Source organism: Sinohyriopsis cumingii, chromosome 14 (genome assembly GCF_028554795.1).
Source record: "Sinohyriopsis cumingii isolate HCF-2022 chromosome 14, ASM2855479v2, whole genome shotgun sequence".
NCBI classification, from domain to species: Eukaryota; Metazoa; Mollusca; class Bivalvia; order Unionida; family Unionidae; genus Sinohyriopsis; species Sinohyriopsis cumingii.
In genome coordinates, this window is record NC_142974.1 from 89758995 (window position 1) to 89831083 (window position 72089).

The 72089-nt window shown below is 37.8% G+C and overlaps 1 protein-coding gene across 3 annotated transcripts; it reads right to left on the bottom strand.

Annotated features, from left to right (window-relative positions):
• Positions 1-12504: 12504 nt before the first annotated feature.
• Positions 12505-48520, bottom strand: LOC149784342 (kelch-like protein 18). 3 transcript variants are annotated; one of them, XM_089932390.1, is made up of 7 exons: positions 48390-48520; positions 45688-46135; positions 37103-37611; positions 32172-32400; positions 25709-25849; positions 24001-24193; positions 12505-14235 (listed from the first exon to the last, which is right to left on the bottom strand). In XM_089932390.1, the coding sequence occupies exons 2-7, from the start codon at positions 46085-46087 to the stop codon at positions 14013-14015; spliced, it is 1695 nt and encodes a 564-aa protein (XP_089788516.1). In that variant the 5' UTR covers positions 46088-46135; positions 48390-48520; the 3' UTR covers positions 12505-14012. The 3 variants fall into 3 exon arrangements, with proteins under 3 accessions (XP_089788516.1, XP_089788515.1, XP_089788514.1); XM_089932389.1 differs by having other exon boundaries at positions 48308-48432; XM_089932388.1 differs by having other exon boundaries at positions 47918-48432.
• Between the last annotated feature and the right edge of the window lie 23569 nt (positions 48521-72089).

The window sequence follows — 72089 nt, forward strand, 5'->3', positions numbered from 1 at the left end:
TGATGACAGTAATGTGATTCCCATTGTGAAAGTTTGAAAACTACTGTGATGAGAGTAATGTAATTCCAGTTGTGAATGTGAAAACTACTGTGATGACAGTAATGTGATTCCCATTGTGAAGCTGGGACAACTACTGTGATGGCAGTAATGTTATTCCCATTGTGAAAGTGGAAAAACTACTGTGACAACAGTAGTGTGATTCCCGTTGTGAAAGTTTGAAAACTACTGTTATGGCAGTAATGTGATTCCCATGGTGAAAGTGGGGAAAACTACTGTCATGACATTAATGTGATTCCAATTTTGAGTGTGAAAACTACTGTGATGACAGTAATGTGATTCCAATTGTAAAAGTGGGAAAACCACTGTGATGACATCAGTGTGATTCCCATTGTGAAAGGTTGAAAACTACTGTGTTGACTCTAATGTGATTCCAACTGAAAGTGTGAAAACTACTGTGACAACAGTAATGTGATTCCCATTGTTAAAGTTTGAAAACTACTGTGATGAGAGTAATGTTATATCAATTGTGAATGTGAAAACTACTGTGATGACAGTAATGTGATTCCAATTGGGAATGTGAACACTGCTGTGATGACAGTAATGTGATTCCCATTGTGAAAGTGGGAAAATTACTGTGATGGCTGTAATGTGATTCCCATTATGAAAGTGGGAAAACTACTGTGATGAGAGTAATGCAATTCCAGTTGTGAATGTGAAAACTACTGTGATGACAGTATTGTGATTCCAATTGTGAGTGTGAAAACTACTGTGACAACAGTAATTTGTTTCCCACTGTGAAAGTTTGAAAACTACTGTGATGACAGTAATGTGATTCCAGTTGTGAGTGTGAAAAATACTCTGATGACATCAATGTGAATCCCCTTGTGAAAGTTTGAAAACTACTGTGATGACAGTAATGTGATTCCCATTGTGAAAGTTTGAAAACTACTGTGATGAGAGTAATGTAATTCCAGTTGCGAAAGTTTGAAAACTACTGTGATGACAGTAATGTGATTCCCATTGTGAAAGTGAGAAAACTACTGCGATGAAAGAAATGTGTTTACAATTGTGAGAGTAGGGAAAACTACTGCAATGACAGCAAATCTGAGAGGCAATTACCATTTCATGGCCTAACTAAAAGTGATTTCCAGTATGTCATATTACTTGAATTTCTTAGGACCAATGTGCTTTACCTTTAAGAATAAAGGGCAAAAATTGGACCACGTTACATGAGTAAAATAAATAATATTTTAAAAATGTGACATAAAACATACTTTCAATTTATCTGAATAAAGAAAGACATGACTATTCTATTGCAAAATTGTTTTCTGTGTTATATATAAATAGCTATACATAAAAACTCTTGCTTAAAATACAAAATACTTTACAGTTGTATTTCATACTCTTTCTATATTATCATTTTTTTTCAGGTGTACAAACAATTATAGAAAAACTAAATTGTCTTTGTACAACCCAATATAGACTATCTGTGCAACATGCAGTACATGAGCCCAATATAGACTAAATTTACAACACATATGCACTCAATAGACTATTTGTACAACACATATACACCTATCTGTAAAACACATATCTAAAAAATAATCTACTACCATTAACGGGGCCCCGAGTGGCCGAGTGGTCTAAAGCGCTCTCCGTTCCGGATCACTGCCATCTCACCTCTGTCTGCGTGGGTTCGAGTCCAAGGCTTGGCTAGCGTGGGTACGTGGGAAAGCCTGCCAGTAGCTTCTCGTGGGTAGGTGGTTCTTCCCTGGGTTTTCCAGGGTTCTTCCTCCACCAGTTTTACTGACCGCCATGTATTGCCTATCTTGTGCTGAAAAATGGCGTTAAACCCTAGAACAACAACAACGACAACAACTACCATTAACAGGTGACTATGCTCAGCTATAAAGTTTGCAAATAGTGTATTGGCACAAATATCTTTAATATGTTTATCTTTAATAACTTGACAAGATGTGCTGAATTCTTCAAGAAAAAAATCACACCTTCTTGTTTAGTTTTGTTAATAGTTAACTCCTATTGAAGCTGATAATTGTTTATCTAATTATGTTTGTACCATCCAAACAATAAAGCCATTTGTTTTGTGTTTGTTTTCAAGGCATCCTGTATACACTTGTAGTTTAGTGCAGGGATAAGAACTAATAGATGTTGTAGGGTTTAATGTCATTTTTCAGCACAAGTTAGGCTATACATGGCAGCCAGTATAAATGGTGAAGGAAGAACCTGGGAAAACCCAGGAAAGAACCACAGACCCACAAGAAGCTACTGGCAAGCTTCCTCACCTAACCACATTAGCCAAGCCTGAGACTCGAACTCACGCAGGCCAATAGATGTCTCGAGATCTCTAACTACTGTGTATGTAACAAGATTAATTCACCTTCTCAATAGAATCCACATTTAATTTTAACTTTATTCCTTTGGGAAAATTGTAAGGGATTTAATGGTGTTCACAAATTAATGTATTTATTTTAGGTTGGCTTTACTTTACACATCTGCTGCTTCATATATATTTTCAATCTTCCTTTATTTTGTTTAATGATGTTCATGTTTTATGCTGCCGGTAATTAGCAACTAAATTGTCTTTCCCTGATTAAACTAGTTCCATCACATGCATTATTACCATAAATAAACTACAATGGGAACGTCTTGCCCTATTTAAGCCATCACATGCATTATTACCATAAATAAACTACAATGGGAACGTCTTGCCCTATTTAAGCCATCACATGCATTATTACCATAAATAAACTACAATGGGAACGTCTTGCCCTATTTAAGCCATCACATGCATTATTAGCATAAATATACTAAACTGGGAATGTCTTGCCCTGATGAAACCATCACATGCAGTATTACCATAAATATACTAAACTGGGAACATTTTGCCCTGATGAAACCATCACATGCAGTATTACCATAAATATACTACACTGGGAACGTCTTGACCTGATTAAGCCATCACATGCAGTATTACCATAAATATACTACACTGGGAACGTCTTGACCTGATGAAACCATCACATGCAGTATGACCATAAATATACTAAACTGGGAACATTTTGCCCTGATGAAACCATCACATGCAGTATTACCATCAATATACTAAACTGGGAACATTTTGCCCTGTTGAAACCATCACATGCAGTATTACCATAAATATACTAAACTGGGAACGTCTTGACCTGATGAAACCATCACATGCAGTATTACCATCAATATACTAAATTGGGAACATTTTGCCCTGTTGAAACCATCACATGCAGTATTACCATAAATATACTACACTGGGAACATCTTGCCCTGATTAAGCCATCACATGCAGTATTACCATAAATATACTACACTGGGAACGTCTTGCCCTGATGAACCCATTACATACAGTATTACCATAAATATACTAAACTGGGAACATTTTGCCCTGATGAAACCATCACATGTAGTATTACCATAAATATACTAAACTGGGAACATTTTGCCCTGATGAAACCATCACATGCAGTATTACCATAAATATACTAAACTGGGAACGTCTTGACCTGATGAAACCATCACATGAAGTATTACCATAAATATACTACACTGGGAACATCTTGCCCTGATTAAGCCATCACATGAAGTATTACCATAAATATACTACACTGGGAACGTCTTGCCCTGATTAAGCCATCATATTAAGTATTACCTTAAATATACTACACTGGGAACATTTTGCCCTGATGAAACCATCACATGCAGTATTGCCATAAATATACTACACTGGGAATGTCTTGCCCTGATTAAGCCATCACATGAAGTATTACCTTAAATATACTACACTGGGAACATTTTGCCCTGATGAAACCATCACATGCAGTATTACCATAAATATACTACACTGGGAACATTTTGTCCTGATGAAACCATCACATGCAGTATTGCCATAAATATACTACACTGCGAACGTCTTGCCCTGATTAAGCCATCACATGCAGTATTACCATAAATATACTACAATGGGAACAGATTGTCAAAAATGATGTAAAAAGTACAATTTTTCCACAATAGTTATACATTCACATGAGAATTAAGTGAGTAACGGGAGTTTACATGTATAGGAGAAGGATTTTGCAATGTCACGCATTTGAGATTATTAGGAATACAGATAGATAGGACTGCTGGATATACTCGCCTATAAGTTGAGTCCAAAAGCAAACAAGACAGACCTGGATCTGCCATTGCATAATATGTTGGGTTCTTCCTACACTTAACATACTGGCCATCGTGTATAGCCTATCATGTACTGAAAAAATGGTATTTAATCCAACAAAACAAAACCAGAACTAATAGTACATTATGAGACTGCAATTCTTGGTCAATACCATTTGCAGTTGGACTTGGTTTTCAAGCCAGTATATATGGTATATAATATGTCCTGTGTATGGCAGAGAATACCAGAGACTTATCACATTTGTTTTTGAGAGAATACCTGAGAACTGTCACATTTGTTTTTGAGAGAATACCAGAGAATTGTCACATTTGTTTTTGAGAGAATAACAGAGCAAACTACATAATCAATTGGAATTAAATCAGTACTTTTAGATGAACTTCACTACATTTTTGTTAAACAGTTTTTATATAGTCTCTTGAGTGAATGTCCATGAAATGTGATGATGAGAGGAGGGAGGAATGAATGTCCATGAAATGTGATGATGGGGGAGGGAAAGAGATTGCCCATGAAATGTGATGATGGGGGAGGGAAAGTGAATGTCCATGAAATGTCCCACAAAATGTGATAATGAGGGAGGCATGAATGCCCATGAAACATGATGGGGATGGGGAAGTGAATGCCCATAAAATGTGATACTGGGGAAGGAGGGGCCAATAATGGATTCTTCACTTGCTTAGTAAGGAAGAAATTTAAAAAAAGACAAAATGTATGCTTGTTGTAGTTCTAATATATTTCTGTGTATTTAATGCCATTAACAAATGTCCAAAGGGAACAAATATATTTCACATTAACTAGCAAGCATTAGGCACTATACTGAATATGTGGTACAGTGTATGTACCAAATATAAAACAAGAGGTCCAAGTGTGCCTGATATTGCTCACCTGACTTATATAACTGACAATTTCACTAATCAGGTTTATGTTGTGCTTCAAGAACACAACCCTTTGTACCTCTGTAAACTAGCTCACTAGCTTGACATCATGTTGATTTTCCCTATTTACTAAAGTTTGATAAAATTATTATGCATAGGCCTCATTCACAGCTAAATTATATATCCATGAAATTCCTCCAGCTTCCCTTAATTATTTAGTGATGAGATAAGTTGAACTTGACTAATTGAGTTACCCTATTCAAATAAATGTATTATTATTATTATTATTACTGCCACCTCAGGATGTGAGATCTCACTTAAAACAGAACCTGTCAAGGACCATGATGATATAAGGTTACATACAAGGCTGGAACTAAAATCAACTGGAAATCTATCTCCACACAAGTAACAAGTTTAGCCAGTCTGAATCAGAGATAAGTAACAAGCTTAACCAATCAGACAGAAAATAACATTACCTCAATGATATCTTGATAATATAAGATAATAATAAGTCTAATCAAAACCTGATCTGATATTGGTTGCTACAGTGATGATGTGCTCAACCTGTAAGATGTCAGATCAGTGATTCAAAATACCTAAACATTATAGTATAATTACCAAGTTTCACTGAAATCTGATGAGAAATACAGTCCAGAGAACAAGCTCAGCAACTCATCTTTTTAGAGGTAATAAGCGTCAGATGTAAATCACCTCATGCAGATCTCACTTTTTACACAACCAACAGACCATGATGATATAAACTTACTTACAAAACTGGAGCAAAATTCAGCTAATCCAATACAAGATTACTTCATGCAAATAAAGATCTTGCTCACTATCAAATTCATCCAAAATAATATGGACCTACTGTAGAGTATTCTAATAACTGATACCCTGGGGATGGTACAATTTCCTTAAACATCATACAGACCTGCTGTGGAGTATTCTAATAACTGATGCCCTGGGGATGGCACAATTTCATCCAACATGATATGGACCTACTGTATTCTAACAACTGATACCCTGGTGATGGTACAATTTCATCCAACATGATATGGACTTACTGTATTCTAATAATTGATACCCTGGGGATAGTACAATTTCATCCAACATCAAACAGACCCACTGTAGAGTATTCTACTAATTGATACCCCGGGGATAGTACAATTTCATCCAACATGATACAGACCTACTGTAGAGTATTCTAATAAATGATACCCTGGGGAAGGTACAATGTCATCCAACATGATATGGACCTACCGTAGAGGATTCTAATAAATGATACCCTGGGAATGGCACAATTTCATCTAACATAATATGGACCAGCTGATAACTGACACCCCAGGGATGGTACAATTTCATCCAACATAATATGAACCTACTGTATTCTAACAACTGACACCGCGGGGATGGTACAATTTCATCCAACATGATACAGACCTATTGCAGAGTATTCTAATAACGGATACCCTGGGGATGGTACAATTTGATTCAACATGATATGGACTTACTGTAAACTATTCTAATAATTGAAACCCTGGCAAGAGCAGAATTTCATCCAACATGATACATACCTACTGTAGAGTATTCTAATAACTGATACCCCGGGGATAGTACAATGTCATCCAGCATGATATGGACCTACTGTAGAGTATTCTTATAAATGATACCCTGGGAATGGCACAATTTCATCCAACATGATATGGACCAGCTGTAGAGTTATTCTAATAACTGATAGCCCGGGGATGGTACAATTTCATCCAACATGATACAGATCTATTGTAGAGTATTCTAATAACTGATACATTGGGGATGCTACAATTTCATCAAACATGATATGGCCCTACTGTATTCTAATAACTGATACCCTGATGATGGTACAATTTCATCCAACATGATATGGACTTACTGTAGAGTATTCTAATAACTGATACCCTGGGGATAGTACAATTTCATCCAACATGATATGGACTTACTGTAGAGTATTCTAATAACTGATACCCTGGGGATAGTACAATTTCATCCAACATCAAACAGACCTACTGTAGAGTATTCTACTAACTGATACCCCAGGGATAGTACAATTTATCCAACATGATACAGACCTACTGTAGAGTATTCTAATAAATGATACCCTGGGGATGGGACAATGTCATCCAACATGATCTGGACCTACTGTAGAGTATTCTCATAAATGATACCCTGGGGATGGCACAATTTCATCGAACATAATATGGACCAGCTGATATCTGATACCATGGGGATGGTATAATAACATCCAACAAGATACAGACCTACTGTAGAGTATTGTAATAACTGATACTCCGGGGATGGTACAATTTCATCCAATATTATATGGATCTACTGTAGAGTATTCTAATAGCTGATACCCTGGGGATGGTACAATTTCATCCAACATGATACGAACCTACTCTATTCTTATAATTGATACCCTGGGGATGGTACAATTTCATCCAACATGATATGGACCTACTGTAGAGCATTCTAATAACTGATACCCTGGGGATGGTACAATTTGATCCAACATGATATGGACCTCCTGTAGAGTATTCTAATAACTGATACCCCCGGGATAGGTCAATTTCATCCAACATGATATGGACGTACTGTATAGTATTGAAATAGCTGATACCCAGGGATGGTACAATTTCATCCAACATGCTATGAACCTACTCTATTCTAATAACTGATACCCTGGGGATGGTACAATTTCATCCAACATGATATACAGAAATACTGTAGAGTATTCTAATAACTGATACCCCTGTGATAGTACAATTTCATCAAACATCATATGTACCAACTGTATAGTATTCTAATAGCTAATACCCCGGGGATGGTACAATTTCATCCAACATGATACAGACCTACTGCAGACTATTCTAATAATTGATACCTTGGCAATGGCACAATTTCATCCAACATGAGACATACCTACTGTAGAGTATTCTAATAACTGATAACCCGGGGATAGTACAATTACATCCAACATGATACAGACCTACTGTAGAGTATTCTAATAACTGACACCCCGGGGATAGTACAATGTCATCCAACATGATATGGACCTACTGTAGAGTATTCTAATAAATGATACCCTGGGAATGGCACAATTTCATCCAACATGATACAGACCTATTGTAGAGTATTCTAATAACTGTTACCCTGGGGATGCTACAATTTCATCAAACATGATATAGACCTACTGTATTCTAATAACTGATACCCTGATGATGGTACAATTTCATCCAACATGATATGGACTTACTATAGAGTATTCTAATAACTGATACCCTGGGGATAGTACAATTTCATCCAACATCAAACAGACCTACTGTAGAGTATTCTAATAACTGATACCCCGGGATAGTACAATTTCATCCAACATGATACAGACCTACTGTAGAGTATTCTAATAAATGATACACTGGGGAAGGTACAATATCATCCAACATGATATGGACCTACTGTAGAGGATTCTAATAAATGATACCCTGGGGATGGCACAATTTCATCCAACATAATATGGACCAGCTGATAACTGACACCCCGGGGATGGTACAATTTCATCCAACATGATACAGACCTACTGTAGAGTATTCTAATAACTGATAACCCAGGGATAGTACAATTACATCCAACATGATACAGACCTACTGTAAAGTATTCTAATAACTGATACCCCGGGGATGGTGCAATTTCATCCAACATTATATGGACCTACTGTAGAGTATTCTAATAAATGATACCATGGGAATAACACAATTTCATCCAACATGATATGGACCTATTGTAGAGTATTCTAATAACTGATACCCTGGGGATGGCACAATTTCATCCAACATGATACAGACCTACTGCAGAGTATTCTAATAACTGATACCCTGGGGATGATACAATTTCATACAACAAGATATAGACCTACTGTAGAGTATTCTAATAACTGATACCCCGGGGATAGTACAATTTCATCCAACATGATACAGACCTACTGTAGAGTATTCTAATAACTGATACCCAGAGGATAGTACAATTTCATCCAACATGATAAGGACCTACTGTAGAGTATTCTAATAACTGATACCCTGAGGATGGTACAATTTCATCCAACATGATAAGGACCTACTGTAGAGTATTCTAATAACTGATACCCTGAGGATGGTACAATTTCATCCAACATGATACAGACGTTTATGTTGTACTGTAACAAGACAAGCTATGTAAACCATTTTGCTAACCAGGTTTATGTTGTATTGTTGTTATTGTGGGGTTTAACGCCATTTTTCAGCACATGATAGACTATATATGGCAGCCAGCATTAATGGTGGAGGAAGAACCCGGGAAAACCCCCGAAAAGAACCACTGACCCACAAGAAGCTACTGGCAGGCTTTCTCACATACCCACATTGGCTGAATCTGTGACTCGAACCCACGCAGTGTTGTATTGTAAGAACACAAGCTATATAAACTATCTCCCAAACTTTATATCATGTTGATTTACCTATTCTACCACTAAAAAGGTTCTTTATAAAAATAAATGCATAACTAATATGCACAGTCCTTTGCTCATTACCAAAAACCCCCAAATCTTTCAAATGAGGTAAAGTTTTTAAAAATAATTATCTGCAAATAAATTTATAAACTTAGTCTGACAAGAAATATGTTCTTACTGGACCAAGAAAGAACAATTAAACTGATATCTATAATCATATAAATAAATCCTCATCCTTAGATACAATTACTTATAAACCAATATCTATAATCATATAAATAAATTCTCATCCTTAGATACAATTACTTATGAACAGAAATCTATAATCATATAAATAAATTAGTGACATACATTTTTAAATGGCCACTTAAATTTTCGAGTAGGTCACCTGATGGCTTCTACCTATGGGTGTGCTGTATTACTTATTATATTTCTATTTCATACTATTTCTTCAGTTATAAGTTATATGATTCATTTTAATCCATAAGGTGAGTTATTGTACTAAATCTTCTCTACTGAAATGTATGCATCTTGAATTCTAATATTTTTGTCTTCATAAACCTGGTTTGGATTTTTTTTGCATGAGGAAGAACTTGGATTCCAAATCTGGCAATTCTCAATGGTCAATATCATGGGTTAATTCCTTTGCTTTTCTTTTGAGACCGAAGCATATTAAAAGAGAAAACAAATGATTACATTGCATATGAATTGAGAACTATTTCTAAGTGCAATGAATTTGTATAAATATGCTCAGATCTCGCTAAAAAAAAAAAAAACCTCATTGGGCATCATGATGACACAAGCCTATTTTCTACATTTTATTTAAAAAAATGATCAGATCAGAAATCACTAGTCTTAAGACAGCCAATCTGATGAAAGATGAATATCAGGGCTCTCACCAGGATGTCAGAGTGGGGAATACTGAACTCTTCATTCCTGGAGTCCATCCTGTTTCTGGTAGTCCCTGGCATGAACCCTGGTCTCTCTTACATTCAAAGGATAGAAAGAAAATTGAAAAAGCAATACTCATTGTTTTAATATACATCAGATTGAATTCTGAGTCATTTATAATATCAAACTAAAAAGAAAATTGTTTTCACTAAATAACTTTAAATATATATGTAAGTTTATACAAGCTTTTACCTCTAAAACAGCATTAAAAACAAAAACTAAATCACACAATTAAATCATCAACAATTACTTTAATTCCCATTAAAGATCAATTAGAAAGAGTTGGTCTTAATCCCAAGAATGATCAGTTAGAATGCTGTGTAGTTTTCTCTGCAAGTAAAATAGCATATCCACTCACACCAAAAGAAACACCTGGCATTACACCTCACCATATATGTGAATATAAATTACTATCATTGAATGAAAATATAAAATGAATGAAAAAATATAAAATGAAGCAAATATGCAAAATTACTACATGTAATTCAAAAGAGATGTTAATTACTAAAGTGTTAAATGCCTTAAGAATTGGTCCTAAGGAATAAAGGTGGAATATAATGTGGGCTCTATAGAAAAAGGTTAATTAATCTTGGCACATGTACAGTACCTAAATACATGTAGAATTTACAAAAGCTTTATTTACTAATACAAAATATCAACTGTCAAATAGAATTTTCATCTATTTTTTTCCTTTTGTTGGCATTAGCCATTTTCATCACAAGTTCATTTTAAAAAAAACAAAAACAGATTTTGCTGGCTATTTTTTTTTATGAAGAACTTACTCATCTGCACTCTTTTCAAAAGTCTGGACTGATACTGAAGCATCATATATATTTGATTACATATATGGTTTCTTTAAGTATATCAGGTACCTTCAGTGGAGCAGTCTTCACTAGAAAATTACTATGATAATGGTCAACTATTAATCTGTCATAATGGCTTCATGCCTGTTTACCTACGTCTAGCTTTTAGCTACAGTGAAGATTGGTCAATGCTGAGCAAAATATAAAAAAGGGAAGCATTCCAGGGAAAATGAAGCATATTGCGGGAATCATTACAGGGAAGAATGGTGCATCCTTTGAGAATTTCACACATATTTGGACATGGAAGCTCTGTCCTGGAAAGCCCTGAATGTAAGTTGATCTTGCTCATAATTGTTATTGAGTTTTAATTGTTAAAGTTTTATCAAAGTCTCATTAAAAATACAGTCTCAAGAATGGCAACAAGTTCAGTCAATCACATGCAAGATCATCTAATTAACATGTGTGGATCTCACTCATCAGTCATGTGAAATCTTGATCATATAAGAATATATTCCAAGTTTAATTAAAATCAGATCAGAAATATGACCTCTAGAGTGGTAACATGCTCTGCCAATGAAATACAAGATCACCTTATTAATATGCACAGACATCACTCATTATTAACTCATCTGAGCTTATGTATATATAAGTACAAATTCCAATTTTTGTCAAAATCAAATAAAATTGTATGGCCTCAAAAATAGTAAGAAGTCTATCAAATCAGATACAAGACTACCTCATCAATATACTTGGATCTCACTCATTACTGACGTCATCCAAGATCTTTTATCATATATGTGTATCTTTCAAGTTTGATTAAAACCTGATAAAAAGCACGGACACCAGACTGTTTACAAGCTCAGTCAATCAGATGCAAGATCAACTTAATTGAAGTCTTATTCATTATCAAACATGTCAGATTTCATGATGATATAAGCATATATTCCAGGTCTGATCATATTCCAAAATGTTCCAAAATCAGATAAAAAATATGGCTTCAATATGCAATTATTTATGGACAGATAATACAGAAAGTAAACTGGATGCAGGGCCATAACATAAACATAATTAACCTTATGATCAGGTGCACCAAAAAAGAGAAAACCTTTCAATGGAAAAAATCACATGATTAATTCATAGTTCACAGACACTTTATTCAATTTTGAAGTGTTGCTTGTTTCCTAAAACATAACTTTGAAAGTGACATCATAAAACTTCTTGGCTACTTCCACTTTACATTGATCAGGTAAACAAATGAATCACTACTGGACCATCCAAGAAAATTAAAACCGAAGTCTTTTGTATACATAATTAATCATTACAGTTCTGATTGATATGATCCCATTCTTAAACAAAAATAGGCCACAAAACCTTAATTAATAGGCATTAATGTCAATGACTCAATAAAAAGATTTGTCAGAATGAAAGGTGTTAATGGAAGACATGTCCCTCCACACCCACTAAAAACTGACCTAAAAACTTCACTGGTCTGAAGGACAGAAAAGAATAATATTTATATCCTCTAACACTGTTCTCATAAGGAAATCGGATAAAAGTGTGCTGCTAATGACAAAACAGCCAGAAACTCTGATCCACATGACTCTTGTTCTTCAATTCATTCATGTCCATTATCTCTTCAATTAAATTACACTCATTAACACTCAGTCTTTGAATTTAGCACAACCAAACTGAACCGAAACAAACTTATTAAAAACATACAAGTCTTTCAATGACTGAACAATCTATAGCTAATTTTTACAGCATAGAAAAAAGATATGCATTCTTAGCCCTTCTTGTACTTGTTAAAAAGTCATCATATAACATGTACTAGAATATCAGACCAATATTGTCAATCCAGAAGAAAGCATGAACCTGTCACTGTTGTACGTGTTTTATACCCAGCAACATGTACCAGAAAGCTTAATTAAAGCTGATTAGTGGCAGTAATGCAAAACTCTGCAGGGTATGCAAATGGCAGCAGGGAGACTAAACTGACACTAAGCACAAATGGTGTATCAGCCTTCACCAGACACTTGGATTGCTAAAGCTGGTCCCCATGCTTTCTTGAGACAATGATGCAACTTAAGATCATGGCCATTAACGTTTGTATAAACCCATGCATTTACACAATTTGTGACAATTCAAGTAGCTAGGTCTTCTTAAAGCTGGATTTAAAATTTGAAAGTTTCAAATCAGTCTTGGTTTTTTAAACTCCTACAAAGGCATAACTTTACCTAAAAAGGTGTTCTTAAGTTTAATCAAGGGGAAAATGTTTGGTTTCTCCTGAAACCAACTTTTGAATAACTGATTATCAAACTAATTTTTAACACTTAAAAATTCCCCCTTGGTCATCAAATTTGGGAACCAGTGTGAACCAAACTGAATTTGAAAAAATCCCTACATGTCACAGAAAGATTTTTCAGTTACATGGAATATGTTTAATAGAAGGTAACCAGGCAGGAATGTTAAGGAGTTCTTTTTCTTCAAAATGCACTGGTTCAACCAAATGCCTGTACAAATCTGCAGTACTGATCATCACACCAATCAGGTGCAATATTATCCTTTGTCTCCCAATGGGCAAAACAGTACCACTTTATCTTTGGATTCCAATTCCAGCACAGCTTATGTGAATATCCTTGATATTATCATACAATGCCAGCACCACATCCTGCCCGACTGACTATCATATTGCTGATAAATGACCAGTGGTCAGTCTCGATGTCATAAACTTCTGCACTTCGAAGGCGATTGGAACCATCAAATCCCCCAAGAACATATATCTTTCCATCAAATACAGCAATGCCTGGCCAGGCCCTAGGAGTGTTCATTGGTGTTAAAGTGGTCCATTGTCGAGTGATTGTGTTGAACCTATAAAAATCAACAGAGGAATTAATAGTATTGTGACCAAATGTATTGTTTGTAAAGCTGAACTTTTACATTTTGAATCACCAAGCATAAAACAATGTTTAATAATGGGCAGTCATAGTTATTGCACATGCATTCAGTCTGGACTTTTTTCAAGCTTGAAACTACACAAGTCTGTTTTTGAAAACTTTTATTGGAAATAATGGTCAAACAAGTCCATAAATTTGCATATTTTTAGACCATATATATTCTCTATTTTCTGTGTTAAGTTCAAATCATCTACATGCTCAATTTCTTTCACTATAATCCCTTTACGGATTTGTCTCACAATAGAAATGGGTACAACACTCATTACTGTGGACCATATGCAGTATTTTGCCACCAGGTGGGTATGACACTTGCTACTGTTCATTTGGGTTGCATTTTGCCACCAGGTGAATGGCTGTGGATATGATCACCATCTTTCAAGCAACCAGTCTCTGTAGATTAGATACTTATTTATGTCTTGATGCTCACACTCCATCAACCAGTCTCTGTAGATTAGATATTTATTTATGGCTTGATGCTCACACTCCATCAACCAGTCTCTGTACATTAGATACTTAATATTTATGGTTTGATACCCACACTCCATCAACCAGTCTCTGTAGATTAGATACTTATTTATGGCTTGATACTCACACTCCATCAACCAGTCTCTGTAGATTAGATATTTATTTATGGCTTGATGCTCACACTCCATCCACCAGTCTCTGTAGATTAGATACTTATTTATGGCTTGATACTCACACTCCATCAACCAGTCTCTGTAGATTAGATATTTATTTATGGCTTGATGCTCACACTCCATCCACCAGTCTCTGTAGATTAGATATTTATTTATGGCTTGATGCTCACACTCCATCCACCAGTCTCTGTAGATTAGATATTTATTTATGTCGTGATACTCACACTCCATCAGTCTCTGTAGATTAGATATTTATTTATGGCTTGATACTCACACTCCATCAACCAGTCTCTGTAGATTAGATATTTATTTATGGCTTGATGCTCACACTCCATCAACCAGTCTCTGTACATTAGATACTTAATATTTATGGTTTGATACCCACACTCCATCAACCAGTCTCTGTAGATTAGATACTTATTTATGGCTTGATACTCACACTCCATCAGTCTCTGTAGATTAGATATTTATTTATGGCTTGATGCTCACACTCCATCAACCAGTCTCTGTACATTAGATACTTATTTATGGCTTGATGCTCACACTCCATCAACCAGTCTCTGTACATTAGATACTTATTTATGGCTTGATGCTCACACTCCATCAACCAGTCTCTGTAGATTAGATATTTATTTATGGCTTGATGCTCACACTCCATCAACCAGTCTCTGTACATTAGATACTTATTTATGGCTTGATGCTCACACTCCATCAACCAGTCTCTGTACATTAGATACTTATTTATGGCTTGATGCTCACACTCCATCAACCAGTCTCTGTACATTAGATACTTATTTATGGCTTGATGCTCACACTCCATCAACCAGTCTCTGTACATTAGATACTTATTTATGGCTTGATGCTCACACTCCATCAACCAGTCTCTGTACATTAGATATTTATTTATGGCTTGATGCTCACACTCCATCAACCAGTCTCTGTACATTAGATACTTATTTATGGCTTGATGCTCACACTCCATCAACCAGTCTCTGTAGATTAGATATTTATTTATGGCTTGATGCTCACACTCCATCAACCAGTCTCTGTAGATTAGATACTTATTTATGGCTTGATGCTCACACTCCATCAACCAGTCTCTGTAGATTAGATATTTATTTATGGCTTGATGCTCACACTCCATCAACCAGTCTCTGTACATTAGATACTTATTTATGGCTTGATGCTCACACTCCATCAACCAGTCTCTGTACATTAGATATTTATTTATGGCTTGATGCTCACACTCCATCAACCAGTCTCTGTACATTAGATATTTATTTATGGCTTGATGCTCACACTCCATCAACCAGTCTCTGTACATTAGATACTTAATATTTATGGTTTGATACCCACACTCCATCAACCGGTCTCTGTAGATTAGATACTTATTTATGGCTTGATACTCACACTCCATCAACCAGTCTCTGTAGATTAGATATTTATTTATGGCTTGATGCTCACACTCCATCCACCAGTCTCTGTAGATTAGATACTTATTTATGGCTTGATACTCACACTCCATCAACCAGTCTCTGTAGATTAGATATTTATTTATGGCTTGATGCTCACACTCCATCCACCAGTCTCTGTAGATTAGATATTTATTTATGGCTTGATGCTCACACTCCATCCACCAGTCTCTGTAGATTAGATATTTATTTATGTCGTGATACTCACACTCCATCAGTCTCTGTAGATTAGATATTTATTTATGGCTTGATACTCACACTCCATCAACCAGTCTCTGTAGATTAGATATTTATTTATGGCTTGATGCTCACACTCCATCAACCAGTCTCTGTACATTAGATACTTAATATTTATGGTTTGATACCCACACTCCATCAACCAGTCTCTGTAGATTAGATACTTATTTATGGCTTGATACTCACACTCCATCAGTCTCTGTAGATTAGATATTTATTTATGGCTTGATGCTCACACTCCATCAACCAGTCTCTGTACATTAGATACTTATTTATGGCTTGATGCTCACACTCCATCAACCAGTCTCTGTACATTAGATACTTATTTATGGCTTGATGCTCACACTCCATCAACCAGTCTCTGTAGATTAGATATTTATTTATGGCTTGATGCTCACACTCCATCAACCAGTCTCTGTACATTAGATACTTATTTATGGCTTGATGCTCACACTCCATCAACCAGTCTCTGTACATTAGATACTTATTTATGGCTTGATGCTCACACTCCATCAACCAGTCTCTGTACATTAGATATTTATTTATGGCTTGATGCTCACACTCCATCAACCAGTCTCTGTACATTAGATACTTATTTATGGCTTGATGCTCACACTCCATCAACCAGTCTCTGTAGATTAGATATTTATTTATGGCTTGATGCTCACACTCCATCAACCAGTCTCTGTAGATTAGATACTTATTTATGGCTTGATGCTCACACTCCATCAACCAGTCTCTGTAGATTAGATACTTATTTATGGCTTGATGCTCACACTCCATCAACCAGTCTCTGTAGATTAGATATTTATTTATGGCTTGATGCTCACACTCCATCAACCAGTCTCTGTAGATTAGATACTTATTTATGGCTTGATGCTCACACTCCATCAACCAGTCTCTGTAGATTAGATATTTATTTATGGCTTGATACTCACACTCCATCAACCAGTCTCTGTAGATTAGATACTTATTTATGGCTTGATACTCACACTCCATCAACCAGTCTCTGTACATTAGATACTTAATATTTATGGTTTGATACCCACACTCCATCAACCAGTCTCTGTAGATTAGATACTTATTTATGGCTTGATGCTCACACTCCATCAACCTGTCTCTGTAGATTAGATATTTATTTATGGCTTGATACTCACATTCCATCAACCAGTCTCTGTAGATTAGATACTTATTTATGTCGTGATACTCACACTCCATCAGTCTCTGTAGATTAGATATTTATTTATGGCTTGATACTCACACTCCATCAACCAGTCTCTGTAGATTAGATATTTATGGCATCATGGGAGTGCTCACCAGTTATTATGTACTTTTGAAAGAGTGACATAAGTAAGGTGAAGTTGTTTGCATTTAAAACATGCACAGTGGAGAGAATGTTGGCATACCGCTAAGCTACTTTAATGTAATGTGAATGACATTTCTTTAGATATTGCACTTTTGGAAACTGTACATGATCTAAGGACACTGCTAACTAAAATGATTGCACATTTTGCTAAAAAAAATCAGCCTGAATTAGTCTAAAGTACACTATCCATAGAAGCTATTAAAATAGGGAAAAATGATTCAATCATACACCAAAATAAAGGGAATTAAAGTTCTTTGAACTGTACCTAAGATATACAAGGTCTTTTTTAAATAGCCAGTATAACCAGTGAGAAAAGCCAGGGAAATTCTTTTTCTTTAAAATTCTAACCCTATGCAAAATATGAAACTATGAAGTGCCATCAGTGCTCATAATCCATCAACCAGTCTCTATAGATCAGATAATTATATCTTGATGCTAACACTCCATCAACCAGTCTCCATAGATTGGATACTTATTTATGTCTTGATGCTTACACTCCATCAACCAGTCTCTGTAGATTAGATACTTATTTATGTCTTGATGCTCACACTCCATCAACCAGTCTCAGACCTGCCAACCCTGACGAGTCCGTCTCAATAAATCAGTTGATTTTTTTCAGTAACATTGACCAGTTTTCAGTAAGGTGTAACAAAATATCAAGAACTGCTATTGTAAAGCTGGAAAACGCAATTAAAAGTTTGACGCATGGACAATAAACATTATCTTCAACCGAAAAGTTTGTAAAGTACGCATAGACTTTATTTACCACTGGTACAGTTGCACAAACTCTAGTTCCAAACCCTATGCAGCTCAATGGCTTGTTGCTATCTCTTAATTTGACACAATTCTTGGAAATTATTTTCCATTTCACATGATGACAGCAATCATATCTACTGCCTCGAGACATACTCAAATTGGCATGTGATGTCCAGTAAACGTAACTGTGTCCTTTCTGGCTTTTATTCACAAGAATCTGAAGACTCCTTTTTATTCTTCTGTGTTGATTATTAACACTTTTCTAGAAGCTTATTTTCCCTTTCATCTTAAACATGCATCGCTTTCTGGATGTCATTTTTAAAAATTATATAATCAACAGTCTGATCATGCAGACACTTCTCATGAACAAATAGGTGCAGTTTAAAGCATCTGGGGTGCTGCTGTAAAGTTAGTCTGGTTTCATGATTCTTAATATCTGATCTGAGAACAACAGAGAATTAAAATGAATGATACCATTGTAATGGGTCTGAAACTCAGCTGACACAAGTTACAAATGATCAACATAAGTTGTCTCATAGTCATTCATGGAAGACCATAAACAAAATTTTTATTTTTTGTGGGCCATAAACCATCTCATGTGCAGCTTTGTACCTAATGTAGTGGAATTTGAAACGCAAGATATTTTTTATGTGGCCAAAAGCTGCATGCTATATTTGGCTAAACTCCAATCAATTATGATTTTTAAGGATCATAAGGATAGACAAACAGGGCCACAGCTTTTGTAAATGATGCCATGGAATACTAAAATTAAACTCAACAGTGTTGTCAGCATGAAGCTACATACCAAAAGTTATCTCGTAGAAACCAAGTCAGGAGGGCAAGCAATAAGGGGGCTATAACTATCAGGAATGAAACTATACCTATAAAAGGAACATACCTATCTGTGAGATACTGTTCAAAGCAAAAATACATCAGAATATGCTGAATTGTTTTTTAGCTATGCCAGTTACGAGTGACATCCATGTGAAGACATAGAGTTAATTTTAAGTGCATTAACTCTATCTGAAATGGAGTCTACAATGCCAATAAAAGACACATCTAAAGTAATAAGACAATACACACCAAACTGCATCAGAATATACTGAATGGTTCTCATGCTATGCTGGTTACAATGGTATGCTAAAGTTGAGATGCAATATTAATGGAAAATGGGCAATACCTCCATCAAAATTGTACCTGAAAATATGAAATCTTTAAAAGTTGAATCTATATGAGTTAATTCAACTCCCAAATGGCATTCAATTATATAGGGGATGCTTAGGGTATAGGTGTAGGTACTGGCAAGATTGGATGATGTGTATATAAATGAATATAAATGAAACATTACATTTATTTTTTTATATGCATTATATATATATATGTTAATCAGGCTAAAGAAAAATGATAAAGTAAGGAAGTATAAATTAACTAAATCTCTAAGCTGCTTTTTGTTTTTTGTCAAACAGTTTACTATGACAAGAAATTCATTAACAGGACTTAAGATAAAAGGAACTGAATGTAGCAGTAATGAAAACATGGAAGCATAGACCTGGAGTTATATGGGAAACCATGGCAACATCCAGGAGAGTGAATCATTGTGGTGGTTTACCATAGTGTGGATTGGTACAATCAGTAATTTTTCTTTCCACACGATCCCATTCTAATCATGGGAACTAATATTCTGCATAACTGTAATGTATGAAGTTCTCAAGGGTTGTAACACTATTCAAACTTAAGTTGATGAGATAAAACCCATAAAAGGCACAACTAGGACTATGACACAATGTACAGACCAAACAGTACCTGAAAAATGAATAGTAAATTAAAATTTGAGACAGTACTTAACAATACTCATCAAGAGGACATTAATCCGTGTTCATAAGTCCATAAAATGCCAAACGAACAGCCATAAGTTTATACCTCTTAAGCTGATGATCAGTCCTATTAAAATGACATACAGTATCTTAAATTGTGTTTGAAAAGTTATGAATTTATGGTGTGCCAATTTTGGTCATAAAGTTGACATACATCTGCAGTGTAACTTATTTTTGACCTGTCAAAATGACGCCACTATGTACTACTTCAGTCATGTTGGCAAAGAACATCCCGTCTGTATTACATGCCTGACTCATTTAATTCAAAACATTAGTAAAAAATTTCCAAAAATATCTTTAAAAAATTGTCATCACTATCTATATGTACTACTTCAGTCATGTTGGCAATGCATCTTTTGGTTCTGAAAATTCAATTTCAGGCAAGGTGCATTAGCTAAGCTTCTAACTTTTAATACCTTTCCAGCTCCAATAATCTGATATACTTCATATCTTTACAAATAAAGTGCCATTATTTGTCAAAATAAATCATCTGAAAATAAACCATGCTGGAATTCAGCCATTTTGGGTTTTCTAGGTAGCCAGTATTTCAAAGAAAATAGAAGCATAGGAACAACCACAACACCAATATTATTATTACTGAAATGATAATACTGAAAAGATAACAGAAGCACTGAAACAACAACATCACCAATAATAATAACAATAATAATAATAATAATAATAATAAATTGTACTTGGTGTAAATTTCAGTATCGATGTGATGGTGGGTGTTTTGGTACAAATGCTACAGAATGCAATTACACATCATCAATGTTAATATATGTAATTTAAAGTGATTTCTTGTTTGTACAATGCATGTATACATAAATTATACTATAAGCGACCTCTAATTCCTGTCTGCTAGGGAGGGTTAATTGAAGAAGTTCCACTCAACAGTAAAGTCAACCAAAATGTCTAATGAAAGAAACATAACTAAGAAATTGGAAAGCTGTTACCAGTACACAATATTTATTGGAATAAGACAAATATACTCCTGAAACACTCGTTGCCTGCACTCTTGTACTGTAACAATTTGATACTGACATTAAGTTTCGATGTCTTGTTCCTGGATCATTTCAATAAAATGTCTCAGCACATAACAGTCTGTTTCAACATGTTAAATAAATTAAATAATGATTGGAAATCATAGAGTGACCCCAACAGACGAGAGGTAAAGATTTGCTTTGTATTCGTTTAACCATGGTTACCAGTGTGGTGGGAGATAACTGCAAGATAATTTTGAAGATTAATTACTCAACATTTGCTACATAATTTTCCAAATGCTTGCCTCTGCATATTGTTAAAAACAAGGACGTTCAAATGTTCAAAGTATTGCTTATTTTACTAGCTTTTCACCTAAATAATGTCCAAATAATTCAGAGTATTATTATTACTTTGTCAGTCCTATACTATTATTATTATTTAGCAATTTCTATATGTCATTACCTAAAAGGGGTGTTGGACTTCACAGGTGTTATTTATGGTTTTGAATTTGACCGCCCTCTGCAGTTATCTGACAAGTACTGTCTTCCACTCCAATATATAACCTTCGGTTTTATACCATGTGACAGTACTGAACCAATCAGAATTGGCAGATCGAATCTGCCAACAAATCAGATGTGGCAAACTGGCAAACCTCAGTCTAGCGCAAATCTTGTGATATCAACTACGTATGAATAAGGTTCAATATATTCCAGCATATAAAACATTCTCACATCTTATATCTTATTCTGTACAAAACTCTGAGACAAAAACTCTGTATCCTAATTTTTCTTTATAGTTTTCTGAAGCAGAACAACAGTTTCGAACGGATAAACTGTGGCAAAACCAATGACAGGGTATAATGATACTAAATGAATTGCGTTTGCTGGGGAGGTTGCAGCTATGCACAAAACAAACTGCATTACTCAATAAATCTAACAGTTTTTATATAAAGTCAGTATATTTAAGATATTACTTTCGGCAATAAGTTCACTGTGACTTCATCTGAGTGTAAATGTATGTGAATCACATACCTGTAATATCTAACCATTGAGGTTATGGGTCACAAACGAACAACAATGGCACGAACAACCTGAAACTTCATGTTTAATACACATGTCGTGATGTTCACATCAAGCAACCACATGATGGAGAAACACATTTGGTATTAAATGAGGTAACACAAGCATGTAATCTGTGCAAGAAACGGTGCTGAATATAAAATGTCAAACCTTAACAAGCCAAGTGTTGTTGTTGTTGTTGTAGGGTTCAGCACACGATAGGCTATACATGGCAGCTAGTGTTAATGGTGGAGGAAGAACCTGGGAAAACCCCGGAAAGAACCACTGACCCATGAGAAGCTACATGGCAAGCTTTCTCACATACCCACATTAGCCAAATCCAAGACTCGAACCCACGCAGTCAGAGGTGAGATGGCAGAGATCCATAATGGAGAGCGCTTTAGACAACTCAGGGCCTCAACAAGCCAAGTGTAATACAATGATCAACATGGTAATAGATAATACTTATTGAAAGAGATTTCCTACATGCATAATAAATATGGGATTACCCAACTAGTAATTCCGTATAATCTGACTCCATGGACCGGAGGAAGTCTAAGAACATGCCTATGAAGTGGCGCAGAATCTACTTAATCAAAGTGCTGCCTTCAATATCAGGGGAAGTAACTGACCAATGTCTCCAAATAATGGAATGTAACAAAGATACTTCATCATCATTAGGTATATATTCCGCATAATTTGCATCACTTCAGTAATAACTGGGTACATATTCCACCTAATCTGCATTAATTAAGTCATTAATTAAGTCTGAAGAATTCCCTGACACCTTTATAAGAAATAAAATTCAGTCTTCTGCCAGATGACAATTTTAGAACTGCTATATTTTTCTTTGTTTCTTCTATCTCTGCCTTTGACAAACACTGTCAGAAGCAAAATAATGTAAATTCACATTCCGAGGACAACTTTTAAGAAATTTAGTGAAAGTGTGCCCAGATTAAGACTGGCACTTCAATCCTGAATATCCACTCTTGTACCTTATGGAAAGTCTATTATTTTTAGACAAGATGAAAAAGAAATGAACGACAACTGTGACCATTACTTTTTGTTAAAAGACAGTTAAAAAGTAAACTCTTTGTTTTCACAGAATTTTCCAAGAGGAAAAATTGCAATGTGAAGTATATTTAGAGAAATTTCTTGAGGAAAAAAAAACATTTCACATGCTACAAAATGTAACTGTAACAAACTGCTTTCGAAACCCCAACAGTGAACTAAATGATTTAATTTATAAAGTAATGATGTGAAAAAAAGCAGGACTTGCATGATTGGTATGTACCTTTCCACTAGATCATAGTACTGGTCTGTGTGACGGTATCGTCCACCAAATGCGTAGATAAAATGATCCATGGTGACTAGAGACAGTCCAGACCTGGCTTTCTCCATCTCTGATACAAATGTCCACTCCTCAGTGACAACATCATAACACTCCACACTAGCTCGATCCATATGCAGGGTCTTATCATAGCCACCTGACAAGTAAATACATCGATTCAACGGATTAAACAGCGTCCTTTTGTAAGGGATCATTGAGAATAAAATACAGTAGAAATGTTACTGGTCTGAAATAATGTTTCTAAAAAAAATAAAGGTGCAAACTTTTGAAGCCTACTTGGTTTATAAAGGCATTCTCAAAATATTACTGGCTATACTATGCCAAGGAAATAGGAGCTAAGTGCCTTCCTAAGAACACACAGATGCAATCTACATAGAATGACGCAGGGAGGTATCAAACCTGTAACCTTTGGATTATGAGTTTGATGCTCTACAACTGAACTACCATAACTCCCAAGCAAAATTTGATCTTCAATGGACCATCCAAGAATGACAAAAGCAAAAAAGTAATTTTCAAGTGCTTAGCATAATACTCATGTTGCCAGCAAATGAATGAACTGTATTAGACTTAAGTTTAAGAAAGCATAGTTGTTCTTTTGTAGCCGCTTATACTAGGAACAAAGTGGAAGTAAGTGGAGGAAAGCTCCAGTCAAACAGCATTATCCCCAGTAAAATCCAGCCCTCAGGGCCTTGGTAAAGCTAGTGCTGAATAAATAAGGCAAGCAGACAAAGCTAATGATTAAGATTTAATATTTAAAGACCATATTTAAAATGGGAAACACATTTCAAAGAAAATTCTAAAACAACACAGACATTCAATCAGTTTATTTCTTGTAACTCAACATCAAAGACATCGTCTGCTATTCCTGCCCAATGGATTCTTAAACTGCAGATGGGTAAAATCAGAGCATGCACGAAATGTTACTTCCTGCCATACTAAACTGTTTATCAAGTTAACTATGTGGAAGATGACTAACTTAATAATATTCAGTAATAAACTTTTCTAGAGAAAGGAAACTGTCCTCTATTTTGTGTAATAAAAAAGCATACAGAAATAATTTTACAAAACAGAAGTAACAGCAGTCATTGCCACTTCAATAACATCTACAACAATAATAATGGTTTTTACTACCACCAAAAACAACCCCTACAATATATCACTTTGGTATTATTATAAAAATTTATGAAGTTCACCAAATGGTCCTTTATTTCTCCTAAGTCTGCCAGGAGGGACAAGTATCTACACCCTTGAGTCCTGGATATTCTCTGACTTTTCAACAAACAAAAATACTGAATACAAGGTTCTGAAAAGGCGTCTACATTAAACAATCTTGAACTAGATAAATACCCTATAAGCTCTGAAGTTTCTTAAAAATTATAGTTCATTCTAGCTATAACCTTTTGTCACCAAAGGTTAATAAAAACATTTAGGACAATATATTTGAAAAAATTATTAAACAAGGGTTCCATACAAGACTGTCTTGCATATTTGGGAGTTGTAGGTCTGCAAAATAACTTAAACACTGAACTGATGCTGCTTGTACCAAATGACATCATTATCACAATCTTGCATTTTTCCCTTGAAAATGTAAAGACAAAGAAGATATGGTAAAAAAGTAAGTAACAGTGTCACAAAAATAACAATGACAGACCTGCCACATAAATTCGATCTTCACACACTGCCACCCCTACCCCTGCTCGTCGTCGCTTCATACTGGAAACAAATGTCCATGTTTCCTTCTTTGGATCAAACTTCTCCACAATGTTATAACCACAAGATCTGTCTTCCCCTCCTGGAACAGGAAGATAAAGTGTTAATGCACACTCATAGCAAAATATAAATTTCATGTGGCAATTTCTGTATAAAACACAATGTCTAAATTTTTACTGAAAAGTATGTACAAGTATGACCATAAGTAAAAATAGGGAACATGATGCCACGCCTTATAACAAGGTTAAGATTTATTTAAAGGACAAAAATTTATGCTAATATTTTGTATTTCTTGATCGCGATAACATTGCTGTTGTTACCTTTATCACACCATCTTCTACAATATGTGGGCAGTTCAGCTGAAACAGCTGAGTACCTGTCATTTTACCCAAATATGCAAGTAAAGCAAAGCTGACCTTATGTTTTCTTAATTCAGTGTCTTCACATTCACATCTCTTTCCTGGCCACTGAATTCTTTTGTATTCTGTGTCTGGTCTGATTACAGTGTCAAATCTTTCTTTTTTTTCACACAAGAGTAACAGTTTAAACATGATATTTTTTTAATTTTGTATCAATATTGTGTCAATTTATTATTTTTGTCTGCAGTTATATTTCAATCTAGAAGATTCCTGCCAACAATTCACACATTAATTTTAAAGTGATTCAAATTCCATGCATTTGCAGCCCAGTCAGAAGTAAGTGATGAATCTATGTTTATAGACATATTACTAGTAATAGATTACCTGCTATTATTACTTCATTGGTGAAATGTGAAAGCCTGGTGGCAGGCTGATAGCCTATGAAAAATTGTCAATGACCTCACCATCCTTGTCAGCATCTTACTCTGATCTAAACCGAAAGGATAGCTTGAAAATTTGTGGGGCCAAATGCATAAATGCCCTCACTCTGGTGTGACACTGATTAAAGTTAAAAAGACAAGAATGTGGAGTGAGACTGCCAGAATGTTGCTTTCATGACATCATCAAAAGAATGATAAAAAAATTCCCATGATGCAGCTGAATGCCCTGACCTCATGAACTTTGATTTTCATCAAAGGAAGATTTTTCCCAGTTAAAGGCTGACACGCTGTTTTCATATTCTGAGCAATCTGTCTCATAACTGTGGCTGCCAAAATATTATCAGAACCTTTGAGACAGATGAAAAGGCGGATAATTCCCTTTCTTCCTCCTCTGATTTTGATAGAAACATAAACCTCCAACTCGGAAAATAAGACATCTTTCCTGATCATCTGCAGCACAGATATGACTGAGTCATGGGATTTCAGTAAGAACTGGAGCTAATGAAGGTAAATGATTCTTGACCAGAAACTTAGGTTGGCCCAAAAAAAAGAGAGATTGAATCACAGTTTCCAATGAATTGTAACCATCCCTTTTCCCCCAGTGAGGCATAAATTTCAATCCTTCTCCTCGCTGATGCTAGGGAAAGATGGAATACTTTTTTTTAGAAGTAAGATTCTTATCAGAAGCTTCACTCAAAGAACCTACCCAGGTCAGTTCAAGTTTTGCTGCCTCTGTGTGTCTTTGGGAAAGGCGCTTAGATCCCATGACTTTGGCATGATGTAGCAAAAAAATATATTAAAAGTCCCACTAAATCCCCCCTCCCCATTAACAAATGCACTGGAGAATTAGTTATACACACAAGTGTATGGTTGTTATTAAGTATAGGATATATAAGTATGTGTTACATGTAAGTTATATAAAATATGGGTGTTACACAAGTATAGGCTATATAAGTATGTGTTACATGTAAGTTATATGAAATATGGGTGTTACACAAGTATAGGTTATATAAGTATGTGTTACATGTAAGTTATATAAAATATGGGTGTTAGACAAGTATAGGCTATATAAGTATGTGTTACATGTAAGTTATATAAAATATGGGTGTTACACAAGTATAGGCTATATAAGTATGTGTTACATGTAAGTTATATAAAATATGGGTGTTACACAAGTATAGGCTATATAAGTATGTGTTACATGTAAGTTATATAAAATATGGGTGTTAGACAAGTATAGGCTATATAAGTATGTGTTACATGTAAGTTATATAAAATATGGGTGTTACACAAGTATAGGCTATATAAGTATGTGTTACATGTAAGTTATATAAAATATGGGTGTTACACAAGTATAGGCTATATAAGTATGTGTTACATGTAAGTTATATAAAATATGGGTGTTACACAAGTATAGGCTATATAAGCATAGATATTACAGACCTGCCAACCCTGACGAGTCCATCTCAGTAAGGGGGTTGATTATTTTCCGTAAATTTGTCCAATTTTTAGTAAGGCTTAGCAAAATATCATAAACTTCTATTGTAAAGCTGGGAAACATTAATTAAAAGTTTGGTATTTGAAACATGCAACACTGATAAACATGTTCAACTGAAAAGTTAGTAAATTACGCTTAGACTTTATTCACCCCTAGTACAGCTGCACAAACTTTAGTTCCAAACCTTAATGCAGCTCAATGGCTTGCTGCTATCTCTTAACGTGATGTAGTTCTTGGAAATTCTTTTTCCATTTCACATGACGCCAGCAATCATATCTCCCGCCAAGAGACAACCTCAAATTGACTGGTGATGTCCAATAAACGTAATTGTGTCCCTTCCTCCTCTAATTCACAAGAATCAGAATATTCCATTTATTCTTCTGTGTTGATTATTAACACTTTTCAAGAGGCTTATTTTTCTTTTCATCTTAAACATGCATCGCTTGCTAGATGCCATTTAAAAAAATCTATAATCAACAGTTTGATGATGCAGATGCTTCACATGAAAAAATAGGTACAGTTTAAAGCATCTGCAGTGCTGCTGTAAAAGTTAGTCTGGTTCCCTGATCATTTCCACTAATTCTAAATATCAAACCAGGATCCAAATTGAACACGGATGAACAAATTAACCAGATTTTTTAGCAAAGAATTTTTTTTTTGAGTTTTTGCTTTTATGCCATAAGTCCATATTTTAAGAGTAATTTTTGTAAGTCTTACGGCAAAATCATGAGGGTTGGCAGGTCTGATATTATATAAGTACAAGTAATATAAATATGTGTGTTATATACAACTGTAAGTATTGTACAAGTATGGGTGTTATATAACTTATACAAATGTTATATAACCATGGATGTTATAGAAGCATGGGTGTTATTTAAGTTATATATGTAAACCAGATTGGTGTCTGTAAAGCTGATATGCTTCCCTCCTGACCAAAAAGTCCAAAAAAATCAAAATCTTAAAAATTGGTATTTAGATAATGCTATAAATGCCTAAAATTCCAATAATGTCATCTAGGATGCAAACAAACATGCTCACCAAGTATGCAAACAAACATGCTCATCTAGTATGCAAACAAACATAGTCATCTAGTATGCAAACAAACATGCTCACCAAGTATGCAAACAAACATCCCATACAAGTATGCAAACAAATATACCCACCAAGTATGCAAACAAACATACTTACCAAACATGCAAACATACTCATCAATTATGCAAACAAACATACTCACCAAGTATGCAAACAAACATAACCACCTAGTATGCAGACAAACATACCCACTAAGTTTCATTTGTCTACTTGATGCAGTTTTTGCTTAACAGTATTTAATTTAACAGATGTTTAAAAAAAATAAAATTGAAATTTGAAAAATTGCTGTAATAGCTTGTAATAATTGATTCATCTACATATGCACATGTATACCATATCCAAATTTTATTTGTATACTTTTAGTAGTTTTTACATAATCTTGTTAAAAACCAGCTAAGTCCATAAAGTACAAAAAAACCTGAAATATTGCTGCAATGGTGTAAAATTCAATCTAAATCATCAGAACATGCATACATCTACAATATACTGACTCCATTTCAATCATCAGGACATGCATACATCTACAATATACTGACCCCATTTCAATCATCAGAACATGCACATGTCTACAATATACTGACCCCATTTTAATCATCAGAATATCCATACATCTACAATATACTGACCCCATTTCAATCATCAGAATATGCACATGTCTACAATATACTGACCCCATTTCAATCATCAGAACATGCATACATCTACAATATACTGACCCCATTTCAATCATCAGAATATGCACATGTCTACAATATACTGACCCCATTTCAATTATCAGAATATGCACACGTCTACAATATACTGACCCCATTTCAATCATCAGAATATGCATACGTCTACAATATACTGACCCGATTTCAATCATCAGAATATGCATACATCTACAATATACTGACCCCATTTCAATCATCAGAACATGCATACATCTACAATATACTGACCCCATTTCAATCATCAGAATATCCATACATCTACAATATAATGACCCCATTTCAATCATCAGAATATGCATACATCTACAATATAATGACCCCATTTCAATCATCAGAACATGCATACATCTACAATATACTGACCCCATTTCAATCATCAGAATATGCACATGTCTACAATATACTGACCCCATTTCAATCATCAGAATATCCATACATCTACAATATAATGACCCCATTTCAATCATCGGAATATGCATACATCTACAATATAATGACCCCATTTCAATCATCAGAACATGCATACATCTACAATATACTGACCCCATTTCAATCATCAGGACATGCATACATCTACAATATACTGACCCCATTTCAATCATCAGAATATGCACATGTCTACAATATACTGACCCCATTTCAATCATCAGAACATGCAAACATCTACAATATACTGACCCCATTTCAATCATCAGAATATGCACATGTCTACAATATACTGACCCCATTTCAATCATCAGAATATCCATACATCTACAATATAATGACCCCGTTTCAATCATCAGAATATGCATACATCTACAATATACTGACCCCATTTCAATCATCAGAATATGCACATGTCTACAATATACTGACCCCATTTCAATCATCAGAATATCCATACATCTACAATATAATGACCCCATTTCAATCATCAGAATATGCATACATCTACAATATAATGACCCCATTTCAATCATCAGAACATGCAAACATCTACAATATACTGACCCCATTTCAATCATCAGAACATGCATACATCTACAATATACTGACCCCATTTCAATCATCAGAACATGCATACATCTACAATATACTGACCCCATTTCAATCATCAGAACATGCATACATCTACAATATACTGACCCCATTTCAATCATCAGAATATGCACATGTCTACAATATACTGACCCCATTTCAATCATCAGAACATGCATACATCTACAATATACTGACCCCATTTCAATCATCAGAACATGCATACATCTACAATATACTGACCCGATTTCAATCATCAGAACATGCATACATCTACAATATACTGACCCGATTTCAATCATCAGAACATGCATACATCTACAATATACTGATCCCATTTCAATCATCAGAATATCCATACATCTACAATATACTGACCCCATTTCAATCATCAGAATATGCATACATCTACAATATACTGTCCCATTTCAATCATCAGAATATGCATACATCTACAATATACTGACCCCATTTCAATCATCAGAATATGCATACATCTACAATATACTGACCCCATTTCAATCATCAGAATATGCACATGTCTACAATATACTGACCCCATTTCAATCATCAGAATATGCATACATCTACAATATAATGACCCCATTTCAATCATCAGAATATGCACATGTCTACAATATACTGACCCCATTTCAATCATCAGAATATGCACATGTCTACAATATACTGACCCCATTTCAATCATCAGAATATGCACGTCTACAATATACTGACCCCATTTCAATCATCAGAATATGCATACATCTACAAATATATTTAGCCCATTTCATGTCTATCTTGAGTATTTCTGGTGTATGAGCTTTTCAGAATGGATGGATGGACAGATGGACAATGAGGACCAAATATAGGTACCCTGCACAAACAATTGTGACTTCATGTGGTTCTGGTGTTTTAAGCAAAATCAACATCTTATAGGTTACATTGCACACAGGCATGTACTGTGAAGTATCTTGATCAAGGAATACCACAGTGGCCACTTTGGGCTGATCCAATTGTGGGAATCTTAACCAGCCCCCTTCTGGTCACAAGTGCAATGCCTTAATCACTGAATCACCACATCTTCAAAGCATAAAAACAATTATAAAACAAAATTAACATAAAGCAAGCATATATTTTATGGAAAAGTAACTTTTCATTGATGCATCAGATTAAAATTGTCCAAGACAAATGCACAACAAAATGCACAATTGAACAAGACACTGAAAAATCTGTTTATTAATGTCTGCTTTCTAACTTTTAAAAACATTTCTTTCTGACTAACCTATAGCATACAGACATCCCTGAACAGCAGCCACTGCTACAAATGATCGGGCAATTTTCATCTCAGGCTTGGGTATCCACTGCCGCAGCACTGGGTCATAACACTCCACACATCGCAGGTACAGTGTATTCTCTTGTGTATCAACAAGTGCACATTCCCCTCCCACAGCATACAGCATACCATCAAGGGTCGCTGAACCTACTGCTGTGCGAGCAATGTTCATACCAGGCTGAAAAAGGACTAAAAACTAGAGGTATTTCATTTTCACCACAGAACATTTTAATGCTTGCACCACACTATCTGACACCCTCCAAATACCCACCCTCCCCGGAAACATAACTGACAAGTTCCAGTACAAGACAAACTACATATATGATTGGTCTTCCTGCTAAGACTGCATCCATAAAGCTTGGTCAAAATATAATTGAAAGTTTTGTACTTCTAACCTTTGACCCTTCTTGGGGCCCCTCAAGGGAATGGTGAGGGGGTCCTAATAGTAAAATCTCTATTGCAAATGATTACCATAATGACAAGGAAAATACCAAGTTTTGTGCATTTAAAAAATTCAATATGATGCCATTATCAAATGTTACAAAGTGTATGTGGTGTTTTGAAAGTGGGCACTTATGGCCACTTCTAGTACAAGGGCTGTTGTGTCAGTAGAAAGGACCTCATTGAGAAAAGGTTGGTCAATATCAACTTCATTAAATCTCACTAGATAAAACAACTATCAGCACACTTGACTGAAATTGCACAAGGTAAAACTGATTAGGTGTGCAACCAACACATATTTAAACCCCACAAGGTAAAACAGTGGTGTAGTGTGCACAACACATTTAATATCACTAAGTAAAGCTGCAGTTAAGTGTGTACAACACTGATTGAAATCCCACAAGGTAAAACTGTGATTACAACACAATTAAAATCCCACTACATAAAACAGTTGTCAGTTGTGAACAATACACCTGACTGATACCTAAAACAGTTGTTAAGTGTGCACAATGCACATGACAGAAATCCCACCAGGTATGGTTAAAATTGCACAATACACCTGATTTAAATCAACTAGGTTATACAGCTGAAAAGCATTAATCCTACAACACACTTAACTGAATCCCACTGGGTAGAAAAGTTGTTAAGCATTAACCCCGCAACACACTTAACTGAATCCCATTGGGTAGAAAAGTTGAAAATAATTAACGCCACAACACACTTGCCAGAATCCCACTGGGTAGAACAGTTGAAAAACATTAACCCCACAATACACTTAGATGAATCCCACTGGGTAGAACAGTTGAAAAGCATTAACCCTGCAAAACACTTAACTGAATCCCACTACGTAGAACAGTTGAAAAGCATTAACCCCACAACACACTAAGATAAATCCCACTGGGTAGAACAGTTGAAAAGCATTAACCCTGCAACACACTTAACTGAATCTCATTGGATATAACAGTTGAAAAGCATTAAACCCACAACACACTTAACTGAATACCACTGGGTAGAAAAGTTGTTAAGCATAAACCAAAGTGTGTATCTGAGTTCTGGATGATACAACCCAGACAATTGATGACCCAGAATTCTTGTGGAAAAACTGGTCAATACATCAGTACACCTGAATGCTTATGCTTATAGAAAAACATTTCAAGATAAGGGCACCTCAGAATGCTTATGGAACTTCTAGTCAATACAAGGTAACCCAGAATGCTTATGGAAGAAGCAGTCAATAAAAGAATACCTCGGAATGCATGGGAACAGTATAAAATCCTAATGCATTAGTTATAAACTTCAGACATATATAAAATACTGTCACAGTGACAGTCCCAAAGTAATAGCTGAATACAGTGAATGATGCATACTAGAGGTATATCGGTTTACTTGGTGGGAAGGGGAGTTATGGTGATAGGTACCATGGTACTTATCCACTGTACTGGTACTTCAGTAGTTTCCATCTCTATGGAATATATATACAGAAATTCCCTGATAATCTGTTTTGAATTTAATGATAATAAAAGCATGTTTTCATTTTTTACAATAATTCCCCAAAACTGCTAATGGTTTTATAAAACAACTGTATTGGTCACAAAATAATTTGAATATTACAAATATAATTAAATTAATTATATTTATGAACCCTAAATCATTTGTCTGACACATGCCATATGATGGATGAATGGGTTGTTCCAACTTTCTGAAAAATTCTGGTTAAAAAAAATAATGTAAGTTTTCTTAGTTATTTACTGGCATATGTTAAGGTGTTGAGTACAGTGTACAGTTACTCCTTGAGAATCATCATATGATTTTCAGGAGAAATGCTTTCTTTTTAAATTTTATGTAGCATCTCCAGTCCACTAAATATTTTCTCATTTGCAGAGCCAGTATATTTCATGTCTATTAGCCCTTTGTAATAAATAAATTGCCTCAGTGTTAGGATCTCACTTCCAAGTTTCCCTGCCTATATATTACACTGTGTATCAGCAGATTACTGGCTTCAGTCTCAACACTTTTATTTCTGTCTATCATTTCAGCACAATGACTTTTACAGGGTGTTGGTAATAGTATAAGTTTAGTATTAAGCTTTAGTTAGTTTTAGATACATTTGATATTCATATTAACATACACAAGCAAATTTGGTAGGCAGCTTTACTGTAATAGTTACATTAACTATTATGTGACTTCAAGCAAATTTGGTAGGCAGCTTTACTGTAACTGTTGCATTAATCATATGGGACTTCAAGCAAATTTGGTAGGCATCTTTACTGTAATAGTTACATTAACTATTATGTGACTTCAAGCAAATTTGGTAGGCATCTTTACTGTAATAGTTACATTAACTATTATGTGACTTCAAGCAAATTTGGTAGGCAGCTTTAATGTAATTGTTGCATTAACTATTATGATTCTTCCAGCAAATTTGGTAGGCAGCTTTACTATAACAGTTGCATTAACTACAGTTACTAACTATGGGACTTCAAGCAAATTTTTAGGCAGCTTTGCTGTGTGTGATTTGGATTTTTAATGAAGCTTTAACAATTTTTCAGTCATATCGCTACGATGTCTGCAGTGTGGCAGTTAATAGTGATGTCTAGCACTGGGGCATCATGCTGCAAACATGTAGCATGATGTCCCACCCAGTCACATTATCCTGACATGAGGCCGACCAGTCCTAACACTAACCTCTTAATGCTGAGCGCCTAGCGAGGCAGCTGTTAGTACCATTTTTGTAAGTCTCTGTTTTGTCTTGGCCAGGGATCAAACCCACGACCTCGCGCATCCGAGGTGGATGCTCTAACCACTAGGCCACCAGAGCGGTCCAGCTTTGCTGTAACAGTTGATTAACTATGAAAGGTATATTTGATTTAATTATATCTGATTTAATATATATTTATTTCAATTTAATTGTTTGTCAGTTTTAATTATTTTTATTTTTTATTACATACTATTTTGGTTCGAAAGGTGGCATACTTTTGCAGTGTAACATATTTTTCAGCCCCTAGAATAACGTCACTAATTATCTGTACTACTTCTGCCATGTTGGCAATGCATCATCCAGTTTGTATTACATGCCTGAATTATTCAATTCAAAACACAATTTCAAGTAGGGGGCATTAGTTAAAATTTTCAAAAATATCTTAAAAAAGGTACAACCATTGCTCTTTCAAAAAATGTGAAAAATAATATGTTCTTAAGGGGCTATCAAATGAATGATAAAATAATATGGCCAGATGTCTTTAATTTGTATACTTTGATCCTAAACCACTTAGCTTAACAAACAAATGTGCAAAAAGCATATTTTGGGGGGCTTGGGGAAAGCCATTCATCATTTTTTTAAGATTGTTAGGTTTTTATTAGGTCTCCTTAATTTTTTTAATGTTTTTTTATGGCTTTTAAGGTCAAAATGACATTTTAGTTTTTTCAAGGTTTATGAGGTCTGCAGCAGTATACTGTATTGTAGTAGTCAAGAATTACCATGGTGTATCGTAGTACAAAATTTTCCATGGTGTCCAACTCTAATATATATGGTTTTGGACATATAGACATTTGTTATGATGAGAATGACACTGCCATCATCATCACCATAAAAGTGATACCTATGCCTCCACATTCACAGACACAACAACAAAGCTGCCAACCATATTTGGATGAAGTCATATATTAATTAACACAACAACAAAGCTGCCTACCAAATTTGGATGATATCCCATAGTAATTAACAAAACAATAAAGCTGACTACCATATTAAGTTGATGTCCCATAGTAATTAACATACTTCCTGAATAGAAACAAAGATAGGAGTGTTGCACAACTTGAGACTATAACAATGATGGCTGACAATAAGACTTTGGAGATATCCCCACTATAATGCTGTCCATCAAATCTGATGGAAATTTTAGCTATTAAATGAAAACCAAAAGTGTGTATGTTAGCCAACCACAATAATTTACAGTGCTGCGAACTGTACAAGAGCTAGCAAATAATAAGCTGCACACCAAATAAAATAATCCCTAGTACAAGATATCCTGCAGAAAGTAAGGTGTTAGTGAATGGACAGATGGACATTTGAATGGATGAACATAATTAATGTAGTGTTGTTGCAAATATTTTTTTAGTACTGCCTTCATTACAAGGCAGTTGTTGTTGTAGGGTTTAACACCTTTTTCAGCACACGATAGGCTATACATGGTGGCCAGTACTAATGGTGGAGGAAAAACCCAGGATAACCCTGGAAAGAACCACCAACCCGCAAGAAGCTATTGGCAAGCTTTCTCACATACCTACTTCGGCTCAATCCGAGACTTGAACCTAACAGACAAAGGTGAGATGGCAGTGATCCATAAGGGACAGCGCTTTAGACCACTCGGGGCCCCTCATTACAAGGCAGATAAAACGGTATGTGTACAAGTAGATAATGAGGTTTCAATAGATCTTACCATCTGGCTCCACTGATCCATGAGAAAGTCATATCTCTCAACACTTTTTAGCTGACAATCAGTGTTATTCCTTCCTCCTACAACATACACACAGGGTGGATGTGCACGTGGCGTCAACAAATCCAACGATGTTCTCTCATAATAACATCGTATTGCATTACTAATCATTGCCTGACACTTAGCACATGTCCTGAAGAAATCTGACTTTAGTACAATATTTTCTAAGTATGGCAACTCTAGAAGTCCAAGACGAATTGTACTCAAAACATTACAAGCACTTTCTGCACGATTTTTGGGGTCCCACTGCAGCCATGTACAAGCTGCCTCATAAACTTGATTCTCACTCATCACTTGAAGCTTGTCACAGCGCAATAAATCTGTCAGCCTTTCCTCTGACAGCTGTATGAATTCCTCAGAATGAACAACTTCAAGAAAATTCTGAAAAATGAATTGTCGTGCTGCACTCTCCAACTCTCGGCACATGTATATTTCTGCGAAGTACTGGATACCTGTTGATAAAAAACATCATCTGTAAGCTTTCACAACCTTACAAAAAGTGATTGAACAGTAAAAACTAAGTATTAACCAACAAACTGATGGATAAAATTGCATTCAATTTAAGTGTACCACACTATAGTCAAGTGTACCATACTATAGTCAAGTGTACCATACTTTAATTTGCTTAATTATCTCCAAGATATCTATGGCAAACTATAGCTAGGTATATCAAGGACATCATACAAACTGACAGGCAAACAGATCAACAGATATTATACAGATACATCCTGTAATGCAAACTACTTAATTCTAAAATTGTTCAACTGTGAATGTTATGATGATAAGCACTGTGTTTATGCAGGCAAAACAGGGGTCCAAGTGCACTGTAGTACAAACTTTTGACAGACAAGAGTCCAAGTGCACTGTACAGGGATCGTCCTGTGCTTCGCCAATGTCGCAAATTGCGATTTTTTTCCTTATTGGCGACAAAAATATCCCATCTGGCGATTTTTTTGGCGACAGACTTTTTGGTTATTTAATTTGTACATACAATCATGGATTTTGACTGGATAAATTAAAAGGGAGAATGAAAGGAAGCCACAAACTTGACTAAGCAATGCATTGAAATCAATCTGTTACACAAACGATCCTTTGTTCGTATTGACAACCCCATCTTTAGAGTGCAATGTTACATCATAATCTGCTTATGCTGACATCTGGGCAGAGTACTGTATGCTGTGACACAGTCAATCATGCTACCAAACTATACCTACAACTGACCGACTTCTGAAGACGCGAATAGAACAGATACAATTAATTGAATGGCTAATCCTTCTGGTTTTTTCTTTTGTTTTTTTTTTTTACATATACCAATACAATAGTTTTGCTGAACCTTCATAGAAAACTGATAACCTTTGAAGTACCGACTACTGTGTATAAATACAAAGCAAATGGAAAAAATCTCAATCACAATTATATCTGTCGCCAGTACAGCATTTTACTCATTGATCTTTTCCTTTTGCCATCAATCCGTGTTACCGCTGCAGAGACTTAAACTCCGCAACAAGAAATAGCACAAGAAAAACCCAGTTTTGCATAATTAATAATAATTATTTATTTCGCAAAATACAGGAGTGAAAGAATCCCTAAAGTGGGTGTGAATTTATGCTTATATATACGGTCCAATATTGCCAGGTGTTGACTTCTGTAAGTTTCATTCGTGGAAATGGAGACCCTATTTTGCTTGTCGAGAAAATTCATACAGCATTCAGTGATCATTCTTGGGATTTAGGAAGCAATTCACTGCAAGCTTTGTGAAGCTAGCCATGGGGGGGGGCTGCTGACAGACTACTGGTGTCACCTGTCAGCACTGTAGACTGTGAACGTGGATTCAGTAAGATGAACCTCATAAAAACTGACATCAGAAATAAACTCTGCATTTCATCTCTCGAGAATTTAATGAGAATCAGCATGTACAGATGTGAAAAATTAGACTTTGAAACTACACTCAACAAGTGGGCAGCCCTAAAATCGCGACGGACCTTCATGTAACACTTTGTAACATTTTGTTAATGCTTGTTGTAATTAGAGTATTAACTAACCCATCTTTTGTAATTTTCATTGCCTATTACATTAATAGACTAAATTAACACTTGAAAAAATGTACACTACTTGTTCTGGCGACACTTTTTGAAAATTGGCGATAAAATATTAAGGTTGGCGATTTTTTTGGCGACAGCTTTTTAAAAGCCAGGACCATCCCTGACTGTAGTACAAACTTTGGACAGGCAGGAGTCCAACTGTACTGTAGTACAAACTTTAAACAAACAGGAGTCAAAGTGCACTGTAGCACAAACTTTAGACAGACAGGAGTCCAAGTGCACTGTAGTACAAACTTTAGAAAGACAGGAGTCCAAGTGCACTTCAGTACAAACTTTAGACAAACAGGAGTCAAAGTGCACTGTAGTACAAACTTTAGACAGACAGAAGTCCAAGTGCACTGTAGTACAAGCTTTAGACAGACAGGAGTCAAAGTGTACTGTAGTACAAACTTTAGACAGACAGGAGTCCAAGTGCACCGTAGTACAAACTTTAGACAGACAGGAGTCAAAGTGCACTGTAGTACAAACTTTAGACAGACAGGAGTCCAAGTGCACCGTAGTACAAACTTTAGACAGACAGGAGTCAAAGTGCACTGTAGTACAAACTTTAGACAGACAGAAGTCCAAGTGCACTGTAGTAAACTTTAGACAGACAGAAGTCCAAGTGCACTGTAGTAAACTTTAGACAGACAGAAGTCCAAGTGCACTGTAGTAAACTTTAGACAGACAGAAGTCCATGTGCACTGTAGTAAACTTTAGACAGACAGGAGTCCAAGTGCACTGTAGTACAAACTTTAGACAGACAGGAGTCAAAGTGCACTGTAGTACAAACTTTAGACAGACAGGAGTCCAAGTGCACCGTAGTACAAACTTTAGACAGACAGGAGTCCAAGTGCACTGTAGTACAAACTTTAGACAAACAGGAGTCAAAGTGCACTTTAGTACAAACTTTACTTTAGACAGACAGGAGTCCAAGTGCATTTCAGTACAAACTTTAGACAAACAGGAGTTAAAGTGCATTGTAGTACAAACTTTAGACAGACAGGAGTCAAAGTGCACTGTAGTACAAACTTTAGACAGACAGGAGTCCAAGTGCACTTCAGTACAAACTTTAGACAGACAGGAGTCCAAGTGCACTGTAGTACAAACTTTAGACAGACAGGAGTCCAAGTGTACTGCAGCACAAACTTTAGCCATATCAGAAATATTGCACAAAAGTTTCAATTGAATACATACGTGTTATGACCCTAGGTCTTAAAATAAGTAACAGAAATAAAGTGAAACCAACAATTTAAAGTGAAATCAACAATGTATTTCTTTAAGTTACAAATGAAAAAATTAAGAAACACAATTTTGCGAATTAAATCTCAAATAACTCCATATGTCCAATCAGTCCAAAAACATAAATTGTTCCGAATAAATTCCAATAGTCTTGAATGTCATGATTAATATAATGATGCAATCCAGAATTTCTTTGAATGAGTTCATAAAAATGCCAAAATAAAGTGTCCAGAGTCAACGAGCAATTAGTAATTCCAAAGAATATTTAAATAATTCCTATAGAATATACCTGAATAAACTGTAAACTCTGATAACAAATGGATTTCAGAGACTGATCTTAGAAGAGGAATGAATTCTTTGTTTACCAGGTCCATATATATACATACTGCACTTGGCCTAGATGTGAGTCATTTTCTAATGACAAATTCCATCAAATTGTAAACAAGTTTGTTTCTTATCTTACAGTACAATCTACAATAATGCATAAAAGGTAAGCACATAATATAAATATATTACAATAAATAGATGTAAAAGCTTTGTTGGATGAATAATGCCACAGATTGAAAGATTTGTGACTTGAATACAGGCACTGATGAAAGAACTCTGACTTCAATACAGTCACTAATATGTAGGTTTGTGACATAAAAAACAGTCGTTGATGTTGAAGCTAACTGACTTTGTGACTTACCAAAACATTAACACAGGATCTTGACATTGTTGCCACTGCAGCCTTCACTATCAGGCAAGTTAAATCTAAGACATAACATTCACAGGGAAGACTAAACACATTTACCAGAATGCCAAGATAATTTCTATGTACAATACTAATTGATGAATGAAATGATGGATAGTCAGTCATATGTGATGCAGCTTGGCCTCTATTCCATAATACTCACCTAAGCAAATTTAAAATACCATAACATTCACTTTTAGTTGCTAATTCCCATATTATAGTACACCATAAAATATAATTTTACTTCCAGATTGAAGCACTGATCAAGCACAGAAGAATAAAAACCTATTCTTATGCTATAACAGTTACCCCCAGAAAAATATCAATTTTTGACTGCAAAAACAGTCATTGTTTATACATTTCTTTAATGTTTGAATTAAGAATCATGATCTTTTAATATGTTTAACAGGCAGACATATAAACCATGTTGAATTACCTTGGTTTTCATTTGAGATGTGTGTCAACAAAACTCTGAATCTGCTGAGTAAGCATTTTAGAACTAAAAAGCATAGGTAGAATTTGAATTATCTGAAAGTGAAGGTACTCTGAAGGCTGAATATTTCAGGACAAATCACAGAAATCATCCATCTACAGGATCCTCAATTTCAAGAGAACAAGGGTACAAAACATTCATCCTCAAATGTATACATAGACCTGTTCTGAGATTAACATTTGAAGGCTCCTGTGTGTTGATCTTATTATCAGCAAAATAGCTACAACATGGAAACCTCTTATCAAATTTACAGTAAAAGGACACTCCTCCTAGTGCTGAGGTGTGTTGATGGCTTAATCAATACATCCAACATTACATTGTAAGACCGATAAATTACACCCAAATTAACATCTAAGGAAAAATAAACATTACAAATGCAGGGAATTTAGAACAAATTGAAATGTCATTCATGAAGGGAAAATGTTTATGACTTACCACATGTACTTGTAAGTCAATGTATTTTTACTGAAAATTTGATTCATTCAGAGTAGTGGTTGTCTGCAATTAAGCAGAATATACAATCTTGGAAAATAGCTGTCTGAAGTATGTACAAATACTATAAATTAAAAATATCTTTACATTTTCAAGCCACTATTCCCATTCAGAAATGCATATATGGTATGCACTGTTGTTTATCTGTTTCATAATGATGTTCGGTACAATACTTGTATCTAGTTATCTGGATTTTAGTAATCTGAAAACATTACCTGTAAATTAAATATAACCCACTGCAATGTAAAGTCTACATCAATGTTGTTTATCATAGGTGTTTACAAGTAAGTATAATGCTTCCATTTTCACACAAGTCTGAACAAACCTGTATTAGTATATTTGGTATTTTGCTGAATAAACACTGTTTTATGCAATAAAAGTTTTTACTTATTCTGTATTTTCCTTTCGATAAGTCAGATCAAATTCCCAAGTGATATTTCCAAGTTGTTTCCCAGAGCACGTTGCCAATAAGCCCAAGACTTGTAAAGGCAACTTTAACTTTATTTTAAAGTTGACAATTCCTTTGTCAGTGGTCCCGAGTTTGATACTTGTTTAGTGCCAAATAGAGTTCTACAACTTCCTGTGCATGTTTGCACATAATCCTTTAGCTTGTAAAGGCAGCACCCTCTTTGTTTTCCCATGTGACAACCCTTTGATAGTGCAGCCAGTCTGATACTTGTTCAGCAACAAGTAACTGAAGGTGATTATTTGAACTCTCTGTGATCTCGAAGCATAACTGATACTTGTTCATCTGCAGCATTTAATATATTTCAGGCTGTATGATTAAAGTGTCACGTACAGAGTCCAAGCTCAGTCTCCACATAAGCACCTGCATGACAGTAAAGTCACTCCCTATTTTTGATTTCCAGCTGATGATTGTGGATTTCAGAACTTTATTTAGACAAACTGAGACAATGAGGATTAATTCTTGGGCTTTGTACCAAATGACATTAGACTGTTAGTGTGATTTCAATTTATAATGTACGTTTAGCAATTTTTCAGTCAGATCTCTACAATATCTGCGATGTGGCAGTTTACAGTAATGTCTAGCACTGGGCAATCATGCTACTGACATATAGCATGATGTTCCACCCAGTCACATTATCCTGACACCAGGCCTACCAGTCCTAACACTAATCACTTAATGCTGAGCGCCTGGTGAGGCAGCTGCCAGTACCATTTTTTTTAAGTCTTTGGTATGACTTGGCCTGGGTTTGAACCTGCGATCTCCTGCATCCAAGGTGGATGCTCTAACCACAAGGCCACCAGAGTGGTGTCATTAGATTGTGACATTTATTGGATACTGTGGATCACAAAAAGTGCTGATCTGACTTTCATTGTTTATTTGTAAAATGTGTGGAATTAATGCATTATGGGGCATTGTAAATTGAACCATTTTGGGCTATTATTTCATACTGTATCTGACCTATAGTAGAATTCATAGATTTAGCCTAGAAATGGATCTAAAATGTCAAGCATTATGGATTTATATCAACTTTATGATATAAACGTGGGCAAAATGCAAGTTGTCAATTTATTTGTAACATATTCCACTCAACAAATTAATTGCATTTTACACTTTCTTGTGTTTATTTTTCCTATCTATATATCTATATATCCAGTTGGGCTTGTTTATTTGTCAAAAGTACAAATCTGATTTACTGATGACAAGTCACCCATTCATATGAATCTAACTTGCAAGATACACCCTGAGTTTTTGTGCCCTTAAAATGGGGGGTGGGGGCCACATGTAATGGAGTCAATTTGTAATTTAGTATATATGGCAATGGGCAGAGGCCAAGAACTGCATACATGCCAACCCCTGGCAAGGAAAAAGTGTAATCCAAGTGGACAAAAAGAGTAATCCGAGCAGAAAGAGTAATCCACATTAACACGATAAAAATTCAATGAGCATATGTACAAAATGATTTATTTATCCCTCTGGAATTTTAAAGAACCAATATTCCTTTCATAACCTGACAAAGAAGAGGAAATTTATATCATACAGTTATTGGGTCTTTTAGCTGGGAAATAAGATGAAAAAATCAACTCTGTCCATATGAATTACATTGTCAGGTAGAGTGGAGTGCCAACTTGAAACTTCAGGAGTTCTTCTAATTTATCAGCAGTTTTCCTGCAACATGGTGCATCACATGACAGAGACAACCTGATATGTACAATGAAGGAGACATTTTTCAAAATATAGAATGCAACTCGTTTATAAATTCCAGTCATCACTGATGCAGTATCAGCTTAAAACCCTATACAATTATGCCAACTTAAGATTATTCAAAGCATTATCAAGCAAATAAATTACAAACATTATCCAGTGGAATCTACTGTTAATTCTGGTAATGAAAGAAGAGCACTCTGACTTTACCCTTTACTTTGTCAAAGTCTCTTACACAGACTGGGTACAACTTTTTGTCACAATCACTACTCCTGTCTGTTGCAATACTAAATCACCCAATTTTCATGGCTTCTGCAATTTTAAGTGAAGTATCTTCTGCTAAACACCTAATAATATTGGATGATTTTGTTCTTGCACATGCATATTTTCTGCAATTTTGGAATCAGTAAACATCCGTCTGAACACAGGACCAATCTAGTCTTCTACCGCTAGAGGTTGTCCGTGTTTTATTAAGAACTCGGTAGATAATGCATCTGCATTTATAAAATTCATGTCCACAATATAGTTCTGCTGTATAAAAAGAAGTTACCTCAGTACTAAAGTTAGTAAATGAGATAATTCAAGGTTTCTTGTTTTACCACCATGACCAATAATAAAATCCTTTCCACGAAGCGATGCAAGGTGCATGAAGATCACTAAAATGGAACGCTGTATTGTGCAATTCATGCATTCATCTCTAAATCAGGTTTTCGTCATTTCCTAAACCATCTGAGAAATTATTTAAAAAATATTTTTGCTCTAAGACGCATTAACTAAAATAAACCTGACTTGACTTTTAGCGCCAAATACCTACAGACTGGTTCTGTTCTGAATTAGAACAAAGAATCTGCGATCAAAGATTAAAAAAGTTAGAAAACCAGTTTGTTCTCTCCTAAGTAAGCTATACAGCTGCTATAAATAGAAACCAAGGTCAAAAGTTCAAAGAAGAAATGATCATGTTTCTTGAAGTAGGGCAACTGCTATAAATAGAATATAATACTGTTAGCAAAGTGCATGCAAGTCTTCGGACAAGTGTACTCTTATGTCGTTGTTACATAGCCATCTTTCCTAGAATACGGTCTGTGGGATTATTGGGATGTTAATAAAAATGAGAAAACAAATTATTAATTTTTTCAGAGGAGGATATATTGAAAATGCGTAATCCAATTGCAGTTATGTGTAATGCGTAATTTGGTGAAAAAAAGCGTAATGATTAGGCCAAAAGCATAATGGTTGGCATGTATGGATATGGAGTCCTCTTATATTTCTATTTAGCTCAATTACTGTGAAAGATATTTAAGAACCAGTCCTACTGACCCAGGCTATTGGCTGAAGTCAGCTGGAGCTGCAGGAACTGTGAGCATAATGTCCTGAGTGAATTCAGACCAAGTAGGCTTGCCCCCTGCAATATCCTCTGTACATTGCCAACAGTAATCTCTATTGTACTTGTATACATGAATTCAATTAGCTGTTCCATTGTTTTAGCCTCAATGCCCTGAATTTCTACATAGTCCTGGTCAGTTTCAAGCATTCCATTTGTAAACATTGCACGTAGATAAGGACTACATCCAGCCAACACAACCTTGTGTGCAGGAAACTTGGCATCATCAACACATATAATCACATCACATAGGAATCCTCCCTCTCGAAGTTCATGCATCACTTGAAAGGCATTCTTGGCATGGGACTGAATCGAACAAGTTCGCGATTCAATCATGGCCTGGATTTTCTGGTATAACTATCAGCTCTGATTTATATTCTGTTGCTGAAAACACAAAGCATAAATCAGTGGATATAAAAGAACTTTAATGTAAATGTGAAACTGCCTTCAACACATGCTCACAATGTATAAAAACTGTTAAAATGCACTATCAGTAAGTTCTGTGTACACAAGAATTCTTGGTATATCCCTGATATGGTTTGAATCAACACTAAATATTAGTTTCTTTCAGCAACATACTCATGTGACTTAGAGAAATCTATGCCATGTCTAAATCTATGTCTTATTACAAGGTATTTTATTTCGTGCAACATAAAACAGGTAAAACCAACTGGAACAATTATTTAATTTATGACTTACACCATATTACTAAAACACAGTTGAACTAGTTGATAAAAAACACTCATTAACTTTGACTAAGAATATTTGTGATGATGTGGTATTAAATTTAAATTCAGTATCAACTTAAATTATTATGTAAAAACATCCTGACTATAATTTCATAAAGAGACATCAATTAGTCATCTATGAAGGTTTCACTTCAACTCAATTAAATATCTCCCACTTATCAAAATCTGAAGGATATATCCTACCTTACTCAACAATAAGAAACTTATAAGGGAGGCAGGCATTTTACATTCAATCTGTTGATGACATTTGTAATATTATTTGCAACATTTTAAAAATAAACAATTGTTCAGATAAGGACTGACACCATTTGCAATATTCATGAATAAACATGGACTATAAATGATCATCATCTATATGCGCAATGTTAGAAAACTGTATGTAAGGCAGACAACAAAGTGAAGGCAATGTTATTTAATGATCTGAAGAGTCAACTGATTACACTGAATAAACAATGATGATGCTGATTAAACATTAAAATGAATCCAATATATATTTTAACCAGACTTGTTATTTTCTTCTGTTTATACTATCCCATACCAAGGTGATTTACTCTGGGTTATCAATGTTACTAAAAGCAAACCAATACTGCAATGTTACAAAAATCTCTTATAAGACTTAGATCGGCATGAAGCTTAGGGGGTATCTGACTTTCCTCAGGGACATTTTGATTTTTATCTATTTTTGTCCATTTTAGAATGGAAGAAAATCCTAATAGCTGAGTCATCTGTGCGAAAGATTCATTTTTTTTGTTGAACTTATCTTTTGTTTCAGTTGTCTCTACAAGTGAGTATCATATAGTGTCTGGGCTATGGAAAAAAGATGTAATTCGATGATAAGGATACAAAATCACCTGTTCATTTTTAGTCACTTATCATAGCTTCGGTCAACTGAGTAATAACAGGCGTACATGAAACCTAACTTCATTAACACCAATCAAAGATAGTTATTTTAAATTCATATACAATGTTTGGAAAACTCAAATTTTATTATGTACCACATTTAGAGTACACTAAGATACTTTTCTTACTATTCTTCCCCATAATATGATTTATCCTGTTTATCTTAGACAGAAAAACACCTGTGGAATAGTCACCAAATCAGCTATAGTTCTTTGTCATGTGCAGATATGCTTTAGTTTTCAAATGATTATCCAATGTGTGTAATGCTAATGGCAACTTTACATACTTTATTACCAAGCACAAGGCTGCAGATGAACCTGATGATTGTAAGACTGGTAGACAGAAGATAACTAAAGGATCGAATTCAAATGAGAACACCAAACAAACTAAGACATTCATGGAATGAATCATGGAATCTGCCAATTCCAATGGAAGCAAAATTCAGTCATGTTGATTAAGGACTTAATGAAAAATCGAATACACACTGAAGTTCCTAAAAACAAAAACCTCAATATACCTGAATCTCCTGAAAACCAAATTTTCTGTGTCCCAGATGTTTCCTTCTTTAATATCACCATTTCTTTCAGTAAACCAAACCATCTCAACTCAGAACAACGAAATAAACTTTGATCCCAAATTTCAATTTTACACTTTAAAAAACCAAATATTGCCCACAGGAGCTCGTATCGTTGCTTAGAATACAATTTTCAGTCATACATTAATATAAAATAATATTATAATTACGTTATACTATATGTATGCCTGAGAGTTAAACTGTTAGAAACGATGAGATCTCCAATGGTATTGCCCCTCTCGTCAACATGACTGCCTTAAAATTTTACAAAAGTTCATCATAAATCACTGTAAGTTCCAACTATACTTGTTCAGCAAGATTACTTTCACTTACTAAAACAATTAATAAGTAAAAAAAGGAAGCCTTTTTGTGCTGAAAAGTGAGAAAACAATTAAACTGTAATGGCATTTATTACTCCCATTGTTGACGTTTTCCTAAGCAGTACTTCCGTTGACACGGTGATGGCGTAGAATTTGCGTTATACCGATGTTATCCCGCTGTAAAGGCTGGTCTTTGAGCCAATTGTGTGTGTGTGTGTGTGTGTGTTATTTGGATGTTTAAAGTAGCTTTAAAAAATGGTCAATCATATCGCTACGATGTCTGCAGCGTGGCAGTTTATAGTGATGTCTAGCAATGGGGCATCATGTCCCACCCAATCGCATCTTTACACAAGACCGACCAGCCTAACACTAACCTCTTAATGCTGAGCATCAAGCGAGGCACCAGCTAGTACCATTTCTATAAATCTTTGGTATGACTCAGCCGAGGTTCGAACCAACATCGATCTGAGCAAGATATTAATAGTTTTGACCTCTTTAACGATAGAATATTTGAGTACATTGAACAAGTAAAGCAAGGAGACTAAAAGAAGAAAAAATGAAGCAGCAACTTGAAAAAGCAATGGCAGAATGGAAATCAGCCTCAAGAACATGGAAGAAATGAAGGCAAATAAAACAACAAGTGAAGTAGGAGCAACTGGAAATTTTCTTGTTACTCGAAAAAGTGATCTTATTACTCCATGTCCAAATAATATCCTTGCTGATGTAGAAAGATTAGAAATTCTGATTGGCGGAAGACGAGCCGGTAATAATCCCCCAGAAATTATTGATGAAGCAGCTGATATTTGTCAACGATTATTTACAGGAGGTATAATGGACATTAATGTGTTTTGGTCCCTCGTCGATGCAATCGTTGATGTTTACCGCAGTGATTGAGGATATGCAGTTAGTTAAATGAGAAGAAAATAAGATGATCATAGATAATACTCAACGTGGACCGATCATAGCAAGGGAGATAAATTCACGATTACCAACATATAAGGTTATCTACCGAAATGGACTCGGTGATGTTGTTCAGCGTATTTTCAGAAGGATAGCCCCAAAAGCAATACCGATTGCAAAACAATTATCAGCGAAAGCTTTTGACGTTCTTCGTGATAAGATATTGGTGTATTTGGTGATGTTGCTAGTAAAGCATTCTCAGCAATCAAGGATAGACTAGCACGATTAATACGATGAAAACCTCAGCCAGTAAAATTATCCAGTATCGAAGTTATGCCTTAATATGTCAGTAAAATAATAAATCAAGCTGCAAATCAAAAGTTATAAGAGTTGTCAGGTGTACCCCTGTCCGAAAAAGGAAAACATAACTGCTGGTCTTATATCGTGTGGTAGAAACATAACATCTGCTTGATGAACTTCATTGGGAGCGCTGACATCAAAATGTGCGTGCTGAATTTGTTTTGGTGGTGGTAGATAATTGGCCATATTGCCTGTCGTGCTAACCATTTTGCAGCAACAGAACGTGTGACATTTTCTCCATCAGCAAGTTTACTAATCGCTGCTCTACCACTCCAATATCCTCTTTAGGCTATAATAAATCGATTCCGATATTATAATGATAATTAGTTGATTAATTACTGGCTCCTTGCACTAATTTACCTTTTCATCGCATATTTTACTAGGAAGCTAGCAAGTTTTTCCTCTGAGATTTTTTATTTAAAAAAATGGAATTTAACGAGTGAAACAACTTCACATGCGTAATATTTCTTTGTTGCACATCCTTATTTTTATACGCTACATCATGAACGTGAGTAGTGAAGGGGGATGATCGAGCGCCAATGGGAAAATACATTACAGACCACCATCCTCGGGACGATATAGCGTCAAGATTTATAGCGTAAATGGGAATTATCATTACAGACCTCCCCCCTTGGGACTGTATAGTGTCAAGATGTATAGCGACCATGGGAAAACACATTACATGTAAGGTGATGTCACAGGACTGAAGATTGGTAACAATGTAGCACGGGGCTGACCTCAATTGGGGCCAAAGATCGGGAAAAAAAACCTAAAACGTTTTGGCGGGACAGAGACACAGAGAACACATGCAACAGACAACATACAAACACAACTATATAATCGACTAATACATTTTTAGGCAAAAAAGAAAATCTTTTCGAGGCACATGACTGGCCCTGAAAAGGGCCTTGGGGTTTATGTTAACATCATTCCGTTAACATAGAGGGAACAGAAGAAGGGAATGAACCGAACGGGGTTATTTATAGTGGAAGAGCGGTCGAAACGGAATTAGTTTATTCACCAATCCTAACACTTGTTACAAAATTCAGTCACAGTGTGGAGTCTGTCTTCCAATCCAAAGAGAGCTGACTGTGACGTCACATTCCCTATATAGGTGCGCTAGCGTCTGTGAGCAGTCAATCCATGCGACAGCGTTTTCAAACATGACGGAAACTAAGAAGACGATGAGTTGGGGTGCACCAGACGTGGAGACGAGAAGCGATGGCATAGCAGCGGCTACCAAAGTCAACACAGTCCTATTCCAGAAGAGGTCGATTTTAATTGGGATTTAGTCGATTTTCTTTCTTCTTCGCAAGAATTTGTACAAGTACCAGTATCTTCGCTGCATTCTCCTTCCTTACCACATTTTGAGGATTTTAAAAAGATACAGAAAGAAGAATTGGAGAAAATTTTATTTCAGCAGAAAGAAGCAGAACAAGCTTTTCTCCTTCAACAGCAACAACAAGAAGAAGAGGCAAGAAGAAGGAAACGACAAGAAGAAGAAGAAGAAGCAGCGAAGAAACAAGGTCTAGCAGAGAAGGAGGACAGTGAAAGTCAAACGGTGACGGTACTCTTAGACATTTTGACAAGAGTTAAGGAGTCTGAAACAAATGTATCAGGCTTCTTTAATACGACCCAAGAGAGAAAGACCTTCCCGGGCCAAACAACCCAACCCTGTTACTACGCCTGCGATACCTCCCCTAGTGATTTCTACCAAGTCATCATCGACAGGAGCCAGTCCAAAAGTAGGCCTTGGCCGATGCAAAGGCTTAAGGCAGTTGAAACTGATTACATCACGTTCCTGAGCTTGTTATTTAAACAAATACTAAACGGTCCTTTTCAGGGCCACCCACTTCTCTCAAAAAGAGATATTATTTCAATTGCCAAAATCAATTAAAACTAAAAATCCCTTTTTTTTACCCATGATGTACGTGAGTAGTTAAGTGGGCCACCATAGCCTCAATGGGAATTAGCATTACAGACCCCCCCCCCCCCGGGCCACTATAGCCTCAATGGAAATTTAACATGGAGAAAAATCGTGGGCCACTATAGCCTCAAGGGGAATTTAACATGGGAAATAGTCTTGGGCTACTCTAGCCTCAAGGGGAATTGAACATGGGAAAAAGTCTTGGGCCACTATAGCCTCAAGGGGAATTGAACATGGGATTTTTTTTTTTTTTTTTTAAATTTTTTTTTTAAAAAAAGGGGTAGGCAATGGAAAGTCATTCTCTTTTCGAGAAATATGGGTGGCCCTGAAAAGGGCCTTTGGGTTTTTTTTCTTCTTCTTCTAACTCCTTAACTTCTTCCACCATCCTCTTATTTTTTCCATCATTCCTTTCTTCTTCTTTTCTGTTTCCGGCATCCAGTCCGGGTGACCCATGGCTCAGAACTTCTCTTGGATTTTCATCCAGTTAGCGTTTAGTTTCTCTAGTTCTTCCTTTTTCTTTCTATTTTCTTCTTCTTTTCTTTCCTTTGACCACTTTTCTTTGATCTTCTTGACCTCTTCGGTCAGTACATTCCTCATTACTTCTTCCACTTTCTTAAGCTTGTCTAAGCCCCACTTCACAAAAGACCAATCTGTCCATTCTAAATGTCTTCTAAAAAACACCTTACACTCGTCACATAAACTATCGCTTCTTTCAACTTACCCACTTTCACATACGGTGGGTTAATTAAACCTCTGATTCTCTTCTCCTCATCCTCTATCATTTCTTTTACAATATCGATGGCTAAGTGGAGGCTGGTTACTTGTCTTGAGACGAAGTCTTTTGTCACTGCATGCCACCATTCCTGTTCAAGCCTTTCTGCTACATTCAATCCATCCACCATCCAATACCAACTTCCCATAAGGTTGTTATACAAAGCTGAAGCTACTGGCATCTTCTTGTTTGTTTATTCCGTAGAATGGGCTCCAATGGCAAACACTGTTAGTTTTATACTTAAAGCGCGGACGTGATTGAAAACATCCCCCCAAGACATAAAATTGATATTACCTAGATCATGACCAAACAACGCGCGGACGTGAAGGAAAACATCCCCCTACTTTCTCATTTCGTATAATAAAACCCAAACTATACTCTTCACATACGCTAAGAAACAATAAACAAACCCATAATCTACTATTCACACAAACTTACGTGCGCAGTTACAAACACAAACACAAACACAAACACACATACACTCACACTATGAAAAAAGAGTTAGTGTTTATATTCACACTACTCTACCTACACACATTGGTAAATTAATAGTTATTTCTTTTCTAGACTATTGGGTAGCCCTGAAAAGGGCTGTTGGTTTTTTTTGAACTCCAGATGCACCTATCTAATGATGGCACCTTCCTGGCCTGGCGCCACACACGCATCTTCTACTCCAGTCTTTCCAGTTGACTCGTTTGGCTGGGAGCGCAGAGGGAGGATGATTAGCTTCATCACCCCAATCCTCTGTCTCTGGTATCTTGTAAGCCATCCTCTCTCCTATTTTCTTTTCCTCCTCTTCCCTCTGTCTTCTCTCCTCCTCTTCCTTCTTTATTCTTTCCTCTTCTACTATAGCCTCCGCAGCCAGTTCATTTAACAGGCGCCTGACATATTCCAGATGTATCTGGAGTTCAAGAAGTTTGCTTATTCTGGTATTCATTCTGGTGTTGATCAATCAACAAGGGTAGCTAGACTGCCCAGCGAGTTTCAATTTATAGTGAAAGCGCGGACGTGAAGGAAAACATCCCCCTAAATCATAAAATTGATCTTACCTAGATCATGACCAAAACAACGCGCGGACCTAAAAGAAACACTCACTCACTTTTTTATACTACCCATTCCTATTCTAAAAAATTTTTTTTCATTAACCACTTCAATAAACTATCCACATACGCAAAGCAATCCAACCCCAAATCTACTCTCCCACACCTCAAACACCAAAAAAAAAAATCAACTTAATCTACTATCCACACCAACGTACGTGAACGGTTACAAACACAAACACACAAACACAAAACACATACCCTCAAACTATTAAAAAAAGAGTTAGTGTTTATATTCACACTACTCTACCTACACACATTGGCAAATGGATGGTTATTTCTTTTCTAGAGTATTGGGGTAGACCTGAAAAGGGCTGTTTTTTGTTTTTTTGTTTGCTATGGCAATCTTTTAGTTTCTAAGAATGCGATGTCCTCTGAGGATAGACTTTCTGGCAATAGGTCTGCTTCTTCGGAAAGAGAAGAACTCTTTGGTGTCGATACGACAATCGACAAAGCCTCTGTCAGCTTCAGGTTGTTGCTGCTGCTGTTGTTGTTGTTGCTGTTGTTGCTGTTGCTGCTGTCTCTGAAGTCTGTACTTCTCTGTCCATTCTTCTTTCTCCCTGTTCACTTCTTCTCTGAAGAGCTCTTCTATCAGGTCTTCAGTGACTTTTAACATTCTCACATTCTCTATCTCTTCTGGCTTCGGTATCAGACTTGTGTCTGACCCTGTGCAAATTCACGCAGGCTTCGTTTAGCTTAGCTAGTTTGGAGCACATCTTCGTAGGAGGATGAGTCGACAATGGATGGTTAGACTGGAAACTGCCCCGGTTCTTAAAGTCAAAGCGCGGACGTGAAGGAAAACATCCCTCCACGGTTTTCGAGCCGCAACGTTCAGTGAGTGTCATGAGAGGGATAGTAAGAAATTAAAGAGCATGAATCAAACATTCTTATAGCCAAACAAAAGACAAAGGCATTTTTTTTCAAAACACAACATTTTTTATTCAAAAATCACTTAACACTAAACAACAACTCTAACATTTTTTAACAATAATCCAACAATATAACATCAAACAATTTGTTCAAATCACAAATATTTTTTTCAATTTACAGTCTACTTTAAACAGGGCTGACAACGTTGTGAATGAAATTGTGATTTCCACTGTTGGAAGTCATTAGGCCATTGATGGCCACGTCGTTTCCTAGCTTGAGACAAAAGATAAGCATAATGGTCACAAAACCATCGATCTACTTTCACATCGTTTCTAGAAGAAGAACGAGGATCAAAATGAGTCACTAAATGTTCTAAGGAATAGCCCAGGCTGCGATGATGCAGAAAATACACACAATATAGTCCACACACCAAGGAATCTGTGCCTTGTAATTTCACATTATTGAATCGGGTGGTTTGAGCATTTCTTCTCATAAAGTCAATAATATCGTCTTCCAAAGGTTGCAATCCATACGAATCCACACATCCTTCTTGAGGAAAGTAAACGGCTATCCAGTGGGTTCCTGGGAGATGACTGTCGTCCGTGTTGATCACATAAGCTAGATGGTCTTGAGGTTTGCGATGAGGGAGTTTATCTTTAGCACAGACGACAGGATTCCAAGAAGCCGTATACGAACTGTGGTTCAAAAGGTAATAAAGTTCCCAGGTATCCATTGATTTGTATGTTTTTTTCTTCTTCTTCACAGGTAATAATAAGTCGTCAATTCGATCCTGACTTTTTGCTTGAAAATGTCTGACAAATAACCGTTTCTTCGTTTCGTCTCCTCACTCTGATTCAGGAGAGCTTCGATACGATCGATCTCTTGAGTGGTTAATGGTGGACAAGAATGTTCACGCAAGTCTTTATACCACTGGTGCAACACGTCTTTGTCCGAGATGAGACTCCAAGCCTCGTCCAGATACTCGTCCAATTTTTCTTCTTTACTCAACATCAGGCATTTATCGTGTTGAATTTGACTGGGATGATCGTTTTGACATCCATAACACTCTTTCTTCATCAATTCCGTCATTTTTTCGACCAAGTGTTTGGCAAAACAGGAGACTAAATGGGCTTCTTGTTCTGGCCATCTCGACTTCATCATGGCAACTTCTTCGTCTTTGTCTTGGGATTCTCCTTCCACGGTCTCCTCACATTCCATCTCCAAAGTTTCTCCACTAGGTAAAGAGGGATAACAGTCTTCCATGGCTTCTAATAATCTAGAATGACTTCTCTCAAACTGTTGATTTCTATGGTATTATCGAATTCTGCATACAGGATGACGTTCACTGTTGTTGGCAGTTCTTTTGCAAACTGAAGTTCCACACGAATCTGGCCAGATTTTATAGGGTGGAAATGTCCCTCGTCGCTGCCTTGGTCTGGAGTGAAATCGAAAGCCCACAAAGCATAGCCACCTGCGTAATCTTCGTACGTAATGCCGTGACTGGTGTTGGTTTCTAACTGGCCGGGGGCTTCGTACAAGGACAAGTACGATCTCAAGTAATTCATCTTAGTCTCGTCGTCACAAAAGACAGGTTCGAAAGGTCGGGTACACAAGGTTTTGCCATCGCGACTGACTTCGATTTTCTTCACATAAAAGTGATGAAAGTTGAAAGGATTTTGAGCGAAGGCTCCGTTGAAGGCTGAATTCGAGACCATACCAAGGATTAAACGCTTGGGTAACTGTCCCTGAAACAGATGATCTTCGATCATGGAATGCTGTCCAGCAGGAATGGTGAACGTTTTCACCTCCACGCGTCGGATGGGATACTTGGCGGTTGTTCTGCTCAACGTTTGACTAATGTCGTTTCCCACTTTAGGTAACACTTCCACGCGTCGTACGTAGAGTTTGGCCTCCTCGATTTTGCTTTTAGGATTGGCAGCAGCAGTATCAGCCAACAAATGGAAAGTGGCACTGCTACGATTCAGTCTCAAGCGGACATTGACCCCGTTCAGCAAATATTTCTCTTGCAACCACATGTCCAAATGCAAACGATCCATCAGTTCTAAACTCTGTTCACCTAGGATTTTCTTTCGTCTTTTCACAAAGCCGTCATTGTCTTTTTTAATGTGTCAAACTCCTTCGCTTCGTCAGGTTCCCATAGCACACAGGCATTGAGATGAGTATTCTTGGTATCTATTCCGTACGTCAAGAGATTTTCCAGGTAGGCACGTTAAGGGTAAGTATCCTGGGATTCTTGCATGGTCATCATGGTGGGGGGCATGGCAAACAGATCCATTTCCGACTTGGAACAAGCACAAGACTCTCGGTGCATCATTTTGTTCTGTTCTTTCTCAATAATCGAAAACGTCTAAGTCTCGAACGGTTCTTCTTTTCTTGATCTTTCTCGCTTGAAGTCTTGTGAAAGGGTGTTTTCTTCGTCGTCTCTTTCTGCCTTGTCCTTGCTGAATGCTTGACTCGGTAGCGTGCAGGGCATTTATAGGTGTGTCTCGTCGGCCCAAAAGGTCTTTACCCGTTTGCAGCAAGACATTTTTGCCTGCCCTCATGAAGGCTTCTTTAGGATTTTGTTTGTCGATGATGACATTTTGGAGAAATTCTTTGCCTTGCGTCAGTGCCGCATCTTTCAAGGCGTGCAATCCGCGTGTCACCATCGGTTTCAACACCGGGGCCACCGAACGAAAGGCCGATTTTAACATATCTCCTAAACCGTGTCCTCGCTGTCGTGCAACCCCTCGGTACACTGGATACATGACTTACGAGTCGTGAGAAAACCGTTTTCGAAAATGGAGTTTCACCGTGACTTTTCCTTTGGTGAATGCAATATTTTGTCCCAGATCTCCTTTTATAGCAATGTTGACCGTGTCCAAATACGACTTGCTGACAGGCAAATAGTGAGGATGTACAAATTCGCGGTGGACGTGGTAAGTGTTTCCACCTTCCTCGTCAGTGACCGTGGCAGAATTTACTTTGAAAGGAATGACACGCAGTAACGGCATGGAGGTGTGTCCCACCACGTTGTACTCCACCACATCGGAGTACACGAACATCAAATTCAGTCCTTGGTTCAGTTCTACAGGGAAACGAAAATACCTTGTAAAATGCATGTCGTTGTCAATCTCTGCCATTTTAATTTTTTTGGTCTGCTTATCCGTGACCAAATTGAGGTCTCCACCCAAAATGTCATACAATCCAGGGCAAAATTTAATACGTATACTTCTTTCCTCACTATCAAATTTGATGAGTAGACGATGAGACTGTTTGTGGTACTGAATGGTGACACGTTTATCTACTTTGGTCATAACTTTGTCAAAGGTTGCATAGAATTTGTCAGCGATATCCTCCACCAGATGTTGACCACTAAAATAATGGCCTGAATTAATTTTAAAGTGATAAACGAAAAGAGGAGGAGAAGAGTCACTGCTGCGTGGTAGTAGGTCCTTTGCAAGATGTGAGTTATGTTGAGGACTGCCCGTCATGGTTTGCTGCAGTGCTGGGTCCAAAATTTCGACGTCAAAAGTTTCTTGAGTTTCAGTGATGTTTTTGATTTGTGTAGGGTGAATCATTTCTACCAAAGCCACTTCCCAATGGGCTTCGTGATCTAAGGGGATGGCCTGAGGTAATTTGGCCGTGTAACAGCACAACGTGTTGTTGGGAAACACCTCCATGGAACTGTCACTGGGTAAGGTTAAGTAAAATTGGTTTTGGTGACTCATAATTCCAGAGTTCTGTGGCTGTCCGAGGGGTTACTGGACGTCAGAGGCGTGTCTCCGCCCAAAATGGGGTTGTTGTTGTTGGAGTGGTGACTGACACTGGCACTGGACACAAGGTTCCCGTGGTTCCCGTTGGAAGAGAATTTCAGGGAGGGATTGGGAAGCAGGTAACCGATGCAACTGCTCAATAAAATGGTCCACAATTGTTTGTCTCCTTGTTGCAAACTCAAATTGGCAATGGCTGCCCCGATGACACAATACACCACGAAGATTTGGCAGAAAAAGACGATTTGCGTTTTAGGCACACGTTCTCCACACCACACCCACAAGGGTTGTTTTTGTAAATCTTGCACAGAAGAACTAGGTGAAGGAGGAGTGGTCGACGTAGCTGCGTCTGTGTGAAAGGGCATGATGGTCACTTCTTTTTATAGTCGATGACTTGCGAAGCGTCGATCCAAGAATCAAAACTGGGTGGATATCCTTTCCAACGTACTTTGACTTCTTTGACACGTCGTTTGCCCACTTTACGGGTCCTGCGTTCGAGAATGCTTTCGATGTCGTACACGTCGTCTTCTTTTTTGGTGACACGTTGTAACTCAGGCAAATAAAACGTTCCTTTGAGCACTTCTCCGTTCATGTCTTCCAATTTATAGACGGCAGGATGACGGCCATGCACTCGTCCAGTGACGCGAAACAATTCGGTCGTCCAGTTAGGTAAGTAACCTTTGTCGAAAGTGCGTTTGGTTTTGCCAATGCGCACCCAATCTCCTACGGCCAACTCTCCACTTTTCTTGGGGACAGCCCTCGTCGGGGACGTACCAAACAGGCGCTCAAACACCAGCACTTCGTTCTCGGGAATCACGTCTTGCGGGGCACGTCCGATGCTTCGATGGTAAGATTGGTTGTACGCTTGCACCAGGTGCGGTAAGATGTCGATGTACTTCAGAGTGTGGTAATGCGTAAAATATTTCCACATGCGTTCTTTCAAAGTGCGTTGAAAACGTTCCACGATGCTGGCTTTGGTTTCTGGATTCTCGGTGGTAAAAAAAGGAATGTCACGTTTCTTTAATTCTTTTTGGAAAGCTTGGTTCAGAAATTCGGTGCCTTTGTCCGTTTGCCATCGAAGAGGGTGACGACCGCTTTGTTTCAATACCCGTTGCAGGGCTCGCACTAACTCGCTGCTCGATTTGGAAGTCAAGGGCACGACCCAGGCAAATTTGGAAAAGACGTCGATGACACAAAACAAATATTTGTAGCCACGATTGTAGCTGGCCAAATGAGAGACATCGGCTAAATCGGCTTGCCATTGATGATCGATGCCTTCCACTCGGGTGCGACTTCTGGCAAACTTGCGTCGAATGGGTTTGTGTAAAGTGTAGGTAGCTTGTTCTTGTAACCATCGTTGCACTTGTAAACGGAGACTTTTCAGTCGAGTTTTGGCAGCACGATACAATTTTTGAACTCCTGCGTAACCTGCAGGATGGGAGGGATCGTAGTAAATGCTGGCTAAGACTTTTGCCATTTTTTGTGTTGATTGGTGTGTTAATAAGACACCCACTCTTGGAGGATGCTACTATTTTTCTCTTGGGGTACTTTCTTGGATTGCAATGCTTTGCGTGTGCGACCGGTAATAGGTGTTGAAGAGGAGGATGTCTGAGCGGGGGATATCCGTTCTTGTTTCACTTCTGTCTTCACTTCTGTCTTCACTTTCTTTTTCTCTTGTGATGAAGAAGGGGTGGCCATCATCTCTTTAATCCATCCAATTCTGGAGGTAGGTGGTGTTGTTAACTTGCGTACTTTTTCTGGTGGAGTTTGAAACCCTTCTTCTTCTTCTTTTCCTTTTTCTGTCTTGGTCACTGGTTGTGGTGGGACTGGTACTGGTACTGGTGATGGTGCTGGACTTTTCATCAAGGTCTTAAAATCTTTCAGAGTGGGTAGAGCTGTTTCGTCTAAAGCTTTCTGGTGAAAGAGTTGCAGTCGTTGCAAGAGCTGACCGTACTTTTGCGATTTTTTTGTTTCGGACAAATCTTGGCGATCCATCAAGGACTGCAATTCGTGTTGTAACTGGGACATCTCGCTCAGATTGAGATTGGGAGGTAAATGCGGGGTACGTTGTTCTTGCCACCGATGGTATTCCATCCATCGTTTGTAAGGTACTAAAGCTAGTTTTCGTCCTTCCATGGGGTTGTCAGGGGTCAATTCTGAGATCTTGGGACTTCTCAGGGCCTTTTTATCTTGCTCCCACCAGTCCTAACAACATGGTTCCCAAGACTCCTTTCAGTATCGGGCCTAACAAGAGAGGTAAAATGCCTCCACGTTGGACCAACATCTTCTTCTTTTGACGAATGGGAATTTTCTTTTGAACCATTTGGCGAAAAACGTGACGATGTTTGCTTAAGCATTGTTTCTGGTGTTTGGACAAAGGGATCGTGCCTTTCAAGACGTTCAAACAACATTCGCACACGGTACTGATGACCTCTTTGGAGGCCGATTGAATGAGTTTTTTTCGTAGAGGTGGAGAAGCTTTGGACAGGATAGATAACATGTCCCCATGTTTGACTAAACGTGGTGGTAGTCCTTTCCTTTTCTTTCCTTGGGGTTTTCTGGAGGGTGACATCTTTGAGTCTTCAGGAGCACCAAAAAACACTGATACGCCCGACTTGGTCACAGGCCTTTTTTATACTGGAACGCGTCGCCACTGATTGTCTTTACGTCGTATCAGTTTGAGGACAGGCATGACACGTCGTGCAGGGGGTACGTAACGGACTAAATCGAGCCAGTTCTTGCTTGGACAAATCCAGTAAACTTTGTAACATGCCCGATCTTTCTTGGACTTTGATTTTGGGAGAAGGTACTTTGTGAGCAGCAGCCACTGCCACTAAATTGGAGGGTCCTGCCACTGGGGAAGTTCTTTTTGGGGTCATCAACGGAGAAGTTCTTGGTGTGATCAACGTCTCCAAGTACTCTTCAGTTCTTGGTGTCATCAACGGAGAAGTGGATGAACGTGAGGCTGCCGGAGACGCAGTCACTGCCATGGCAGGTCGTGGTTTGCGAGTGTAAAGTTGCGTCCTGGCCGAAGTGCCTCTCTTGCGACTAGTTTTCTTCTGTGGACTTTTCTTTTTCTGGGGACTTTTTCTCTGTTTCTTTTTATGGGGGCTTCTTTTCTTTTTCCGGGGTGGTGTCTGGTAAGAGGAGGGTCCTGCCACTGGAGAAGTTCTCCTTGGGGACCTGGTCTTTTTCTTTTTCTTCTTGGGGCTTCGTTGGACTTTTTTCTTGGATATAACTTTGGGGGCATTAGGATCCCATCTTAAGAGAGAGCGAATGATGACCCCTCGTTGGTTTGAGTGTCGATGCGGGGATTGGCCAGTTGGACCAAAGCGACTTTGTTTCGATCGAAAAAGCGTTTGGTTTGATGAGGAATCTGAATGATCCCTTGGAGTATTTGACGTGCCGTCACCGTGAACCATCGTAAGACGTCTTTGAGACTAGATTCTAAGACACGAGCTCGTATTTGTGGATTTTTTTCTCGACTGATACCATACAAGGCACGAATCAATTTCACGGGAAGATGCGACTGAAGGGACGTCATGTTCACACTGTGTGAGACAGACGAGAAAGGGTCTGAGGTTTTTATAGATTTTTTTATGTGGAGTGAAATGAAGTCGAGGACGGAGACGTGTACAGGACAGGCCCTCCGTCTTGGCACCAGTGGTGAAACAAGTGGGTACGAAATCGCAAATCATCGGGGGTCGTAGGTTTCAAATCGACGAGTAAATAGGCGTGTGGAGTTTGAGTGGCATCGTCGTACGCCTGAGTCAGCCAAGGCGTTCCTAACTGTTTGGCTAAGACTTGCACTTGCGATTTATCTCGAGGGCTTTTAAACAAGACCACATAATGCGCATTGATATTGATGGTGCGATGGGCTTTACTTTGTTGAAACAAATTTTGGGTGATGTAAACGACACTGGCATTACGGTGATGCCCTTTGCGCGTGAACCACAGTTTAATTTCTTCTTCGTCTTCTCCTAACATGTCGTCGAAAATGACCAAATGGGTTTGACGGGAGTCAGAGACGATGCCGTCGTCTTCTTTAGGAATGCCTTCCACAAACACGATGGAATCGCCTTGACTTTCTCGCAAGAGGCTGTACGCCGATTGCCACTCTTTGTAACACCACACGATCCGCTGAGGTGGCCGATCGATCAAATGATGTTTATGTTCGATCAAACGTTTGACGAATTCGATTTTGCCTGAACCGCTAGGTCCAGCAATGAGCATGTTAAAGGGATGGCCCAGATATAAAGCCTCCCATCTGGCACGATCTAAGTGTTCGTCGATGACTTTGACAGTAGAGGAAGAGGGAGCAGAGACAGCAGAGGTAGCCATTGTGTGAGAAATGTCACTTGTGACACGAAAACAAACAAGACAAGAGTTTATATACTTTTTTTAGAACACGTTTATTGAATGTTTCAAACATGAATACGAAAGACAAAAATACATAAAAGTCAAAGGCTTAAGTACAAGGATAAAAGGCACATGATAACCATTAACGTGGAATAAACACAAGTGTCTGTACAACATGTTTTGGGTAAAGTTCTGACCAGTTCTATAGTAGGGGGTAAGGTCACACAAGTGTCCTCCCGAAAGGGTCTTTCAGGCCTGTCCACGACAGTCCCGTCCTGGGTGACGGGTTCTTCTGGCACCGTCACTAACACGGGTTGAAAAGTAACTTTTTTCCTTGAACAACTCTCGTGCATACTGGGCCACTTCTTGGGTCCAAGCCTCAAAATCCCATTCTTTCCAGGCACGGACATCTGTCCAATGGGGATGCAAGTCACAAGCTACACACACATCGTCATACACGTCTTGGGTAGCTAAAAGTTGACGAATCTTTTTTTCCTGTTAAGGTCGAGAAGTATCCAGATGAAAACGCAAGGCTTTGAGCAAAAGGGGTTTTTCGTGACCATTTAAGGCCATTGAGGTGGTAAGTACTGATCGTAAAGAGTCCACAAAGAATCGGCTGGTAAACGAAATCCCAGAAAACAAGTCACTAAGACACACACCACTTGTCGACCCAAATTGAATGGATACAGTTCTTGTAATAATCGATGGTAATGATCCACGGTTTGAATATGGTCATTGAGTTCCTTCCACGGAATCTGTTCAATGACATGTGACAGAAGTCGTGGCATGGCAGCCTGTTTTTATATTCTCTTTTTTTCGGGTGCAATACACGTACTTTCTAGCCAGAGATCTTCGTTCTCCAGTAGGGAATTTAAATGTTACATACTGTAACCGAAACGTCAGAGTTAGTTTAGAAGTTTCGTCTTCCGCTAAGCAGATTCCACGTAACAAATGTTGGTAATCCTTTAACTCGTCTTCCTCAATACGTTGTAGTAAGTGAATGTCGAAGTAACCAAAATTATGAACATGTACATCATTGGCGACCTCAAAGTTTTGAACAATGTCTGACCACTGAAACAATTTCTGACGAATCAGTTTTCTTATACCATTCAGGTACCAGTGGTTAAAGATCTGGTGACGTAACGGATGCAATTGTTCTTTAAGTTTGACTTGTATTTTCACCAGCTCTCGGTAAATCCTTTCTCTCAACTCCTCAGGCAAGCCCAAAATGTTCTCTTGTAAAGTATCCATAAGTATATACACTGTTTTTGGAATCGTTGGGTGGTGGCCAATAGCCTCGTTTACCTTTGTGCCTAATGTAATATCCACTCATAATCAGTCTTCTTATACTTTGGAACAGAGCATAATTTAAAAACGGTTCAATAACTTTGCGTTTGCGTTTCACTTGTATTTTGATCAGTTCTCGGTAAATGCGTTCTCTCAACTCCACAGGCAAAGCACGAATGTTCTCTTGTAAAGTATCCATGAATAGGTCATACTAAATCCTCTTTTGTCTGACACAAGACATGTACTGTTTGCACAGACATGGTTTTAATTCACTGTCGAATCTAAATCGTTTAGTTACTAATTTACACGTTACAATTCGTTCAGAAGTTTCCTCTTTCACTAAGTCGACATTGCGTAAAAGATGTTGGTAATTCGTTAACTCTTCATCTGGAATTCGATCCAGTACGTTTACAATGTAGTAGATAGAATCATCCAGAGCAAACCATTCCTTTTTAAAACCAGGGGTCGTTGATCAATGTCTGTCCAATGGAACACTTTCAACTCAATCAGTCCTTGTATAGCCTGAAGGTACCAGTGGTTCAAACACCGGTGACGTAACGGATGCAATTGTTCTTTACGTTTCACTTGTATTTTCACCAGCTCTCGGTAAATGCGTTCTCTCAACTCCACAGGCAAAGCACGAATGTTCTCGTGTAAAGTATCCATGAACAGATTATGGTAAGTTACTTCAATGTCTCGGTCCCACTAAGGGTAAGTAATGACAATTCGGTGACCATCGAGCATGTTCTACGTAGGCCGAATCTTGCGGTTCCCAGTGGTGAAGTGACACACCGCAACTGAAGCACTTGACTTTATCTCCTTCGCCCAAGTAGAAAAATCCGGCTCTGGCTAATTCTTCGGGGGTCGGGCCTCCCAGATACTTAGGCCATTTTCCTTTGAACGATTGAAGATGATTTTCACAGTCGCAGTATTCCGACAAACGCACAGGGAACGAATATTCGTCTTTCACAGGTTCGTTTCGATGAGGGTTGAGTGACATGGGTAGGAGTTTGCTCAGGGCTGGATGACATCCGTAGCGGGGTAGACGTGAAGGTGAACATTCCCCTTTAAAACGAAACCCAGTAAAATGTCCAAGAGGACGAGCGGCATCACTTTCGCATCCCTCAGGTTTGACACGCACAGCATCACTTTCCATGATAGGGGTCGTAAGAACAAAGCTCCCATGATGCTTTACGGCATCGCTAAGGTCACAACGTACAGCATCGTACCCATCGCAAGGCTCACAATCGCATTCCACTTCCGAAGCCTCACACTTGAATTGTGCCTTTCTAAACAACTTGTTTTGTGTTTCTCTGAAAATATTCATCTTGTTCGCTTGGTCTTGGTAGTCACAATGAACTATCGGTCTTGCCTAGGGTTCCTTTTTATATACAGACCAATACCAACGTGTCCATACGGTAAGGTGAAATGATTGGGAAGTCGAACTCGCTTCTGGTACACGATTTGATAGACTTTTTCCAAGGGCCGACTGACAATGTGGTGAGTGGGTAAACGTACAATCTTGTTCGGTTGATAGGTGGTCACTTTAAAGTTTCCATCCTCTCCCGATTGGAAGGCTTCTTTCAATACCCCAAAGTTGACCACTCGACTGGTACGATAATTCAGAGTCAGTCCTTTCACTTTGCACGTCGTGGGCACTTCTCCTTGTTTGTCCCGGTATTCGTAGCCGTAATTTTTGGGGCCGCCACTGACGTAACTTAGAATCTTGTCGTCGGGATGCTCGTCTGTCCAGGCTCCTAAACGGTCTCCTTCGATGTCAGGGTGCTGTTGACTCGGGTGATGGATGTAAATGCAACTGTCCGTGTCAAAGTACAGGACGCGTTCTCCTAACAGTTCTAAAGCTTCGTACAATTTTAAGCGAGCATGAGCTGTCACGTAAGCCGCAATGATGACATTTCCAAAAGGGTCGTCTTGTACAAAGTCCAGATCTTCTTCGTAATTGACCAAGATTAAATTCTCTCGAACGACGTCCACGTGTTTCATGTATTTGGTTTTGTCGTGAATCATCTGGAAGTAGCGGGAAGGTTCTGTCAAATATTCCGTCTTGGGTAAACACGGTCGTTGTGCCATTTTACCCCACAAGCAATTTAACATCACTTTGGCAAACGATCGCCTGCCTTCGTTTTTCTCGATGTGGTCTAAAGAGATGCCTTCTTGTTCATAGTATTTCTCTTTGAATTGTATTTGGTCTTCGGGAGTGTGACACCAGGACGGATTTCCGCTGGCTTCTTGCTTCAGTTTCAAAAAGGCATCCACGTAGTCGGCGAAAATGCCTTACTGACTGGGGTCACCCTTGTGGTATTGTTGTGTCTTGGGAAAGTGGCAAATTTCGTACACTTCTAACAGTTGGTATCCCATGTCCAGAGCTTTGAACAATTCTAAGCTGACCCAGGTTCCCGTCAAGGCCCGTTCTTCCTGGGTGTGCTGACAAGGCTGATCTTGGTTGCACGTTTCGGCACAAGTACGGCACAAGGGAAACATCAGTTTGCTTTGACAATGGTGAGGTAAGACGGGATGGTATAGGTTCGTGGGAGGCAAAACTTTGCACTTGATCAAGCCTTCGTATTGTCGAATGTTTTTCAGGTCGATGTGTTCCGTGAACAATTGCGGGTGCCCTACAGGAAAGCGACAATATTTGCACACGTAGGGATACAGCGAACACACGTCCAAGTATTTGATTTCTTCTCCTTTCTCTTCGTCGGCTTGGTACAGCAAACAGGTGGCATTGGTCCTTCCTCCGTATGAACTATCCCTCGGGTTCAGTGGGTCCATGAACTGGTAACTTTCCACGAGGCGTTTAAACTCGGGATCGGTTTTCATACGGTGATCGTACTCGTGTTCCCACATTTCCACCACTTGGTATCCTTCCTGTTCCAACTTTAGGCGCCGCTGACAAGTGTCCTGGTACAAGTCTTCCATGGTTCGTTATAAAAACTGATTTTTAGTGCTACGATCAGGGTAACAGACGGGACATCCGTGAAATAAGCAACCGTTAAACTCGTACACGATCTTTGGGTTTTCTAACTCCCAACCATCTACCGAATACGTTCCGATGGTCTTTTCACCCCCTCCGTTGCGGGTATGCTGAATCCATTTGTCTTCCTTGTCGCACAAGTAATGTAACCAACGTAGGGCTTTGACCGAGTATTGACGTTTGACAAAGTTGGTCGTTTGAGGGCTGATGACAGCCACGGTGTTTTCAGGCATGAATCGTTGTCGATACACTAAGGAACACGCTTTGGCAATGGTGCAAGCTTCTTTCAAAGGATCGACCCCTCCGTGTTCCATGAACAGTTCTCGAAATTTTCCACAGCAACGCCGTAAAATGTCCACGTCGGAACGACAATACTTTAGCATTTCTTCCTGAAAGTCGAAAGGGTCCGACGCGTGAGCCTGGTACCAAGCGTAGAAAGCTTCTCGTTGTTCGGTACGTATGTTGTCGGGGTCGTAATAGTGAGCCTCAGGTAAATGGGGTAGAACGGCGTGTTGATTGGCTTCCGTATTGAAAAAGTGTGGAAAGTACCCTTTAGCCATATCTGTCATTCCAAACGTTTTAGGCATTCGGCTCAAAGGCATGGCCAAGTAACTCATCGAATCTTTAAACTGTACTTGTCCCACTTGCATGAAAATGATTTTGGCTCCGTTCAAAGTCACTTTAGGACTCTCGGTGCCTTGTTCCGTATAGTATCTCAAAAGAAACTGTCCATCGTATCCGGAAAAATTGTGAGCCATCACCGTGGCATGACGATGACAATCTCCGTAACGTTCGATGTCCTCTTGGCTCCACGTCTTGTCGACGGGGTCTAAGACCCATTGGGCGAAATCGGCTAACGTGTTCGGTCCCCGAAAGATTTTTTCACGTCCTCCAGGAATCTTGCTGCAGTGAGGGCAATGACTGAAAATAGGTTCTTGAATGCACTTCTCGCACGCTCGATGAGCCACGCAGAAATTAGGAATGTGAATGCCAGTCTCTTGCATGCATTCGAAATCGAAAAAGATGAAATTGCCTTTCTTCTTTTGACCGTCCTCTTTCTCTGGTGGGGGTTGGTATTTTTGCACGTAGCATTGGTGTTCCAAGTCCACGATGTGGTGACAAATGTGACATTTTTTCTTTCCTCGACATAGGTGTGCCTTGGCATTATTGGTAAGTATGCCTTGTCCACACGTGGGGCACAATCTCAGGAGTTGACAAGCACATTTCTTCTGTGAACCTTGCGTCTTCAAATGTTGTTGGTAACAGGTAGGGCTGACAAACGTGCGCAGACAAGTTGAACAAGGCACTGGTCCTTCGCTCAAACAGGGTGGAGAGGCCAAACATCCTGGGCATTTCATTCCACAATGTTTGTGTTGCTCTCGATTATTATAACCCCGGTCACATTTCTCACAGTAATATCTGTATCCCAGGAATCCGGTGATAGTGGTAATGGTATCGAAATGGTCATCGTGATAATAAACATGAATGTATTTTCCGTCCTTAAAATCTTGGACTCGAAACAACAGAGGTCCACGCACTTCTTGAGGGTGCACTTTCAAGGTGTAGCGTGGAGCTAGGGCATCTTGCAATTTTTGCATCTCAGGAATCCCACAGGGTGTGTCTTTGGACAGGCCAGCTTGTTGCAACAGGAGTTCTGCTTCGTTTCGTTGTTTGGCTCGGTCCGATTGTCGAATAGTTTTCGAGGCTCTTTTCCATTTTGCCGTGTCGTTCTTGTTGGCATAGGTTCGTCCCACTACGATGGCTCGAGCTAAACACATCTCGTCTTGAGGACTGTGAATTTGGACAAGGCTACGCTTAATGCTGCGAAGCTCGTTCACCAATAACATCTTTTAGCGTCCGGTCCCTTGAGGAGGAGAGACGTGGGTCATGTCGAGTGTGGCTTTTCCATCGGTGATGTCAAACTGGTCATTAGATTGTTGCACGTGTTGAATCTTGTCCATGACTTTGGAAGCGGTCAATTCTGCACGGGTGCTAAACTCGATCCAAACAGGGGATTTCAAACCGTCATGTTGTATGGAAAGTCTCAAGCGATCGTCTTCTTTGGGTTGACATTGTCGCTTGAGTGCGGCGAGCAAAGATTACCACACCCCAGTGATGAACACTTCTGCTTTCTCTAACGGTTCTAAATTTTCTAGAGGAGCGCTTTTCGGTCTCTCGAATGGAATAGTATTTTTCAGGGTTGACTGAGGGTGGTGAACTTGGTTTAGAGGGTTGGGATTCTGGTTCACTCATGTCCTCTTCAAAATCACTGGCATGAATTTGTGCCAAGATTTCAGCCCTGGTACGAGGCGATAGATCACGTTTCTGCCTCTTACTTTCTTCTTCTTTCTTCTCGAATGAATGGGATCGTTTCATCTTGAGTGCAAAACGTCAAATGACTCAAGTTTAAACACCATAGACTAATTTATAGTCATGGCAGACCAGCGTATATAAAAGGGTGTGTGTCTTGTCCTTTCACTATTCATTTCACTCTCAAGCTGAGCACAACGATGGAAGAGACTAGCCAAATCGAACGTTTCGTCAGAGCTTTGCGAGGGGTCATTAGAAAATTCTCTTCAGACCAGCCCACGGACTACTCTCCTTCCTTTCGAGATAAAAGTCAAGATACTTGCTATATCTGTCAGAAGAAAGGGCATTGGTCTTCAGAGTGTCCAGACCGTTAATAAAGAAAAAAAAAACAGGGGCTAAAAAAGACAAAAGTAAAGATACCTGTTATTATTGTCAAGAAAAAGGACATTGGTCTCCAGATTGCCCAAAAAAGAAACAAGAGGAGTCAGAAGAAAAGAGGAATTCTTCAGAAGAAGAGAGGGATTCTTCAGAGGAAGAGAGGGATTTTTCAGAGGAAGAAAGCAGACAGGTGAAGAAAAAGAAACAGGAGAAGAAAAGAAGAAGGGAAGAAAGCGAGGAGGAAGAAGAAGAGGAAAAGAGTGTGACGGTGAAGAAATTAAAAAACAGAGAGACTAAACAAGGAGAAAGAAGAAGTCAATGAACTTTTTATTAAAGTGTTGTGTTGTGAATTGTGAATTGGATTGTAACAATGGATAAAAGAATAAATTAATGATATAAGGTAAGTGTCTTTGAGTTTTGATTTTAAAATAAGAACGTACACTGACGCACTCATACAAAGACACGTACTATAGGGGGTAAAATGGTTTTTTTTTTTTTGTTTTTTTGAGTTATTGGCAAATTGAAAGGCTATCTCTTTTCGAGAGACGTGTGTGGCCCTGAAAAGGGTCTTTTTATTTTGGTGCAGGGGTGAATTTAAGCAATCAACTTTAACTGCCTTAAGCCTTTGCCACGGCCAAGGCCTACTTCTGGACTGCGTAATGTTGATGATGATTGGGTTGAAATCACTAAGGGTGGTACGGTAGGCTTAGTCACAGGGTTAACGTGTTTAGCTCGGGAAGGTCGTATTCTCTTCGGTCGTAATAAAGAAGTCTGATACATTTGTTTCAGACTTCTTAACTCCGCTAAAATGTCCAACAGTACCGTGACCGTTTGATTTTCACCCTCTTGTTCCTTTGCTGCTACTTCTTCTTGCTGTTGTTGCTGTTGTTTTTTTCTTACCTCTTCTTCTTGCTGCTGTTGCTGTAGGAGAAAAGCTTGTTCCGCTTCCTTTTGTCGTTGTATAAATTTCTCCAATTCTTCTTTCTGTCTCTGTCTAAAATTCTCCACTTGCGGTAATGAAGAAGGTAACGAAGGTTCCGGAACAAATTCTTGCGAGGTAAGAAAATCCACAAAATCCCAATTTACCTCTTCTGAAAGTAAATCCGGGTTCCCTTGGGCGGTCTCCCCTGCTGGTGCATCCCAATGGATCGTTTTCTGAGTTTCCGTCATGTTGAATCACTGTCGCATAGATTGACTGCACACAAGCGCTAGCGAATCTATATAGACCACGTGACGTCACATACTGCTCTCTTCGGATTGGATGCGGGCTGACTGAATTTTGTAACGCGTGTTCGGATTGGTGAATGAACTCAATCCGTTTCAATCCTTCCTCTACCTATAAATAAGCGCAGTTCACTGCATTGATTCACCTGTTCTCGTCGCTTCAAGATGTGGACCACAGTCGAATCATCCACCCTTGTGTCTTCAATGATGTTTAGGACGGACATGCTCATGTATGTCCGGTCCAAGTGGACCGTTGTCGACAAGTCAGACACCAAAATGTGGATACGAAGAGTGTACGTAGAAAGACAAGGTTGCCTCAAGAGGACACTGATTTATGGCCCTCGAGTAAGACGCAGCTTGAGGACAAGAAGATGCCGCAGATGCCCTTTATGTTAATGGATACATTAACATAAACCCAAAGGCCCTTTTCACGGCCACCCACATTTCTCGAAAAGAGAATGACTTTCCATTGCCTACCCCTTTTTTTAAAAAAAAAATTTAAAAAAAAAAAAAAAAAATCCCATGTTCAATTCCCGTTGAGGCTATAGTGGCCCAAGGCTTTTTCCCATGTTCAATTCCCCTTGAGGCTAGAGTAGCCCAAGACTATTTCCCATGTTAAATTCCCCTTGAGGCTATAGTGGCCCACGATTTTTCTCCATGTTAAATTTCCATTGAGGCTATAGTGGCCCGGGGGGGGGGTCTGTAATGCCCACTTAACTACTTACGTGAATGTAGGTTCTTATTCTAAAACATCAAAACCAAGAGACACGTTTTTTGCCTGGTCTATTTAGGTACTAATTTTACAATTCAATATCACAACACAGCACTTAGCCCGTGCAATCGTGGTGGCACGAACTTATGCCGACAAGAACGACACGTTAGAATGGAAAATAGCCTGGAAAACAATTCAACAATAGGACCGAGCCAAACAGCGAAGAGAAGCGGAACTCCTGTTACAGCAAGCTGGCCTGTCCAAAGACACACCCTGTGGAGTTCCTGAAATGCAAAAATTGCAAGACGTACTGGCTCCACGCTACATTTTGAAAGTGCACCCTCAAGAAGTGCGCCGACCTTTCTTGTTTCGAGGCAAAGATTTCCAAGACCGAAAATACATTCACGTCTATCATCACGGTGCACATTTCGATGCCATCATCAGTATCACAGCATTCCTGGGATACGATTATTACTGTGATAAATGTGACTATGGCTATAACAATCGAAAGCAACACAAGCATCATGGATCGAAATGCTCAGGATGTTTGGCTTCTCAAGCCTGTCTGGACGAAGGACAAGAACGAATGCACTGCCCTGCTTGTCGGCGCACTTTTGTTAGCCATGCCTGTTACCAAAAACATCTAAAGATGGAAAGTTCACAGCAGAAAACTGCTTTTCACCTCCTGACCTTGTGCCCTATTTGTGGACAAGTCATACGTACCAACAATACCAAGGCACATGCATGTTCAGGGAAGAAACGATGTCACATTTGTCAGCAAATCGTGAACTTGGAACACAAATGCTGCATTGAAAAATACCATTCCAA

Excerpts from the sequence above, each read along its gene's own strand:
- LOC149784342 (XM_089932390.1), bottom strand. The coding sequence starts at position 46,087 with ATGATTGAATCGCGAACTTGTTCGATTCAGTCCCATGCCAAGAATGCC. Across the intron at positions 25,850-32,171 it reads GGGATGTCTGTATGCTATAG|GAGGGGAAGACAGATCTTGT; the intron begins GTTAGTCAGAAA and ends TTCCTGTTCCAG. Across the intron at positions 24,194-25,708 it reads AGATCGAATTTATGTGGCAG|GTGGCTATGATAAGACCCTG; the intron begins GTCTGTCATTGT and ends TTTACTTGTCAG.